At 48.1% G+C, this 72,089-nt stretch overlaps 1 pseudogene; it reads right to left on the bottom strand.

Annotated features, from left to right (window-relative positions):
- Window positions 1-29,658: 29,658 nt before the first annotated feature.
- LOC144123875 (uncharacterized) lies at window positions 29,659-31,695 on the bottom strand (annotated as a pseudogene).
- Between the last annotated feature and the right edge of the window lie 40,394 nt (window positions 31,696-72,089).

The raw sequence follows: 72,089 nt of genomic DNA, 5'->3' as shown, positions 1-72,089 counted from the left end.
CCTACTCTTCCCCCTGCCACCTCTCTGAGCCGTCAGCATGCGCAGGGTCTCGGAGCTCCTCCAGCAGGTCCGCCGCCGGCCTTGGAGGGTTCTTCGGTGGCACCGCCGAGCGGGAGCGGAGGAGGGGGAATGACGCGGATGTAACGTAATCTTGGACAGCTTAATGGCGATGATTCGCTGGTTCCCGCCGGAGAGACAGGGAACGAACGCCTTGGCGACGGCAGGCGAAGACCTTGGGCTCGCGTGCGCTGACACGCACGCACAGTCGGCGGCTTCCGAGGCTGCCCCACGGCTCGGCTACTCTCCGCCGCCGTGGCGCGCTCGCAGTGGGCGAGCCAGCGGCGCCATTAAACTGGCCGCCATTCCAGTTTCAATTTCCTGCTGTCAGTCAGCAGGGTCGGCCGCTCGGAGTCGGCGCCGGCGCCACAAGGTAGCTGACTCTGCTCCCTCGGTACACCTAACGACGTGCAACCCCCCCGCACCTTCATCCAACTCCACTACCTCCAACTGGAGAGCATTTTTGTTATTATTTTTCCGTTTCCTGCACTCGTCTTTCGCTCAGTTTCGCACCGCGTGGAAAAGGAGAAATAGATAATAGAAAACAAAGAATCGAGGCGCCACAGAAGCACACCGACTGCAGAGCTCTCTCTGTCCGTCTGGTGCGAAAGTAGATTAGCCGCGATGACCGATGGAGTGTCTTTCCAGGCAGCCCTCTCTCTCCGCGGCACGTCGCCGGCGCGCGCAGGCGAGCGTCCCCTACGCTCTTGTGTTTTTGCGGCGGCGAGATGAGACCGAGGTAAAAAGAGCGAAGCACAAACGCGCGCCAGTTCGATTTCCGAGAAGCGACCGCGGCTTCGACGCCACCGCGCCGCGTCGAGGATTAGGCTGTATTAGCAGGTTCGCCGACTGCTGCGTCCGCGACGGCGCCGCGAAGTCGTCGGCGCCTCGAGCTCGCGCCACGGATCAAGCGCCTCAATTGCCCCTACAGTGGAAAGCAAGAAAGTTCGCGCTCGGCCTTGCTTCCGAACTCCCTCCCTGCCGTTTCGTATTCTTTTTTTATTATTATTATTATCCGGCGCGCTGCGTGCCGAGGTCTTTATTTCATCTTTGTCTTTCTGCACCGCTTCGTCCGGGGCGCCCGTGAATGCGCGCTCTGTTTGCGCAGCGCCGTCTCGGTCTTTCGTGCCGCGCCGTCCCTTCTCTGCGGCCAGAGGGGAGGAGAAGGGCGGTTTGAGAAACGCGCGCCACGGTGCGGAACGAGACGAACTGCGGCGGCGGAGTGAGACAAAAGAATCAGTAAAAGAAGCGCTTCGGAACGCGGCCCCCTCACCTGTGCGATTTGGAAGCCTCAATTGGAGCTGGATTGGTGGGGGCGCGAGTGGCTGCGCTTGGCCGTTGTTTGCTGCGGTCGCGAAAAAAAAAAATCAATTATCCGTGACTGGGAACAAAATTGTGGCGCCCCCTGGAACGAGATGCGGACGACGTCAACGCCCGAGGTTAGGATGCATGCTGGATGTACCTGATCGTACTGCATTGAACTGACAGTGTACAAGAAAGCCTTTTAAGACATCAGCACGCTTTCATATTCGTGTAATGATGCGCTGAATGCTTAACGGAAAGTGACGGGTTTGTAGGAGCGATAAGCAGCAGCTTACTTTTGCTTTTTAGTCGCCAACTTCGGCTCTCGTCGTCGAAGGCGCTTCCTAAAGAGCACCGATAGTGTTATCCAGATTTGCGAAGGAGTCCATCAGTGCATTGTACGTATAGGAAAGAAAACGCTGACGTCAACGCCTGTGATATTACCGAGCAACGTTGAGCTGTTCCCCGAGCCATCGAGTGAACGTTGTCGGTGTCCGAAACGGTAGCCGTTAGCAGCGGAAGTAGTGTAGCAATGTTTATGAGTTGCCACATCGTCCCAAATGGTGCTCCACCCAAAGGCGCGGCCAGATGGCGCTCTCTGAGACCCCAGTATTTAGAGGTAACAATGTGTATGTGAACGAATCTGCGGCAGAAGTTTAGCAAAAGCGGTTTGAAGGTTGTTGGTTCAAAAGCAGGGCGGTGACATGAGGCTAGAAGTCAGAGATTAAAAATTGTCATTAAATAAAATGGCGCATTTATATATTAAGCCGATTTATTACACCGTTAACAGCACTAAAAAGTATATAAAGGAAAAAAACGCCCAGCATGGTGGCAACTGGCAGCAGCACCCCATTTCAAAGCGGTGTCTGGCTGGACAGGTGTCTTTTTCGTTTTGTTGTTGTCAACAGTTCAAAAGGTGCGTCTTCCTCGCGAAGAGATCTCGTGCCAACAGTAACGCGTTTCTACTGCGGGCGCTGACCGAAGACCCTGCCTTTTTTCTCCTCAGTGACCCAGGAAAGAAATTTTAATAGAGAAACGTAGGGGTTTTAGAAAGCGTGCCCACGCGGACTGGGCCATATGGTAAACCACTCAGCGATAAAGACATATGCGTTAGTCCGTCCGTCGGCACACAGCAAGCAACTGCACGTAAAGGAGACGAAAGGTGAGGCGAAAGAACGGACACGCCCAAGTGCGTATTCCTCTTCACTATCCGCTTCCCTCAAACCACTCCCGGAGTGCCTGGCGCAGCTCAAAAACCAGCTCAGCCTGATCAACCAGGCTTAGGATCAGAAAGAGAGCGTATTTATTATATTGTATAAAACGATTATTTTCCTCTATCTCTATCTTTCTATCTCGCTTTCTTTTCTGGAGCCATTACTGGATTGGGGAATTTCTCCAATGTCATCGTCATTATCACCAGCAGCCTGATTCCGCCCACTGCAGGGCAAAAGCCTCTCCCATGTCTCTCCAATTAACCCGGTCCTTTGCCAGCTGCTGCCACCATATCCCCGCAAACTTCTTAATTTCATCCGCCCGCCTAACCTTCTGCCGTCCCCTGCTACACTTGCCTTCTCTTGGAATTCACTCTGTTACCCTTAAGGACCAGCGGTTATCTTGCCTTCGCATTACATGCCCTGCCCAAGCCCATTTCTTCCTCTCGATTCCTCCAGGATAAGCGACCGTGACTTTCTAGTTTCCCAGCTGGTCAAAGAGAACGTTGTCCTACGTTGTCCAGGCGGCAGTGCGGAGTGTAATTAGAAGGGAGTGAAAGAAGGAAAAGAGAAAGAGGCGTAGTAGAAAGGTGCTGCGGAGTAATTTCATCCCCATGAGGATCTTTAACGTGCACTGATATCGCACAGCACTCGGGCGCCTTTTGCCCTTTGTCTCCATCGAAACGCGGCCGCCGCGGCATGGTTCGAACCCGGGTACTCTGGCTTCGTAGCCGACTGCCTTATAACCACTGAGCTGCATCTAGGCGAGAGGCGAGGGCTGGAAAACACTCCCTGCGGGTGACCGGGTATAGCACGCGTTCAGGACGTTGCATGCCGACGAGCTGCCCGATAATGCCATTAGTCAGCGCTCACTCCTGCGCAGATATTATGACTACTGGTTATAAGAAAAGGCAAGCAGTGGTAGCACGTGAATCGCGCCTTCAAGGAAGTGACTAACGAACGGGCGAAAGGGGTCGAGATAGAAAAAGCAATGAAAAAGTTCACGCCAAGTGGGTGTAAATTTCCACGAATTACGTAACAGGGGTAAACTTTCTTTTTTTGGTCCCCCACGCTCCGTATTAAAACCTTCCAGCAACTCTTGGCTGATCTTTGCCTGCACTGACGCTCCAGCTTCAGACTCGCGGATGGTAAATGCTTGAACTTGTTTAATTGAAATCCTCACCGATTGTTTGTTCCTATTGTCTGAGTGCGTTCGGTGACTCACGTATGTTCCACTAACCGAAGATTCTTCATGCGTGTTCTCTTTTTCTTGTTTTGTTTGGTGGCTAGTTCAAGGCGTGACCAGTGAATCTTAATTATTAATGCAAGAACATTATATATTAGCACAAAGCCCGTCCGCCGCCTTCTATGGCACGAAATTCGGATGATGCAGTACGCTGGTGTACGATGTTATGTACGATGGTATGTAACGTACTGTGGCGTTTGAAAGTCATGACTGGTAGTCATGTCTTTCTGCAACGTATCATGACCCAGCACTTTACAAGTAACGTAATGTGAGATGTGTAGAGTTTGTACAAAGTATGCATAGTCATACCTCGCAGTTGTAGTCATGGCTGATGACACGTAGTCATTTTGCAACGCAGTATGACTCAGCCCTCTAATGCTTTCGCATTCTCCCTCGTAAGCAGTCTTACGTGTATCTGCCGAATTTGTTTTGTTCGTAGCAGAACTGCAGGAAACGGGCGAAGGGGAGCAGTCGAAGTTGTCTGCGTTTCGAGATAAGCGGTTGAGGTGAATCTGCCCTTTTGTCCTCGGACGGGGTAGCCAGCGCCTAATAAAAAAAACACACACACACACACATCAGAGATCACCCTGTCCTCGAGGTAATTCTGTGTCTCTGCAACGGGTTCATGCGAGAGCTGTATGAATCCGAGCAAGCTTAGCTCTAAAATAAGTGACAATATTTATTTCCTTCCAGTTTAGTCAGCCGTGTAAAGCACGGATGCTTGTGGCGCCCTTCACGAGATTATGTATAGTGCTGCAACTTTGAATTTTCGTCGAGATATGTCTGGTATACCGTTCAAACGCCTACGGATAAGGCTGAGGGGCTCGATTTTCTTTTTAGAGCGGCAGCTATTAATGAATATGCCGCAATGTTCTGCGACTAAAACACTCGCACCACGCGCGTCCACCCTATAGCGCTTTCGATGGCTCCTGGAACTATGCATATATTCAACGGGCATAGCCGTCAGAAAGCGCACCGTAACTGCAATTAGGTGTCTTTTCGGTCGTTTGATGCTCAAAAATTCTAGACACAGACGTTCGGAGGTTCTTTTCTGTTTTTAAAATACGCCCCTTGCTCCCTTCTATATACGAGGGCCGTACTCGATTTGAACTTTTGAAACTTCCTCATCGCGTGGTCCGCCATACCGTTCGTTGCGTTTGTCGTCAGCAGTGGCGGCTGTTTTCCACCACCAGACGGCAGCACGAGTCGCAGGCATCCATTTTAAGGTTGCCAGCCCACTTTCTTCCAGTGCATGCAAAGCGGACATCATGTATATATCGACCGGCAAGGGTGGCGCTTCAATTCATGGTTCTTTTGGAAGGATGGTGGGAGATTACCTCCTGAGATTCACTGGCGGCTTGTGGCAGAGTATGACGGTGCAGGCAGCATCCGTAAGAACCGCCTTCTAGTGGGTGGAAGAATGGAAACCGAGCCGCAAGTCAAAGGGGACCAACCCTGGACACGCCGACGACTGTGAGATAGCGGCTGCCAGCACGCGCGGGTCGTTCCCAAGGTTGTTAACTTTTCACCCAATATAAGATGGTTCTTTAGGATGCGGCTTGCTCGCTATATAACCCTGCCACCCTCCTTCCACAAGAACCGTGTCGTCCAGCGCTACCCTTGCCGGTCACTGTCCTTGATGTCCGCGCGGCTACTGACTTTATGTATATATTATAATAGCTAGTACACTATACACTCACATTCACAGCAAGAAAGTGCGCTTGCAACAACGAAATGATGCCTCCGACTCGTGCTGCTGCCTGGTGGTGTAAAACAGCCCCCACTACCAATGACAGGTGGAAGGACCGATAAGGCGGGTCATACCGTGCGCCTGATACAAATGTGCAAATCAACATGGTACGACGCTCGTATGTTACGCTTCTCGAGTTCAGAGTGTTCGGCGCATTAGACAAAACTTCCTTGTTTAACAAAACTTCCTTGTTTGTTTCAGCCTCTGCAAGCAGTTTTCATTTTCGCCCGCCTGTAGGCTTGTTGTTCACAGTCTCCGCACGGGATATATACCGTAGATTACGCCCGGAAGTTTCTCGTATAGCAGGCTGTCTTTTACGTTAACGAGGGCTTGCCCAAACATTTTCGCCGGCGCGTTTCTTCTTTTCAGCGCGCACACGTGCTAAGCATTAGACGCTTTCTAGAATAAACGCCTCCAAAAGATGCCTAAAATTGTTCACTCCTTCTGTTTTCATCAGCTTCTTCGTATAATACATTCGGCCTTTCCGTAAAACGTCCCAACTTAAGAATAAATTTATGGTTATTCAAATGGGAGGGGTTTAATTCTTCGTTTTTCACAGCGAAAATATGCAGCACCTCACCCACCATTTAATCCTATCGAGCTCTGTGCAGCTGGAAAGGGAGGATACATCCTACTTCTGACGGCCTCTAGCTGTCACCACTGATCTTTGCCATTGAAGCCACCTTTTGATTGCCTTTGTATGCAGCGCCGATGCTCTTCCATCGGGTAAATTACCGAATGCTGTTTTAGCCCGATGAATGTCATACCTGCGCCGTCGCTTTGTCTGCAATGAGAGAAATGTAGCGTGATGACAGACTAAATCTCATCCTCACATTTCAGAAAAACAGGCAATGAAAACCAGAGGTAAACAACAACAATAACAAGAAGTCTGATTCATTTCCGCGGGTGAGAAATAATAAATAGAGTTTCCCGAAAAGTAAGCACTCTCTTGCGTTTCGCTTTTCCTGGCAGTGGCGCAAATGTGCGAGCTTATTTCTAACCGATTCCCCTTCCCTCCGCTGTATTCATTTTAAGTTAACTTGGAACGATTCAATACACAAGCACGCGCTGCCCCCTCCAGGTGGGGGTTAATGGCCAGCCACATCATACGACGCCATTCAGTCAGAGGCTTCCCACGCAACAATAAAAATTAAGAGAGAATTGAATTTGAGCTGTGTAGATATACTACCACGTTCCGACAACAAAGACGTTACTTTTAGCAAAAACGGAGCTCTTATGAGCTACAAAAAGTCAATCACCGCAACATGTGCCGCCGCCCCAGTTAGTTTCAACTGGCAAACTGCAATCTAGGTTACACTGTAATTTGCTCATAAATGTTTAACGCGACAGCCGTAATGGTGCCGTTCGGTGGAAAGCCCGGCATTTGTCGGCGTTTTCCAAGAAAATCCTGATTGGCCGAGAGGGTCGTGACGTCAGAGCAAAGCAATTTCTTAAAAGATAAATTGGTCGCTCAATTAAGTGCTCGACTTCAACCTGTACCCCTTGGATCGCGAGCCGGGCGCGCCACTTGGGCACGCTATAGTGTTACGCACTTAATGTAAACATAAGTGTCCCCCAAGTTTTCAGCCACGGAGTGCTTGTCGGTGCTGACGTCACTCGTTCAAATCGTACATCAGAGAGAAAATTGTTAAATTCCTAATCGAATTTTCTAAGCAATAAAAGTGTCTATTGCTGCCGAATAAAGATCATCACAGCCACAAAGAGTTAAACAATCGACTTTTACTCAGAGCGAAATTTTCAAGGGAACGGCCCTCAGTGTCCCCTTAGGAATCACGGAGTGCAGTGACTGACTGAGCGAAGGCCCGCGGGTGAATGCCGCTGCTGCCCCACCGACGCCCAATGCCCACGGTTGATACGATGTTATACATTTCGCGCGTCGCATAAAACCCGCGCGTGACCTCTGCGGCGATCGGTGGTCATTCGGACGTCAATCGCTCGGCGGCGGCGGTTTCACGAGCGCCGAGTGGACACGGTCGGCGCGACCGGACGACAGAGAAATGATCCTGCCGCGGCCCCACTTCTTGTGACCGCACGCGCGTGGAATGCGCCGAAAGGGAACGCCGCTCCAGCGACCACGAGGCTGTCACTGTCGGTCGCTTAGTGTATACTTTCCTTTGATATGCATGCGGAATGTCGAGGAGGGAAAAAAGGTAAACATTCTTGTGGCATAAATCGGATAGCATGCGAAGAATTTGGGAGTTGAATTGAGGGCGTGGTCGCACCACCCAAACAGGCTTTCGGTGCATTCAAAAAAGAAAACGATCGTCAAAGTCTTTAGAAGATACGGTTTTCGTTTGATCAGTACAGTCGGGCACTTATGGCATCACTGAAGCTCGGAGCGTAAGAAGAGCTATAAGAGTCCTAAGAGACAGAGTTGTGTTTTTATTTAGCAAACTACACGACTCAAAAGCCAGCCCTGCGGCCTGAAGACTTTTCAATAAGGCTGTACGTGCCCCTTGCTTACCCTCCATCTCGCACTCGGGAGGTGCTGGGTTCGATCCCCAGTGCCGCTGGGTACCCACCCACCGGTTTTCTAATGCGTACAAGATTTCCCAAAACCTGGTGCTCGGCTCCTCTAGGGTGATGATGCTTGGGAAAAGGGCCCTGCAGGGGCCAAACCATTGCGTTGATCGGACAGTCATTTGTTCCGCCGTCAAGCAACCCTAAATCCGCCTCATGCGGTAAAAGCCACCATCTTCTTTCCTCTCAGTGCATGTACCACATATATGACGGACACTTTTACCACACGCATGCGTTACGTCGAATTGTTCTTTATCACCGGCTTCCAAAACATTTTTTTTGGTCTCTTTTGACACCAAATATTTGCGGCAGCACTTCATTCTTGTTCCCTTTTTCCATAATTTTCTCACCCGAAATTTTCCGCTGCTTTGCGCATCGCAGTGCCGGCGTTTCAGAAAAGAAGGAAACATCGGCAGTATTATCCATCCTCTCCATTATATGCATTCAGATACGAGTAAGCGCCTTGCTGCGTATATACGACAGCTGTCCAGGGAATTTCCTCCAAGTAAACGTGGTGCCTTAATTATCACAGTTCATGAGTCTCAAACGAATGCTTGACGACAGTTAATTGTTTCCAGGTCGGGCTGAGAGATCAGTACTCATATTGGCTGTGTGTTCCTAGGTCTTGTGCTAACTCTGTTTTCTCGAAGTTACCATTTGAAGTAATGTAACAGCTGCGAGTTAACGGTAACACAAGATATTTTCGTACTGCGCTGAGTCTCAACAAAAACCGCGTTATCAATATCCAAGCAATAAGCCAGTGGCACAGTAATCAGGAATGTGGGAGACCTTACATGCTGTTGCGGCGCTGAGCCTTGCGGCCTTTGCTGCTTGAATGAGAGAAGCGGCCTTTTTAGGTATAACTAATCTTATACATATAACGAATTGGGCATTGCCGCAGGATTTGCGATCTAGGTAATCACCCACACACGCCAAATGTAGTGACGTCTCGATTCCTCGCCATAACGGTTATTCTAAGAGCATTAAAAGTTTAAACCATGTTGGTATATGGAAACGAGGAAAATTTAGAGCTGCTCTGTGTGACTCAAACACGATTCCTGATAAGTCTACAAACCTAGTCGCTTTTCTTTCAGTGGCCTCATATAGATCGAACAGGGGCTCTTTTTCCATTATTAAGCGCAATATTTTTAAATACAGACCGAAAAATTGAACGGAGCTGGCATTTTCAGTACAGTGTTGTCCCATCTGATTGATATAAGGCAATGCGTCCACACTATACATCGAGCACTCACTAGTGGTTTGACGCTATATACACCGCCCAGATAAAAAGGTTCTCAGGGCGCACCTGCTTTACCCGCACGCATTATTAGTATCTTTTTTTACGGAAATTCCTGAGTATACGTACAGTTCTTCGCACTCGAACCATACGAAGCACGAAAGTTATTGCTATGTATACAGAATTAACGCAGCAAATCTTGTGCCCACTTAGCACAGCGGAGCTTCAAGCAGTGGATGCATAGCCTCTGTTGCATAGGGTAGCCTTAATTCCTTCCTACTTGTATCCACCTCTCAAGATTTGCTAAATGAGACGCACTCTGCCGAGGAGACCAGACCAGGGCAGTGCCAGCGAGAGAGAAAAGAAAATAGATGTCACTCTGCATTGTCTCAAGTTGTCACGCAGCCTACAGAAGGTTCGACAAAGTACCAGGTTAAAGTAGCCCTTTCCACTCCGAACAAGCTCATAAAACTCTTCAAACCTAGCGATCTGCGAAATGTTGCTATGGAGTCGTTTGAATTAACACCCCCGATCATATATCTGGCTTTTGCGAGCAACGTTCTGCGTCAGCGTCGCAATATAGGCTCTAAGCGTGAATGTGTCGTTCGATTCTGGCACAGCAATGCCTGAACTCCAGTGACAGGACTCCTGTTGTCCCGAACACAGATATATACAGAAGAAGCTGCAGTCCAGGTCTGCCAATATGTTTTTTTCTTTTTCCGCTAGGGGGCTTCACTGATGGCACAATTACTTGTGGTGAAAGAATACACACCATTACGAGCAACGTGCCCAAGAAATAAGCGTCCCTTGCAAGTATCAGCATTAGCGCGCGATAAGCAGTACAGCTCCCGCATCCTGTCGCAACTATACGCCTTGGCCATCCTTCTAAAGTGAAACTGGGCGCCATGGTCATTGTAAGCACGATGACAGCGTTGCAAACCTCATCTCGCTCGAGCTCCACGCTCGCTAACGTGCCGTAATCGCCGGCCTCATCCGGCCCAATTTATCATAGACTGGTGGGAAGCTGCGTGTCCTCCTGTATCGCATCCCCAACGGTGTGCAGTGTATACCTCGCTTCCACGCCGAAGCCAGCTGAATGTGGGCGCGGGCTTCGAGCCGGTGCTGTCAGGCGAAGGCAGTCTTCGACGCCAGCGTCTTTGTCTTCCGACGCGAAGGCGAGAGAGGCGGAACGCAGCAAGCAGCGCCTTCCCGTGCACGACGCGAAAGAGCTTAGCGCATTCATCACGGAGCTCCTTACACGGAGACCCTCACGCACGCCGGGCCGGCCTCCACGGCTGGCGGCGGCCGCTTGGCACCGACAACGGGTTAGCGACAGCGGGATCGCGGCGGCGGTGTTAGTGGCCTCCCTTTCCGTCATAACGAGGGGGGCATATCATTACGGCCGCTTAGCCGCGGCATTCACGGCGCCTGCCAGAAGAACAAAAGGGCGGCACTCGCCCCCCCCCGCCTTTCCTCCCCGCGAAATGTGGAGCGAAGGGAAAGGACGTATGTGCGTGCGCTTGAGCGATGTCGGCTGGATCCAACGCACAACGCTAACACTGTCGCGCGCATGCGCAGAATCGGTAGCGCAGCAAAGAGTCCTGCCTGTAGAGAGGCGCGTCGTCTCCTCTATGTGTGCGTAACGGGCTACGTGCCTATCAGTGGCACCATGAGCACGCACATACAATTAGCAGCGAAGAATGTGCCCGAGCCGAGGGCGCCAACAAAAACGAAGGCAAAGGGAGCGCGGACCAGAGGAGTCACGAAAACGAGGCAGAACGGAGGGACTAATTTGCGGCCAAAACTCGCGGCCGCCGCAGCTTTTGTTCGGTCGCCATCTCCTTTCTCCAGGAGCAGTTCGAAGCAGAGGAAAATTATATGTGTATAAAATAAGCTCGCACGCGGGTGCTGGTGTGTGTGTGTGTGTGTGTGTGTGTGTGTGTGTGTGTGTGTGTGTGTGTGTGTGTGTGTGTGTGTGTGTGTGTGTGTGTGTGTGTGTGTGTGTGTGTGTGTGTGTGTGTGTGTGTGTGTGTGTGTGTGTGTGTGTGTGTGTGTGTGTGTGTGTGTGTGTGTGTGTGTGTGTGTGTGTGTGTGTGTGTGTGTGTGTGTGTGTGTGTGTGTGTGTGTGTGTGTGTGTGTGTGTGTGTGTGTGTGTGTGTGTGTGTGTGTGTGTGTGTGTGTGTGTGTGTGTGTGTGTGTGTGTGTGTGTGTGTGTGTGTGTGTGTGTGTGTGTGTGTGTGTGTGTGTGTGTGTGTGTGTGTGTGTGTGTGTGTGCGCGAGTACAGCTTCCTTCTTCTCACCTTTCTGTCTCCCAAGTCCACGTCTGTACACAGCGTATATGTATATTTATGGCAGCCCGGAATGCGCCTGTCACAGAACATTAATATAACGGACGACCAGGGGTACGGGAGCTGAAGGAGGGTGGGACGACGGCGAAGGCGGGGGTAGGGTGAGGGGCACAGCTGGGGACCGCGCCGACGACCTTTGTGTACCGCTTGCGGTTATATATCACGCGCGGGTATGCGCGCCAAGCGCCAGCGGCAATTGCCCCCCCCCCCCTTTCTCTTTCCTCTCTGGCGCTCGCCGAGTCCGCAGAACTATAACGACGGCGGTCGCCGGTGTCCCCCGGCCACCAGCCAATCGGCAAAAGACAAACAGGAACGCCTTTTGTTTCGGGACGTCCACGCTTCTAATTAGCGGCCCGGCCGCACTCCTTCCCCCTCCCTTCGCTCTTTCCCTCTCCGACCGCTTTTGATGAGGCCGGGCGTCTCCTGCATGCAAAGACGCACCTTCTACGCCGCTGTCGGCCGCAGTGGCGGTTTCCATTGCAACGGATCTGCCCATGTAAAAATGCACGAAAGAAAACTCGAGAATAAGCGTGAAAAAAAAATGAAAAAAGCTGGGATTTGCAGTGCGTGGGTGCCCTGCAACGCTCGCTTGCTCCTGCAACCGATGACTGCCGGTCATTGGCGGAAAAAGCGCGCATTCACGTCTGCGTTCGGGGCTTTTCATATCAGCGACAGAGTCACGCGTTTTCTCTCTCTCTCCAGAGGGGTTTCCTCTCCTCTAGCCTTATCTCTCGATTAATGACCGACGCTATTTCTTCCCCTGACCTCCTCTTCCGCCCGCACAAAGTTAACGACTCGGCCCGCTAATGAATATCCATCGACGGCCACGACCGCTGCAACACCCGTCGACAACGCTAATCGCCGGAGCCTTTGTGTGGTGGGCTCTGGAAAAGGGCTGGGGAGCCCTGACAGCGGCCTGCACACATATCGCTGATAAGCTGCCAAGCTAATACCACAAATCAGGTTGAGACTGATTTTCGCATGCGCAAATTTTCTTTTTCTCCGCCTGATAAACGAGCGGTAGGCAGCCAGATAAGCGCGGGCAACCATGATAAGTGAACTGCGCTAACGGCAGTGTTCTGAAAGTAAAACCACAGTGCACGGGTCCTCGAAGTGGATTGAAACACTATCTCGGGGTGTGCGAAGCGTTCTTGACGCTCGACGGATAATTAGCGGCCGACCAGCCTCACCGCAGAACAGGACGCGAGCGCATTAATTCTGAGCGCTACACTGTATATGGGCTCTATGAATGTTACGCATCTATCAGATCAGAATGGCGCCGGATTGGCGGGTCGGTGTGTGTAAGCCGAAGCACCCTTGCGCATGTTCGATAACGTATCACGTAACCGCCTCAAGCGTTCAGGTCGAACGAACAGGAAGGAGCTGCTGGGCAATTGATTCGTGCATCGCGCTGGCCTCTCATTGGCCGATTCGTCGCTGCCTCATCCAATCGCGGTCCGCCTGAAGCAACGAAAACAGGATGGTCCCGCTCTGCATGACCGGTTGCCGAGCCTGACGCATGCGTACTGCAGGCGCGAGGCACAATGTAATTTCTATTTGTGGAAGCGAATACACCCTAAAAGAATAATTTGAGCAGTCTATATAGATTGCCCATAGAAATTTGTCTATAGTGTCTATTGAATTTCTATCGACAAATCCTATAGACTATGATTGTATTAGGATCTGATTATTGTATGTAGGAAATACAAATCCTAGACAGACCACAGATGATCTACAGATATATGACCATAGACTTTTATCGACTTTTCTCCATAGATTATGAATAGACAAAAAGGAAATATCTATAGAAGGGCGATCTAGTCTGCAACAAGTCTATAGACAGCCCAACACCGCTGTCCGTTAAATGGACTTTGGGCACAAATAGAAAGTGGCCTGTATCGATCGGTTACCGCCACTTTTACTGAAAATGGAGCTTTATATAAGCTAGAAAAGGTCGGAAAATCAAGTGCACGTAACGCCACCGCAAGCCGCTCTCGCAATAAACTGCGGTGACGTTAACAGTTTTTTTTTCTTTGCACGGAGAGGATACACAACACCGCCACCCTCTTGGCGTTCTCAATGAACGCGTCTTTTGCTGCCAAACAAAAGGCAGCACAACCCCAAATAGCCGAACAGCTGATTCTAACTAAGATCTAATTATGAATGGAGTTGTGCTCAATATTCAGTTAAAACTAATTTCGGTACAACGTCGCTAATTTAGAGAGAGGCACTATTCTTGAAAACAGGTTGCCGCTTTTACGTGACCTTGCTTTCACGCTTCTTGTTCTGCGCTTAAGCGCATTACCGTAGAATAAGCACGAAACGTTGGGGCGAAAGCACCCGCTTAAAACGCCGTATACTCTTCAGGATCAAATTTTCTCCTCAGAGACAAAATTGTAGGTTTTTAATGGACGCAATACATTATGCGACTCCATTTTCACCTTTTCCTGGGAAGTCTCCCTTACAGGTGCATTTTTTCCCGCCCGTCCGCCTGTCGCTAGGCAGATCGCGATAACTGTAAAGGAATATGCCTGAATAAAACATCAGTAGCGCCATAATCTTTAACAGCTGTATGCTGTATGCATGGCCAGAAAAATCCTACAGTGTGTATCTGGCCGCGCTGATAGGAGGCTATAGGTAATCCATCGAGGCGTCTTAGACAAAAACAAGGAAGGAAAGGAATAGCCAGTATTTTTGAAAAAAAAAATATCCTTGCAAAAAGTTTTGAATATTGCAATATTGTAAGCTACTGCTAATATTGAAGGCAGCGCTCCGTTTATGCATAGCAAAATCTTTCCTTTGAAGTTTTTCCATCTCTCGCATCGAGCAGGTAAGACTGCCATAGAACACCAATGGGAATGTTTTTGACGATGGCAAAGACGTTAATCAAAAAAAAAAAATGCAAGCCTACTCACGGCAGACCTCCGGATATATTTATTCTTATACCGAAATCTTAAACTACACAAAAAGTGCGTTCACAAACTCTTTCCCGTTGAAAAATGCTTTTGTCCAGAATTGTCGGCTATGAAAACCTGGGCTTCTGCGACAGCCCACATAACCTGAATGATCATACGGGTTAAAGTGCACTTGCACAGTAAAGGAGCGCCCATGCATTTACAAGCGTAAGTACACTGTCCATGAACGTGTGTGTGCCCAGGGTACGCTGTACGCATGGCGTACGCTGCACACGTGTACGCGTAGATACGAGGTAGGAGTTTCTCTTAGTTATCGAGGCGAGCTACAGGAAGGAGAAATCGAAAAAAAGGATGAGGTACCGGACGAAAAATACATAGACTTCTACGGGGTATTCCATCAGAAAGCTGCACTGAGAAGAGAGGGGTATCTCAGGGCATAAAGGAATTACACTCATTCAATTAGATACAGTGTAGGGCAATCCAGGTATCACACACACTAAACTTTTTTTTTTTGCCGCCATATCTGACGGCAATGCCTTCTCTGTATACTTAGTTCTGCACAATTAGTGCCCGTGAATCAATCTGAAATACCAGCTCTTTATACTATAGTGCATGCCCGTTAATTAATCTGAAATTTTAGCTTGCGTTTCATTCGCCAAATGCCGCTCCCGAAAACAGGCAAAAAAGGAATCCAACAAGGCACTGGAGGGGAGCCCCAAAGAAGGAAGGAACCGAGATGGCTCTTGTTCGCCAGTCCTCTTTTCGAATAGTTGGCTTTCGAACTGAGACTCTCCGCTACCGCCCCTTTTTCACTTTTTTTTTCTTTTGTATGGTGGCCTTGTGGTACAGCATACACCTTGCACTCGGAAGGTGCTGGATTATGTCGCCAGTGCCACCGGGCACCCACAGGTTTTTTTAATGGGGACAAGGTTTCCCTTGGCCTGGTGCGCGGCTCTTCTGGGGTGAAATGGTTGGGAAAAGGGACTTGCACCCAAAGGTTTCCCTCTGCCATATTACGAAAATGAAGTCGTTTATAGCAACCTTTGTGAACTCTCACTTGAACCGCATGTTGCAATATCGTACGTTTCTAAATGTGCACTTGAAGGGCTAGGATCCGGCATTCATTGTTTTTTTATCATTGCTTGTACCTGACTACGGATTTGCCTTCATTGTTTTAAGCAGCCTTTCCGGCGCAGGAATGGCCACTCGGTGGTATATCACTTTACCGGCTTGCTCTCGTTTCTTTTATTTCCGTGGTCTTTTATTTTGTTCTTCCTTTTTAACCACGCCCAACAAAACAATTCATTTGTCAGCCATGCCGGTAGGAGAAAGGATTCGAACAAAGTATACACACCAATTGCGCAGTCTACGTGCTGTTATACTTTCACACAGACAAGGCAAATGACAAGAATTTTTGTCGAAAAAAAAATGTTCTTTTTACTGATTGTCCGCCCTCGGTACATAGCAAGCAAGAGCCAGGAGCGCAACCAGCACATAAAAAAATATATGTGCCCAGAGAGAGCAAGTTTCACAAAACCTCGTATTTGAATAAGCGCTGGGAATTTCATGGCCCATTCAGCGAGACTCAACAAAAAAATTTTGCACAGTCCGAAAATATAGATAGTCCCCAAACCGCTAAATTTTAATATTGAATCATGTATATTCCGCTGACTGCATTGCAGAAATCAAGGTAAATTTTTTGACAGTACCACTGACTGTGACCATGCATCCTACGCCGCACACCGCGTAAAGAGCCATCGTCAACAGCTGGAACCATCGGCGACATTTCTTGGTGGCGTTGAAACAAATACAAAAGATGCTTACTCGACCAAGAAGCAGAAATGAGCATTGCCAAAGAACTCTCAGTTTATTCAAGGAAAAAAAAACGCAGCATAATAGTACAAACACTAGTGTCCTCCTCACCATCAAGGAAACCATATAACACCATACTCACGTGGAAGTCAAGCAAGGATGCAAGCACACATAGCAAGAACAAGGTAGAAACGAGGCAGCTGAAGCGCCGCCTCAGCTGCTGGCAAGGCTCTGGTGTGTCGCTGTTATGAAGCGTACCGTGCGAAGCGTTGGGGAGTAGTGCAGGAGATGCGATGACTATCTCACGCATCGTTGCAGACCCCGCACTCCCCCATCCCTCCTCTCTCCAACACTTTCCTCTTTCCTGACATTGGTGGCGGTAACACAAACTCGCCAAGAATGCGCCAGGGCCCGAACGTCGGCGGCGGCAAGGGCGGCTGCAGGGAGGGCGGACAGCATTGCGGAGAGTGTGCTGCGTCGCCTGAACGCGCGTCATTAGCATGGCGAGCGACAACATTTAGAGAGGCAGCCGCAGCGACAGCCTGCCGTGCGGTCTACACGTCGCTCGCGCCTTCTTCCCGCCGGGCATGCGAGCGCTGCCTTCGCCGGTGCAGAGGTGGTGGCACGTGAACCTTCTGCACACCTGTCTCGATGGACTCCGATGGCAGCAAGGCCGCGTCCATTGACAGGTAGCGGCAGAGCAGGGGCTGCTGTGTTGAACCGGTTGAGCCCCTACCCTCTGCAGAGACAGCCACCTGGGAAAGGACTTTATTCCGGTGCAAATGGCGTCGTAATACGTCGTAACAGTTTACTCCCAAATTAGGCAGCAGAACAGCGCGAATGTTGTTCAGGTGTTAATGGAGGCGTGCACTCTCGGGAATGCACCCGAAGCAGACGTGTGAACCAGACGGGCTTTCTCCAAGCGGTATACTTGGAGCACACCTGGGCGATTTCTTCAGGTGAGCTGGGAGGATGGGGAGAGGCGGTGCATGTGCTGATTTACAGCCTTAAAGCGACAACTCGAAGGTCGCGTTTACCACTCCTGCGGCATTGATGCCAGTGGAGGCCTTACGCAGCAGGTACAACGCTTCAAGCCGATTGGTCCGAACACAGTAGCGTCCAACGGTGTTTCTTCAGTTCTTCACTTACTGTCGACAACCCCGGCTCATCAAGTGCTCTCGCTGCCAACAACGACCAATACCATGAGGTTAACGGGTGCGAAATAGTGCCGCGGGTCAAGAAGCCAACTAGCAACGCCACCAGCATCTATGAGTATGTCTACATAAAGAGAGGCATGTGTCGATCTGACCTTCGGAATCTGCAATTTAATCGGCACCTTTCAAAGCATTCGCTGTCATTACACGGACCACAAATCAATGCTGCTCAAATAGAAACACACACACACACACACGCACACGCACACGCACACACACACACACACACACACACACACACACACACACACACACACACACACACACACACACACACACACACACACACACACACACACACACACACACACACACACACACACACACACACACACACACACACACACACACACACACACACACACAGAAAGCCCTCAGACCATTAGAAACTGCAAAACACCACACCAAGAAAATGACAGCAAGAAGAATGAAGAAATAGTAATGAATGAACAATATCATATTAATACCAAATATAGCTGTCGCTGAATGTCGCGTTACGCAGGGGTCACCGTCCTGTGTGTGTGTGTGTGGGGAGGGGGGGGGGGGGGGCTTTTCTATTTATGTCTACTTATGAGTGGCTTGAAATCAACCTCAGAATCAATTATTACTGATATCCTGCTTTTTGCTCGCACTAGAATGCGTGTTGCCTGCGACAGGCACGATTCCCAGATCAGTAACCTTCGGATATCAAGCCCTGACGCACTTCACATGCGCTTTATGTGAATACCACAATCCAAAAGCGCGCGTAAGGTGTCAACTTTCCGAGCCTTGCCCAGTCTTTTTCAAAGTGTGCAAGGCTATAGGCAGGTGGGGAATTTTTGAATATGACTTTAAAAAAAAGCAGGAAAAATTCGACAGCCGCGAAGTCATTGCATTGCTTAATACGTTATATTGTCAATGGTTGAAAACAGCAGCAGGACAAAGGATTGGACCCATGAGTACTGCCTGCTAAGAAATGCTGCTCAGTGCGCGTATTGACTTCGCGCGCCGTAACTATATTAGTGCACACTTCAAGCGATGTGCTAAAATTTAAAAGTATGCATTATAAACTTGCATATCCCGCGCTACATACCAGTGCAACCGCACTTTCATCGTCTTTCTTATTGAAAGTGGAGCTCTATGACACACAGGTCGCATGCGATGCTCGCCCTCTAACGCACGTATATAGCGGCGAGTATCACCACGGTTAGCCGATAGTTCCGGCCGTGGATGAAGTGCGCTGCCATTCCTAACTAACGCCTACATCAACAACGTCGCAAAACAACAGAGAGCGGTTTCTGAAGCAGGAGTATTGAAGGTGTTACCCTCTTCCTTATCAGCTTGGTTATTTGTCTCCGAAAATTTTTTGCCCATTTAAAGACTTTCTGCAAAAGACGTTTCATACACAGGGAGCCCTTCAGCATAGGTTCAATCCGAACGTTGTTGTTGCTAGTGGCTATATATTAATAAAAATAAAAATGGAAGGAAAAGATGTTGCTAGCCGCTGCATTTGCCACCGAAACCTGAAGCCACTGAGCCGCGGTTGTTGGAAACACGAGAGGGAGAGGGCAAGAAAGGGGGGGGGGGGGAGCGATAGTAAGAAATGTTGTGTTGTGTTGGGTTTTATGGCATATAGGCAACAAAGGCCATCATGTGCTAAGTGCAATAGGAAGAAGGGATAAGGGTAGGACGGCAATATACACTATTTACAAATAAAGTGTATGGAAATACCGAACGCATACACAGTTATATAATTCCGAGTTCGGACATGTAAATAGGAACCAAAGGCCATATATGCGACACATCTGCAGTTGTTCCTTGCGCAGCATATACAGTCTTTGAGCAATGGCGTTCTGTTTTTACCGCATTGTTCACAGCACTAACAAAAATGTCACACTCACCCTCTCAGAAGAACAGTTCTATGAACGCTGTTGGAAAACTCAGTAGTTATGTGTAAGAGCGATAGAATCGTGCGACGCCGAAAAGAATTCCTTTGCATACTGTCGCCAGCGGACTTTCATGGCATGCGATGTCAGCTGACCGAAACAGTGCAAAACCCACGGTTTTTACCATTAATGTGAGGCCTCTATTAAACTATATAGACCTGGCACAGAACATTTGGACGTGTGTGCGCGGGTAGCCTCGCATTATATATACCTGGTGTAACGAACCGTATATGTGGAGGCGGTTAAACGCTTGCGAAGTCAAACTCCGGTCACCTAAAAAATACACATGTATCTGCAATTTACTGCACGCTTTTTTTTTTCTTTTTGGGGCCATCATGGTTTCGCTTACAGTTCACCCCACACTTGTGATTTCACAATGCCAAAAGTGCGCAAAAAACGCCAAGATGTGCTTTCTTGTTTCATTCGCGCATCGCATGTTCCTCGTCGTTCATTTTATTCGTCTTTATTTGCAGCTCAGATTAGGCACCATGTAATTCAAAGCCACGTTTCCTTTCTGCATTGACTCTGTGTTCATATTTACTGCATAAATTTAACAATAGAAAAACTACGTGGTCTGCTTTGTAATGCTGATCGAAAAATTTGGACGAAAACATCTTCGACGGAAGTCCGTCTGGTTAGGTTCTTGAGATAGTTTAAAGAAAACTTACACCAACAAATATTTTTTTTTTTTTGGCTGGCGTCAGTTTTCCCTCATCCGATCGAAAAATTGGTCTTTTTTGTGTGTGTTTAGCACACCGACTTTGAGACAGTAGGGCCGATGCACTTTTTGTTATGAGCGTTTCTGCCATGCGCATGAGTGCATGCCTCTGCAGTGTTCCCAAACGTGTGTCACCTCCGAAACCGAAATGAGTGCAGCACATGATGCCCAGAATAAGAGTGACGACTGCATGTTCCTTGGAGAGTAAGTACGGAGTTCACGAGTTACAGCTTCAAAATGAGCGACATGAGTTGAATCATTCCCTCAAATTATCTGGCAATTATTTTGAAGCTTAGTGTTTCCTTGAGAAATGCTTGAGAAGCCGCAATACCAACAAAAGGTGTAACAGCTGATCTATCAATAAGCTATACCAGCGAAACGTAAAACAATCACCACGACTAAAATATTTAATGTGACCTTCGTCTACACGAACTTGCACAACTGTCGACCTCAAATGTACATGGTATTGATACCAGTGATGTGCATTCACTCAAAAATACAATTTGAATATTACGGATTCATTACTCGTATTAGAAGTGAGACGGCGTCACCCATGTACTTCATAAATAGGAAGGACAGGAACAATCGAGAGAAATCGAAAATTCTATAATTCGCGCAACACCATCACTGTCCTTGTTGGCGACCTCCACCAACCGCCCTGTGGATATGACATTTGTTAATTGCACGTCATTTTTCCAGCAGAACATTGTTTCGCCTAAGAACTTGCGATATTTTTCGCATTTCTTGCTTCGAGATAAGGTTGCATTTTTATTATTAGCAAAAGTAATTCTGCGCTTATCATTACTACAGCATAAAAGAAAAATTCTTTTGCGATTTTGACAATACAATCACTCGGTTCTAGTGAGCAAGCCGTATGGTTCAACCTGTGGTGTTAGTGATGCAAACCATGCTTTTAGCTCCGCTCCATTCTTCAAAGAAGTTATGTGTTATAGCAGTTGAAAATGAACCTGCATTTGCGAGTATATGGATCTGCTCTTCAGTGTTAGGGATTAGATTCAAATTCCCAGTCTAATTATTCGAATTATAAGATTTGGTTCCTCTCAAATATATAACTATTACATATATTTATATGTGGAAAAATCAGTATACAAATCGGAGGGGAGGGCTCCGGTTTAATTTCAGTTGCATGTGTTTCCTAAAGATGCACAGAAATCCAAGGACATTATAGTCCTTGCATTCTTGCTACCATTAAAATGCGGCGAGCATGGTCGCCGTCATGACCCCGCGCAACCTCGTTATATAAAATAAAGCTTTGTAATTCTGTATATCACAGCTGCAGCCACACACAAGCAACAAGCCTTAAGTGAGGAGGGTGATATTCGCGCCATACGCAAATATCACCGTAGTACTCTCATATTTCCACCCTCTTCGTAATCGCTTAATCAGTAGTTATCTATACAGAATACTCATCTCAGAACGCGAGCACAGAATAACGGCAGCCACTTTTCCGCACAGTTCCGCGCGCCATATGAAGGCCTCGATCGTATATCGGAGGTTTTTAATTAGTGCTGACAGACTCCGCTGACATCCAATTAGTTTAAATTTTCTCGCATAATTTGTTAAGAAGCGGATAATTATCGATGCGTTGCATAACCGACTTACCTAACTCATGAATGTTCGCTACCATCTCCAGCCTTAGTTGGGTTCGTCGTTCGGGTCATAATAGCAAGCACCAGCGGACCCGAGCGCCGAAAAATGTACGTACGAAGGTTCCTGCCAGCATCACCCAACACTTCGGCCCCCAACGCTGCAATTCTACAAGCAAGCAAATTTTCGACAGGCACGGTAAAACTCATTCGAAGTTGAATTAAAAGAAGGATTTCAGTATTTAGGAGATTTGGCCGCTGCACAGTTCGGCAATCTGACTGGGGGGAGGCACACATCAAGGTTTTTTGAAGACGCTTTACAGCCATAAGTCACTTCTAGCAAAGAGCAGTGCAACGCTGATGGAAGAGTGCGCGCAGGGGTTCTGAGTTAATGTTAACGCGTGAACAAAACTTTCACAAAACTTGAGCAGGACTCGATTCAATATCCTGTCTTCTTTTGCAGTTAATTCCTTGTCACGTTTCTTGAATAGCGCCAAGATGCAAGGCAGTATCCTATATATGCTCAAACTGCTGCTTAGAAATTGTCTTAACATCGTGGCTAAACGGCGTTTGTTCAAAATTTCGTTTCCTTAGAAAAAACTTCGCAGCGTGCGGCTATCACCTGCCTAGTGGCAGCCGAACGTGCTCTTACACATGCGATGGCATCGCAGAAAAATTGTAATAGCAGCTCACCTGGCAGATGGGAATGCCGGTTGACCCAGTTCTTTTTTTTTTTAAGCGACGGCGAAAGTTTATGGCTGGGCTACCTTTATAAGCATTTCGTGGCTGTGTGTTTTCTCCATGAGAGAAGACAGTTTTTCCTCCTTGCGACGATTTTAAGTAAACTTGCCGCAGTGTAAGCACTGATGAATTTCAAATGCTCACGGTACGGCAAAAAAAAAGACATCTGCCTCAAAGAACGTACTTTTACACCTCCACGTATATACACGTCAACCTAGAGGAATTTTGCGGCTTAATAGGACAAAAGCAACCGAACAGCATATTCATAAATTTCTCATATAAACCATTTGAAAAGTTGCGTCTGCTGGCACGTATGACTGAAAATTATCTTGTGGCAAGCCGAATAGCATCGATCTCAAGGACTCTCAGCCTATTCAGTTCCCGGCCGGTCTACTTGTGGGGTCGGGTTATTCAGTCTGCCGTTGTCTCCGCACTGGCAGAGCAATTAGCACACAGCTTGTAGCTGAAAAGTACGCCTGCGCGAATGCGAGCACGCTTATCGCGAGTGCAGCCCAATGCTTAGGATAGCCTATACGTATTCTTTCAGCGTCTGCTCTCTGGCTTCTCTGATTAGGCGTCATCTAGCTACGCTAAATTCTCATCACCACACTTGATTACACACGCTTCCTCGGTCTCATGTGGCGTCGTTGAAGCCATCCGGAGTTTCCCCTTTCCGCCTCTCAGTGCTCCCATGACATCAAGTTGAAAGTGTATGAGAGTGTTGTTTGGAGACGGAGGTCTCCTTTCTTAGGGTTCAAGAGCACCGGACATAAGACTACGGGTACTAAGCGCAGCCTGGCTGCGATTAATTCGCATTATAGAACCGACTGCCAATCAACTGGGTGACTAGTGTGTGCTCACACCAGACTTGACTCGTTCGAGCATAGCCTGATGCTTGGACCAATGAAAAGTCGTATGCTCTTCTCTGCCGGCTGAGAGCCTAGAAACTGTGGATGACACAGTCCATATACTCCAAGCGGAGTGCTGTTATGAAAAAAAGGAAGTACTTGACATTAGCAGGCAGTACATTGCTTCTGCGAGCGGCGTACTGTGTACATCATTTCTAAAAGCCGGCCTAAGTGGAAACATTATTATACATAAACTAAAGAATATGAGCTCCGCTTGTGGTGACTTCATTGCATAATGAGAACAGACGCAAAAATTCACAACACGCAGGATCTCCCTCCTGCGCAGTACGTTCCACTGATCCCATGCTGCAGAGATCACTCGACCTGCACTGCTGCACATGAGCCAGTATAAAATCGCCTGAAGATCGCAGAATCGCTTTCAACACTTAAAGAAGTCCGCGCCCCACGATTCCAAATTCAGACACAGATTCCTACCACCACTACAGCGCGCATAACAGAACCATGCATTGGAACACCGAAGAGCGAAGCAAGACGTCCTCAGCTCTTTCTTCGCCGAGCAACGTCTTCAGGTTCGAGATGATTCGTATTCCTTCGGTCACCACGCACATCACTCCTCGAGACCGAGTCTCCGTTCAGCACCACACACTGTCCAGCCAACTTGAGCCGAAGACCCGCGACGAACGCGGCGATAGGCTCCAGCACCACAGCGGACGAACTGCTTGTCCGGGACACCGCACTCCTTTCGTCCCAGCGGAGCATCTATCCCTGGCTTGGCCTGCACTGCGAGGGTCCGTCGGCGGCGCGAACAGAGAGCCTGCTCGACCGACCGAGAGCCTGCGCTCTGGCGCGCATTCTGAAGCGCGGTCTGCGGCGGTGGCGGCGGATTGTGGCGCCCTTTTGTAGAGCCCTGGCCATTCAGGCAGGTACACAAAGGCCAGGAACTCTAGGCAGTACGAAGAGAGGGGGGCTTCCCTCCTGCATGGCGACATTCATTCGGCCACCACAAAAGGCAGCCGCTCTCGCCAGTCGCGGCGCGCGGCAAAAAGCCGTCGCCGTCCACCTTCCCCTGCTGGGAAGAAGAAGAAAAAAAGTGAAGGGACCATGAGCTGGTGGCGGCGGATGCATGCGGCTCCTTCTGCAGCCGAAGCCCTGGCGGGACCATCGCATGCTGTGGCCCGGGGGCTCCTCTTCGGAGGCGCCCCTCGCCCCTTGTCCCGCCGGCTCTCTATTCTTCTTCGACTTCAATGCGGCCCATACAGAGGCGTATACGTACCACCGGCGAGCCGGCACAAAACGCCATTTCCTTTGAATCAAAACTATTCACGGCGACGGCGCCAGAATGCTCGGCGTGGTCACGTTCCCGTACAACGTATATTTGCGAGCAGCCACCTCCTCCCCCTATTCCTTTGACCGGGGCTCCGTTTTAGTGGCCGCGCAAGCGGAGAAAGTGCCAATGCATGACACAACATGCGTAGAGCCTAAGTGGTCCTACCCTTCTCCCGGCCCTATACGCCCTTTTCTTCCCCTCGCAGTCGGCTTTTCAATGCCGCACTTGGGTCCGTGAAGAGGCGCGCTTCACTGAAAAGTGACTAATTTGCGTGTCATGCTCTTTCTGAGTGCCGCCCCGCGGATCCGCCGACGCGCAGAGGAGGAGGCTGCGTGAATGGCGGCCGATGGTCCGAGCGGAATTCTGGGCGCGCGATGCGTCCAAATGGAGCTCGTGGACAAAAGCGTGAATGAGACGGTAGTATGGGCGTACACCTGGTGCATAGCGACGGCGCAAGTACCCGGCGCGAAGAGTCGCTCTCTGCTAAGGCAGTGGTTATTAAAACCGCCTCCGATACCAGCTGAGATAAAATGAGAACGACACGGGGAGGTCAGATTCGCTGATTTTAGACGTAGCGCCTAGTGTACCGTGCGCCTTGTACCATGCAGTCGGCCGGCGAAATAAAGATAACAAAAAAGATATAGCGTGGGAAGCGATCGTAATGCTACAACTGGAAGTGTCAGCGATGCATAAGGAAAAGGTGTGCAATGGAAAACTATAACACCTCACTAAAGATTAATTTTTTTTTAGAGTAAGAAAGCTTGAAAGGGTCCCCCGTTGTCAAAAAGGCCCCCCGGGGCAAAAGGGGCCCCCCGTCGTCAAGTAGGATTTATCGTCCCATTCTATTACTAGCATACCGTCTAAATTAATCAAACATGCAATTTACTCGCACATAATTGTAAAATGACTACTTATTTATTTAATTATTTTTATTCCATCAACCACAAAACTCGAGGGCATACTACAGAGCAGAGTGGTTACATGCACTGTTTATAAGGAAGCAGCAGCAGACACTGTCCAGCATGAGGCGGAAAACAACAACAAAACGCAGCAAGGACAATTTCCAGGCGACACATCTGCGGCAGGAAATAACAACACAGTAAAAGCAAATGCAAAAAAAAACTTAAAATTTATAAAAAGCGGTAGTATACGACCGTTTTAAAAGCATCTAGGATGAAGTTGTTCCAACTCGAAGTGGTGCCGGGAAAAAATAATACAAAAATATTCACTCTGACCTGTCTGACTATACCTTTTCTTCTGGAGATGATCGATTCTGACTAAAGCCTAGGAGGCTATTAATAGCGTGCCCTTAAGGAAATAATTGTAATCGTAGATCTTGTGAAACAAGTACATAGGGGAACTTTTCTCCGATTGGCGTGAAAGAAGTGGTAATGACAAATTAGTTTTCATAGTAGTGACGCTGGAGTGATCCATTGCGATAATTCGAAAGTATGAAATTCGATGCTTGGATATGCTCAGATTCAACTTCAGATGCTAGCGATTCAAGGCCCAGATACCAGACAGATGCTGCATCTGCGAATTTTGATCTAACTAGGAATTTATAAACAAGTCATTTCACTCCATTATGAGAAACGACGAAACTTCGGCGCAAGTACTCCCCAGCATATGGCTAGCATTGTTAGTGCCTTAACTTTCCAATAATTCCTTGACCCAGTTGTATCTCGGGCCTTCCATTCTCTTCTGTTTAGATAGGTGACCTCATTTTTAGCAGCGATGCGGAACACCACTTCTCACACTGCCAGCGGCCCGTCCGACGCCTTGCCGAGTATACAGGAAGCAGTCGCAAAAAAAGTCAAACCATTTTTGACGCTCGTGGACTCGATTTTTTTAGAGAGAGACCACGTCAGCGAGCATGGCATAAGTCCCATCCAGACAGAAGTGCAACTAACTCAATTTTTCGCAGCCCTCTTCCATTCACAACATGGTGCGATAAACTCAGGACCACCTCGCTACACCGAAATATGCACCTTCTACGTATGTATACTACACAGGCCGCCTCTCAGCCAGAGCCAAAGCCATTAAAGTAGCCTACGCACACCGTGAGGGCACATTATATGTTGACGCTGCCGGCCCGGAGAGAGCCCACGCAGCAATTTAAGTTTTTAATAGACATATGCTTACTATGGATGGTCTCACCACGCGTTACAACTCCTCTACGGAGGCTGAAGAAATTTCTATTGCCATGGCGGCTACTATTGCGGTGCTGGTGCAGCGTCGACCTAGACGAACCTCTTCTGCCCTGCCGGCGCCGTGCAGTTGCCTGCGAGCAGAGCGCGGCGCGAGGGGCGCTACAGGGCTTCCCCCCTAAGAGGATGTGCCCAGCGGACATGTCTGGAGGAGGCTGCGCAGAATGGTGGCACAGCAGAAGTGAGAGTGACTGGAGGGACCACGGGCGGAGGAGTGGCAATATAGGCCGGTTTTAGTCTGTCAGCAGACACAACATCTTTACGGCCGTTGATATCAAGCATGAAGGTCATCGTCGCACGATGGAGCACTCGGAGCGGTCCATCGTAGGCCGGCGCTAGGGGTGGACGGACGTGGACACGGCGGACGAAGAGATGGCTGCGGGACTTCCAGATCCTGGCTGACAGACTAAGGATTACAGGCAGCAGGGATGACAGGATTAATGAGTCAAAATGTGTTGCGCAGGTCTCAGAGGTGTATAGACGGAAGCATGATGGACGAACGGATGGAACGAAGGAGGGAAGAATTCCGCACGGATGCGCAGCGAAACACCGGGGTAATACTAGCTTAGCAGAAGAGCAGCCTAGGTCAGCCTTTAGTGCTGAGCGAATGCCCAGGAGGACGAGGGGAAGGTGGTCGGACCAACGTTCCCTTGGCTGATAAGTGGTAAGGGCAGCCTTCAGTTTTCGATGAAGACGTTCCACCATGCCATTTGCCGAAAGAGAGAGGCGGTCTTACGGATGTGGCGGATGCCTCGTATGTTGGCAAGGGTGGTGAACAGGGCCGATTGAAACTGGCGGCCGCGGTCGGTGGTGACGACAGACGGGCAGCCGAAACGAGACACCCAGCCAGCCATGAAAGCCAAAGCAGCTGCCTCTGCCGTAGTGTCGGCAATGGGCAACGCCTCAGGCCAGCAGGTGAAACGATCCACACATGTGAGCAGGTAAGAGGCCCCACGTGATGGTGGGAGCGAAAAGGAGAGGCATGCGTCACGGTATGCCTGTCAATTGTGACACGCTGGCATTGAAGACAAGTTCGTTCCCAGCGACTGACGTCTGCATTGATGCCTGGCCAAAGGAATCGAGATATGACCAACTTCTGCGTCGCACGAAAACAAGGTGGCTCATGTGGTGCAGTTTTTCAAAAATGGCACGACGGAAAGCCAAAGGTACGTAAGGGCGCGGGACACCAGTGGATGTCTCGCACGTAATGAAGTTGGAGAAAAGCGGCAGCGGACATACAGCGAAGGACAGGGACGCAGATAAGGAGCGAAGGCAATGCAGCCCTAGCTGGGCCGCTGCACCGCTAGCTCCTCCATGTCCACTGGTGATTCGGACGCCATGACACTTACACGGAAAGTGCATTAGCAGCAGCATTTTCCGGTCTATGGACGTGACGGAGATCCACTGTAAACTTGGAGGTAAAACACAGTTCACGGATCTCGCGCGCAGTGTAGGTTCTGTGATTCCGTTGGAAGGCAAATGTCAAGGGGTTATGTTTCGTGACGAGGTGTAAGTACCGGCCCTCCAGGAAGTGGCGGAAATGCTTGATGGCGAGGTACACCGCGAGGAGTTATCGACCGGAGATGCTGTATTTAGCTTCAGGTGGCTTCAGCTATTGTGGGAAAAAGCGAGTCTACAACTAGAGACGTGCAGCTCGCGAACGGCGCCGACTGCAATGCTCGATCCATCGGTGCCGAGACGCAGTGGAGCGTTAGGAACTAGGTATATGAGCAAGTTGGCGTCGACGAGCGCCTTCTTGGCAGCAGCGAATGCAGATGCACCGTCATCAGTCCACTGAAGTGGCGCAGCAGGATCTTTCTTGGTAGCCAAAAGGTCCGCCAGAGGCTTCAGGAAATTGGCGCACTTCGACAGAAAAGGACGATGAAAGTCCAGAAGGCCCATGAACTATCTGAACTTTTTAAGTGACGCGAGGGGTAGAAAATCTTGAATGGCCTTGACTTTCCTGCCGAGAGGCCGACCAGTGATAGAGCAGTGGTACGGAAGAGGCTATTATTTTTCATTTATTTTATTTCCTCAAATTACTTCATGTCGAGAGGCCGAATACGAAGTGGGGTGAGAAGTATTCCTATGAACTCTATTGCAGCGACGACGAAGAGGCAATTGTTTGGGTTGATGACGAGCCTATATTCATCAAGTCCGTGGAAGAGGGCGCGTAAATGAGCTTCATGCTCAGAACGGGATGAGCTCGCGACGAGGAGGTCATCGATGTAAGCGAACACGAAGTCGAGTTCCCTCGTAAACTCGTTGATAGCTCGCTGAAAAGTCTGTTCAGTGTTGCGCAACACAAAAGGCATCCTAAGATACTCAAAGAGGCCGAACGGTGTGGTAATGGCCGTCTTCGTATTATCATCCGGCTCCCCGGGAATTTGATGATAAGCCTTCACGAAGTCAACCTTAGAGAAGTTCGTGGAAACAGCCAGGTTTGATGTGAAGTCCTGAACGTGAGGAAGTGGATAGCGGTCTGGTAAGGTGTGAGCACTGACGGCGCGGCAATCTCCACATGGTCTCCACTCGCCCGGATCTTTCTTTGACACCGTGTGAGGTGGCAATGCCCAGTTGCTCGAAGAAGGACGCATGCACGATGCCGAGTTCAAGCATGTGTGGTGAAACTCACGACGAGCGACGGCGAGGCGTTCTCCAGACAGGCTGCGACGGCGTGCAAACACCTGAGGACCAGAGGTCACGATATGGTGGGTGATTGCGTGCTTCACCGGTGACTCTCTGGTGTGTGGCTTCGTAATGCTGGGAAAATCAGCGAGAACTTTCGCATACGGCGAAGAGGGGCGGCGGCTCGAAGCCCCGTCGCCGCAGCGGTGGAGAGTACGTCGTTGACGGAGGTGCGTGCTAAGATTTATGAGGCGATGAGCTGGCGTGTCGACCGCGAGGTTGAAGAAACCAGGGAAGTCAGCGCCGAGAGCAGCTTGCGAGATGTCAGAAATATTGAAAATCCAACGAAACGTGCGGCGCAATCCGAGGTTAACTGTCAGGGACCGTTGGGTGTACGTGCAAATGGGGGCGTTGTCTATCGCTTGGAGCGGGGAGGTCTGTTCGTTGCGACGGCGATCTGCCCAAGAGGCCTTCATGACGCTCACTTGTGCTCCCGTATCGACTAGGAAACGCGCGCCAGTGATCTTGTCCGAAACGTAAAAGAGGCGGCATGTCCGTCCACCACAACCACTTGCCGCCGTCAGTGGCCGGTCGCAGCGTCTCCCGACCAGGAGCACGGGTGGGTGTACTTGCGGGCAGAGCTGCCGAAGGTACGGTGGTACCACAAACAGCCGAGGCCAAGATGTCTGCCCGGGCGTCGGACGGTTGGGGTTCCGGGGAACACGATGGTGCCGGGGAGCGGCGACGTGACCTGAACCTCGGCGGAGAATGGCATGGGAAGGGCACGAGGACGTCGAGCTGTGAAGGGCTGCATACGGTAGGCCCAGGCATTGATGTAAAGAACTAACCCGGCTACCAGTGCCGAAGACATTTTGCCTGCCTTCACATTTATCGACCCAGACATGTCGGCGAAGGCGGTGGTGGGGAATGCGGCGTGCGATGCAGAAGACAGCTAGACGCGCAAAGACAGCCAGACGGCTAAAGAGGTGAGGCTGCGCGCGGTTTCCAACACAACCGCAGTCTTCCCTGCGGTTTGTGGGGCGACCTTACTAGCAGCGGACACGACAGGCTGCGTAACGGCTCGAGGTGGCGGAGGAACTCGGCGGCTGGCACCAGGCGGGCTGCCAGCAGAGGCGAGACTGGCGGCAGAGAAGCGTTGCCCTCCGAGGTACACCTGATCCCCTTCGACCCATCCCCAACGAGGCCATCGGCCTTCCCGTCGTAACGGCCGCGGGTTCCTAGAAATTTGGCGGGTGCCCTCGGTCGGCTGCATGGGCAGCGACGACGAAAAACCGTTGGGCGAACATTACCCAGAGAGAGAGAGAGAAAAGAGACGCGGCGGGGCCAGCGGAGACAAAGAAGAGGAGTCGAGCAGAGACGGGCGAGGCGAACAGATGCAAGATCGCTCTGGTTTATAGTCAGCGAGGCCGGATCTCAGCATCCGCAGCAAACTGACCGCCAGCCGAAACGCCCAAGAGTCCTCCTATGGCCTCGACCCGTCACAGCCCCGCCAGCCGAGACGCCGGGAAGAGAGACAGACCACGGGAGAGCCGCGGCCCGACGACGAAAGATGAGCGGAGTGAAGCCCCGGCCTGCCGGACGGACAACCAGTTCTCCGAAAAGCCAGCGGTGAGCAGAGCCCCAGTTTCGCCTTCAGGCAGAGAGGAATAAATATTGCTTTGCCGGGCTACCGCCTTGTTGGCTCAATTCTCCTCGCTTCAGCAGGGCCCGTAGATTGTGTAACTGACCCCCGACATGTGGGAACGTCACAGAGCCACCTGGCAAGAGCGTCCACTCGATCTTCTATGCTCGCAAGCTGGGAGGCGATGGTATAGTAGCTGGAGGCAGTGTGGTCACGGCGCTGAGGTTGGAGTGCCCTGAGTATTCCGCAACACGGTCGGTGAGTTCGGCGAGCTTGTCCGATGAGACATTAGACGCAGCTGCGAGGTAGAGGATTATGTTCTAGGGAAGACGCTGAAGGAACAACTCGCGCAGGAGTGGGTCGTGCTGAGCAGCGGAGTCTCTCAGAAGCTGGCGCATGCGACGGAGGAGCTGCGAAGGACGGCTGTCACCGACCTCTATAGCGGTGAGGAGATGCTGGAGTCTGCTGCTCTCGGACGCGGACTTGCACTCGACAATAGCCGCCCTCAACGTGTCGAAGTGTCAAACTGGGTCAGGCGAGGTGATATGACGTCCACTAATTCCTCGGCGACGCCAGAAGGCAGGGAGGACAGAAGATGGAGGAACTTGGTCTCCTGGCTGGTGACACGCCGCCGGTGGAAGTGCGCCTCAACCTGCGGGAGCCAGGCGCGGGGGCTATTGGGCCAAAACAGAGGCAGGTTGACTGGTTGGAACGCGGCCAAAAACGAAGCGCCGTGAGGTGGAGCGTCTTACTTTAAACTATAGCCCGCCACGAATATTCTCCGCCGGCTATGGACCTCGACGAAAGACATGAAGTACACTTCCGACGCCTACTATACATTACCACATCCATTCAGGCTGCATGCGAAAGACCCAGGCTCCTTTTACTGGGAATGTCGCTTCCGCGTCGACATCTCAAATCTATACCATATCGTCTGGGTCTGCCAGGCCAATCCCAAATTACTGCGCATCTGTCAGCCAACGACCGAAGGATGGGAAACGGCTTGGCCAGCTCGCAGCTCGAGGACCAAGTCCGGCTCCTGGACCGACTATAGCGACCCAAACCGTGCCAATCTTTCGCTCCTATACCTGTCACTTAACATTTTCACCACTACCCTTTTCCATCGACAAGGGGCGCAACTTTGTGAAATTAACCATCTTTTACTACCGTTTCATTCCATGCTTAAACCCCTGCTCTGTCTGCCCACCAGCATGATCTATATTTGGAGCAGCAAGAGCTCTGCCCCCACCACATGGTCTGCGACTGCGTCCGACTCCTTCTATAGGTTGAGATGACCTTTGTCGGTGGCGCGCCCTTTTGCCCAACAACGGCATGGCGATCCAGTCTATCTCATGACGGATGCGCCTCGTGTGGAATGTGCAGCTGTCTTAATGGATAGCGACAGCGGGCGAAGTTTTTAACGCGAACGTGCTACCGTTGTGCAGAAAATCCGGCGTCGTCGTCACCGGCGTTGCGAACGAAAAATTGGCTGGGGTAGGGTGGACCACGTGGCCACCCTATCCCTACTTGGCGGTGGTCCACCTATGGCACGTGATTTTGTGACGTCATGACAACCTGCCCACTGGTTTGTGAGCAAACTGCCCACCATGGCAGGTGGCAGTTGAATTAATGGTCGCGAGAGGTTGCTCTGCAAGAAAAACCCAGATCGCACAAGCCCCACCAGTGGCAGCACCTGCCATCGCACGGCATTGGCACATCGCTGAACCACTAAACCACTGCGCCAGGAGTAGTATGAGGACACCCATGAATCTATGAATGTAAAGTTGAAATGACCAATTGTCATATATGGAAATTAACCCATTAACGCAATCACGTTACACCCTTAAGACGCTGTTTAAGTTTTTTTTTCAAGTGTCTTTCTCCAATCTCTGAATGCTAGTATATTAAATTCGGGCGTCAACATCTTGGTGTGTACTTGGCCGGACGCCACTTCATGCATGATCTCAGGGCCACTGCCTACTGATTTCTGACTTCCAGAATTATGTGTGCTAGCAGCTAATTTTTACTGCGCTTTAGCCTTCAACTGGCGTACATGACAGAGTTCACGCCTGCATTGCGCCTGCTATGCGCCGAGGCTAACCGCGTTTACGAAATTCTAAAAACTGATATGGATCTTGCTTACGCTAGGCTGCACGCCTCACAATAATGAACGAGACTAACCGCAATAGTGAAAAAGTTATCTACTTAATATTAGTTAACCAGCCTGCCAGTTAGTACGTCTTAGCTGCATTTTGATGTACTTCACCGCTGAAAATGCAATGCCGAAAAAAAAGCTTCTTTTTTACTCAAAAAGCATATTCAAAAAAATGTGCAAAATCTTAGGTGAAATCCCAGGATAGGTCTCGAAGCGGATCAAAGCAGGGAACTAACTGCACAGCTGTTGAACCCAGGAGAGTTTCTTCGACTCCGAATGCACGCCGCCATGGCCCGAACCAACCATCGACGTTGTGCAGCCGCGGTGTGCTCTCCGCTGATTTTGTGCCCCACGAATTCGACTATATATCGCCATGCTTCCATTTGCATTGCCTGCGACTTGCTCACAACGACTGGCAACGTCCGTCGAGGCGCAGTGTGCGCGCGGAAGCCCCTGCGATGGTCCTACCGTGGCTCAAAGCTGCAGCCGCCGAGGGTCTTTTGCTTGCCATCGCTTCCTACCACGTCGCCCTGTTTCTCTGCTTCGCCGGAACTCCGCCACACTTTCCGGCCCTTTCTGCTGGTCCAAAAGAAGAGTTCGTATATCGTTCATGCTGCAGCCTTATCCCGAACCGTGTAACTAACCAGGTGGCCTTCCGTTGCAGCACCATCGGCACCAGCATGTATGCGTTAAGGGAAGAACGGCATCAATGCGACTGCGGAGCCTAGCTAGTAGCTTTTGTCGTGCGTTTCGATGCCTTCCTGTGCGCACCGGCGTTCTTATTGTATGCATTGCAGTGGCATTTGCTTCTGAACGGACTCACAGCTCTGGAATTCTTCTCCCCCAAGTTGTGCAACTTTCTTCTTATCGCGTCTACACTCGCGCGTTTTTCTTCTTTCGTTCCTCTGCACGCTGTTACGACCTCTCTCAATTATTTGCGGCAAAATCCTGTCTATCAAAAGACTGCTATTCCAGCTGTCATCACTGTCTATTCCTCGCTTTATACTTTATGTTGCCCACCACCAAACACTTTTCTTACGCGCTAGCCATGTGTGTATACGCCCGCGCCAACTGTGTTCATGTATACAAGTTATTTAGTTTCAATAAACGAGCTTGCACCATGAACCAGTTTTGCAGTATTGCTCCATGGTGTAATTAATCTACGTTAGCACAATGCTAACCACTATATAACATATATAGCTCAGTGGTGAGCGCTTTGATCACTCAGCTGGGCCTGCGCTGATTGAGAAGGCGCTGCTCGCAGATCTCGAGGGCAGAACTTTGTTGTCTCAGTCTACATTTCTCAGTGCGGACAATCGATGGCTGTTTCGCTCGCTGGCGTCTCTGTCAGCCACTTACAGCCGGTTCACGTACACGGAATCTCTCAGAGAGCTTCCCATATTTTTGCAAATAAAGGAGGCCGGCAGCTGACTGGTATCAATGACTGCATTGCTGTTGTCTTTCCTGGAAGTACATAATGTTTAACAGAAATAATTGACGAGTTAAGAGAAAATAAAATTCATAATTCTGATGAGGACGACGATAACGATGATGAATTTTTATGGCGCAAGGGCATCTATGGCCAATGAACGCCATGGCACAAGGCGTCTTTGTCTTCTCAAGGTGGGCTCCGAGGCTCATTTCCTAAGCATTTAATCCTAAATAAGCCGAGCACCAGGCCTCGAGAAAGCTTGCCGTTATAGAGTACCCGGCGGCGCTGGGGATCAAACCCCGCGCCTCCCGCATGCGAGGCGCATGCTTAACCCATTATGCCACGGCTGCGCTAAATTCAAGATACTAGCTTCTCTCACATTCATGCATCTTAAATTGCGTGTGAAATTCCGCTCACTGCTCCTTTCTGTTTTCCTCTCTACAGTCCCCTTTTCCTTTCCTTTTCTAGCGTTCCTTAAAACTGGTCACCGCATTTGTCAATCAGTCAAGTTGGGAAAAATGGTGACCTTTCGTGATGAACAGCACTACGGACCGGCTGAAGCGTTTTCCTTGCGTTCCTTTCCGTCCGTCGTCTTCATGGACAGCTCCGGCTCTGGTGGGTACACGTACCATTACAGCCGGGGCCAGCAACAGCAACTGCGGTTATCAGCGAGCATACCACCATCGCTTTTGCATACACAATAAAGCGAATTACCAAAGTTTTGTGGCTGTACAACAGCTGGTCTGTCTCGGAGATGCGTGAATAAGACCTGCGCGCGACGTGCAACCCTGCTGCACCCACGCATGTGAGGGAAACCTCGATGAGGTAACTTCAACGTCGCGGCGACCGGCGTTCCCACGCGGAGGCGAAGCGATCGCGTCAAGATTACTCTCGCAGCGCCCCTCATACTCGTAGACATAATTACCAAGAGAGAAGCGAATGTTGCTGCTTGCCGCGAAACAACTGCGCCCCCCCACACAGTATACACTCCTTCCAGTACGATTCATATCATGAATGCACAAACGGCTCTGCGAGACGAAGTATTAGACGTCAGCGCTTGTCGCACGCATCAGTATTAGATATGACTGCAGCAGGGGACATTATTTATGCGGTTGTCGAATGTAGCTGAAATTTTACTCCTCTCTCGGTTTTAAACTGTGCGACACGACAATTCAGAAGCCGCATTCATACCCCTGAGAAGTATCAACGCGGAATCCGTCCAGGGTGCTTCCACAAATCTAGACAAGGGTATCAGAGACCGCTTTTCAACGGATTCCGGATCTGTAAAGCTAACAACTCTTCAGCTGTTGAGGTCGCTTTTCAGAGGTATTGCAAGGTGTAATTTGGATCTCTTTAACGAAGTTTATTTCTATAGCTTTCTACAGGTTTCTATAGAGCGCGCAAAGGGCGTTGGCTTCACCTGCGAGCGGCCTGAGCCTGGAAATAATACCCTAACATGCATTGCGATTTCCTTCACATTGTGGTTAACTTCTGGCGCCTCAAATGTCTCCATAAAAGCGGCAGTATAGCAAGGTTCGTCAATGCTGTTCGCCATGCGCTCTTCGCGCGCTCGAGACAAGTCTTTGGAGGGCTGTACCTCCATGCCACGTAACAGCTGCCGCCGCGAGTCAGGCATGCGTATAGGGGCATATTGGAGAAGAGCACTGACTCCGGCTGCTTGGTGCATGTTGATGGAAAAGAGTGAACAGCGCTAACAGACGGGGCGGAAGAGAAGGAGGACACAGACACTGGGTCTTTGTTCTCTTCCGTCGCGTCTCTTTGCGCTGTTCAGTCATTTCCATACGGGGTATATGAGTGCTTGTGGATCAAGATTGCAAGAGGTGCCACGAAGGAAGAAGTCAGCTTAAAAGAAGCACCTGTGCACACAGCGTCTTTCTGCACTGTCCATCTCTCAACTTTATCAAGCGTATACGGCCGTGGAGTGCATATGGCAGGTTCTCTCATATCATGAATGGCAATTTACGAATATCCCTCTGATTCCCCGAAGAGAAAAGTATACAACAGCGGTATCTTACCGGTACTCACCTACGGGGCAGAAACGTGGAGGCTAACGAAAAGGGTTCAACTTAAGTTAAGGACAACGCAGCGAGCCATGGAAAGAAAAATGATAGGTGTAATGTTAAGCGATCGGAAGAGGACAGGGTGGGTGAGGGAAAAGACGCGGGTTAATGACATCCTGGTGAGGAGGAAGAAATCTGCTTGGGCAGGGCATGTAATGCGAAGGCAAGATAACCGCTGGTCCTTAAGGGTAACCGCTGGTTCTGCGGTGGCCGCAGCAGGTAAAGGTCAGGGTTCTTAAAGAGACGTGGGAGAGGCCTTTGCCCTGCAGTTGCCGTAGTCAAGCTGGTGATGATTATGATGCGATCATGGTTTTTTTTTTTATGCTGGTAAAAAACCCAAGTGCAGCATCTTTTTCTATTTGAGGTTGATAACTTGATTCCACATGTGACGTGAACTATAAAGGTCGGCATTTCTACGGCGAAAGTTTGATGAAAAGTTACGCACACGATCGCCGTTTCAAGCATGCTGCGAATCCGAGAAGCGTATGGTTGGTGGCCACGCTGTAGCTAACACGCACACCGAGAGGGTCGATTAAACAAGAGAGCTCACGTGGCATATATTGCTCTCGGAGTGCAGCGACCGTTCCGGTGGCAGAACAAGTATATACTCCTTCCCGTACACTGGTGGTGGTGGTGGTGGTGGTAAACGTGTTCACTAAAGTGGTTTGGGCCCCCGCGAACTGAAGGGGCCTTAGTGCGCGGCTTCGACAGCCTTAACTGTTTACTGCGCCCTCTGAACCAGCCGTTTTTGGTCTTTTAGGCTTGAGCTGGACAGTATACGGCCTCCCGCTGCTCAGGTTGTGGGCTTGGAATTTTCGGGGCGGCCTGCATGCTTTGACAAGGCTATGTATGACGTCATACAATGTAGGCGGGTTCCCCGCATAGCTGGCATGTGTTTGGGTATAACGTTGGGTGTATGTGGTGTAAGGGGCCGTAGATGTGTGGGTATGCGCTCGTCTGTATACGTGCCTGCAAGCTACGGCTTCTTCCCACGTCATCTTCTTTTGTGGTACGTGGTGTATTCGCCGCTTGTGGTAGGTAAGGATGTCAACGTACTTTTGTGGGAGACGGCTGCGGGGCCGCTGCATGAGTCTTTTGTCGGGGCCAGGTTAGTTAGACCTGCGGCTAAGGTGTGCGCGCGATGAGTTCCGCTTACAGACCTGCATATGCTCCATCCTGCTTGACGTCTCAGCTCCTACCTACAGGGACAGCAATCTCGGGTGATTTTATCCCGTGGCACTTCAAATACGGCGGCATGAAAATTTTTCGCGATGCCTGGTGTGCTCCTCTTAAGCGTGTCCTTCCAGAGTATGCGTCACCTTGTGCGAAAGTCTCGCCACGTTGAGCTCTTTCCTAAAAAAAACTCAATTCTCTCCAGCACTCATGCGCAGTCATGAACTTGGTCGAACTCGCATTTGATTAGCGTAGCCATCCCGTGCTTTCATTACAATGTCTTGTTACGACGACATGGAACTGATTACTTTCTACATTCATATGCCAGTGCTTATATGTTCGCTTTGAACGGATCTCTGTAGTGACGATCGCGAAGCTTAACTATTATCAATGTGTGGCCCAAGTTAGCTTGGAACGCCACGACTGCCAGCCATAACGTCAGCGCCCGAATTTCTGAGCCATCGCATAAAAAATTTCAAAACTTCTTTTAGCAGAACCTGATGCAGAAAATAAAGAAGAGTAAGTAATTTTATTAAACAACGCATAACGAGCGCTTATCCACACGTCTGTATGCTCCTGGCTGACGAGGGTGAGCTAATCGGTCACGCACAGCGCACATCCACTCAAAAGAACGGCGGAGTTGGTGGCGCATGTAAGTCACTGTGTGTGTCTCTTTTCGTCCTGTTCACTTCTACCTGTGCCATACAGGCCCTCGTGTACCCTTCGCTTTTACATCCTGTCTTCCCCGCTTTACCTGTACTCACGAGAAACCGCATGTGGCATCCGCACCGAGTAAGTCTCCACGCTCTTCACCTATGCAAAATTCTCTTTCCTCCTCCCTTTTCGCTTCTTCTCAAGGCAAAACCAGCAGGAGCGCGGGGATGTCCTGTCTTAGTATATATGTGGTGTCACAACCTCTCCGCATACGAATGGTACAACAGAATTTCTCTCATAATTGACGCACTCGGGCCGCTGAAAAGCGATAGTATTTATGGTCTCAACCAGCCCTCGGGCGAATTAGGGACGCGATGTCGTACAGTTTTACGGCGCGTCAAGAACCTGCTTTACGACTCTTATACAGTGCGTGGCGGCCGGGGCGGAATTGTTCGTGCTTTGCTACGCCCCATGTTTACGCGGAGCGGGAGGCCAGTGGCGTCGCTGTCGCCTCACAGCTATATATAGCTAAGGTTGGCGCTTCACGTCACAAGCACCTACTTCGGTATATCGCCGAAGGGAGCCGTGCACGGAATGTGCCCCCGAAAAATCGCATCACTAGTCAGTTGTCCTCTTAACCGGTTCGTTTCTTCTGTGCCTGCATGGACCGAGCGGAAATTTATTACTCTTCAGGATGCAACGGAGTTCAAACAGCGCTAGTTCTCCATCTTGCACCGAACAGCATGCTACCACGTTCTCTACATTATTCGCTTTTAGACAGCAATGTGGTTAACGCCGAATATAGCAGTAGCCGCAAGATATAAATGTGAGAATATTCGAGAACGGCAAAAGTGAAAGCGAAAAGAGTAGTCAGACAGGGTTGACCAATCACGAAACGAGGCCAGTGAGAGGCGAGCAAAGATCATCGAGGAAGAAGTTCCAGTCCGGGATTATGTGTGGAAAAAGTGAGAACGCAAATATATCGTTATATGTTAGATACCGTACTAAATGTTTACAATGCTGTGCTGTTGCATTTCGAGTTCTCTAAAGCGATACATGATCGTGACTCAATTTCGTTGGCTCCAGTCAAAAGAAGATAAACTGTGTAGGTACAGGTCTGTCCGGTACACATCTCGCCGCATTTATAAACTGGATCTTATACACCATGTCTGGAGTAGATGCATGGAATGAGCATCCGCTTCGCATTCGGGAGGTACTGGGTTCGATCCCCAGTGCCACCGGGTACCCACCGGTTTTCTAATGGGTACAAGACTTCCCCCGGCCTGGTGCTCGGCTCTTCTGGCGTGAAATGGGCGCGAAAACCGTCCTGTGCCCTTGCAGTATAAATAGTCCTCCATGACGTTGCCACTGGGCTCAGCTGAACTTCCGCAGCAGATGCTTGCCTGGCTTGGAGGCACGTTTGTATAATTAGTCGCAGGCAATATGATGCCGACGGGCAGTTTTCTGCTGCGTCACAATGCATGCATGGCGCTGTTGCGATGCGAGACGAAAAGGCAGCACGTTATTTTTGCTCACTAAGACAACTTATCTCGAAGCCCGAGGTCGGCGACCCAAGTGCACAGAAAAGCGAGCTGCTCGAGTGCTCTCGAGAAAAATGAGTGCACATACATACCAGCGGTCCCAGCTAAAAGTAACCTAGCTTTTTAAAAACACGCGGTGGCCAGTCCATGTGAAACCAAGTGAGGGCGGTTGAGGGTCGCATGGCAGGGTCTGTGCATTTTTTTCCTTCTCTTAAGTTAATGAGAAATCAGCCAACACTAAACAGGTTAAATATTACCTTCGGGAATTATTTGTCCGTTCACGAGTTGTATAGATCGTTTTGAAAAACAGCTAGCTCCAAAGTTAGCGCTAAGGTGCCATTTACGGAGCTCCATTTCCCGGCTTAAAAAAGGCTACTACGTGACAGCTGCTGGCGCACATCTCCCTCCAAGTGAGAAAGAGCGCTCCGCAGAAAAACGAATTTTTTCACTGAGACATGTTTAGGGAGGCTGAGGCCAGACCGCTGGCACGTGCAAGCCTTTATACTTCGCGAGCTTTCTTTTAAGGGTAATAGCGGATCTGGTTTACGTAAATAGTATACCTCCGAGCAGACGTTTCTTCCTGCGGTTTTTCAAGGCGGTCTCAGCTACTGCACTGACGCTTTATTCCTGACACCAACATTTAAAAAGTAGTTATTATTGTTTACTAAATAAGCTTCCAAAACGAAAAAAATTCTGCTGACCTGGTGACGCAACTGCATGTTAACAGCACTGAAATGGTTTCAGTCGCATAGGACCCTCGGTATGTTATATATCTTGGTTACGTTTAGCTGGGACACCCGGTATACAGGACAGCGAAAATACTATTTCACATTTTGTGCTGGTTCAGTATTCCTCAAAGCTAAGGGCGGGGCACAGTTATGCGCGCACGCTTTTTGCATCGAGCTGTAGAAAAATTTGGCAGTGACAGTCGAGACTATATATACTCACGTGCGACAATGCAAAAGCACTGCAGTCCCAATAGGTGTGTATGACACCACCCGGAACGCTGTACGACAAACGGTTGCCTCACAATTTTGGTACGAATGTCGAAAAAACTGTCGCCGTATGGAGGTCGGCCAGCGGTGAGTATACTGCATAGACGAACGAAATGCATGCGATTGTCTGAAGTGGCGGTGCTCGCCTTGCTGTGTGCATCATACGGGCGCTTGACGAATTCAAAGCGAAACTTTTACCAGCGCTGCGACAGGGGACAGGGAACCAGAAGAGACGGAATAACAAGTTGTTGTTGTTGTTGTTGTTGTTGTTGTTGATGAGATCACCTTTTCCTTGCCATCACTGGGATTTCCTGTACCATCTATAGCACACACACACATCAATGTGGAAAAGTGGCGGCGATACAGAAACAGAGGCAGAGATAAGAACAGAACGGCAAGCAGGTTAACTGTATGCCTTGGCTGGCTCCCCTACACACAAGGGGAGGGAGGGGATAAAGGGAGTGAAACACACACGCGAAGCTTGAGAGTGTTCACCAGCGCCACCCTCGTCCTCGGTTCTGGCAGTCTTGATGCCATAGGTAGCATAAGAGGGCTCTCGCACAGTTTCCGCCCTCGCCGTTAGATGACGTTGCACGTCGCACTCGCGGTAACACAGGACGTGCTACGCCCGCCGCTATGGACGAGGGTGGCGCTGGTCAACACTCTCAAGCTTCTCTTACACCCATTAAACATAAATACCCACGAGAGCAGCAGATTGGACAGCCGTCGCCGTAGCTCAGTTGGTAAGAGCACCGGACGCGATATTCGGAGGTCGTGGGTTCGGATCCCACCGGCGGCATGGTTGCTTTTTCTGCTGCTTTGTAAGTATTTTTTAAGCGATAGATTAATCTAAGCATTATTAACCAAGTGATTAGCACTACACATTCAATAAAATTAAATATTCCCCTATGCACCTTGGTTTCGGTGACTGTTGGCTCCCTTCATAAGTTTGTCAAAAACGAGTCCCTCATCTCCTTTACCTTGTCTGCTATATATATATATATATATATATATATATATATATATATATATATATATATATATATATATATATATATATATATATATATATATATATATATATATATATATATATATATATATATATATATATATATATATATATATATATATATATGCACTGCGCCCACTTTTAGTTCCATTATCAGAAAATTTCAAGCCTAGTGTTTCAGCTAGAAGCCTCCCAAATGACAGCTTGTTTGAGAAACCGGTGGGGTCACAGTTATGGCCTCGATATATCACTCTCCACCTTCATGCTCCGACTATTTATGCTCATAGTGGTGGCCAAAGAAGTGGAACGCATGCTGCCTACGCCGCGTATACCGGGAAAGTATAGTGGAAAAGACTTGAATAACGGAGTTATTCCCGTGTGCCGAACACAGCCGCTGCTTGCGAAGAAAATCGAGCCGACAGCGTTTGGCTCAATCTTCAGCAATGTTCAGGAAAACTAATCGATTCCGACCGAGTGGGTATAGCTAGGTAGCGAAGATTTGAGAAAACATGACGAGAGCACGTTGACGCATACGCATGCATGCAGCACCCAACCTGTAGTGCTGTGTGCCTCTCCTTGAGCCACATGAAAGAATCCATTAGGCTTATGCCATAGGACGTAAGCATAAAAGGTCCCTTTGATTTGGCTGCACTTTTCGCACCAGTCCATGCAAGGAGAGCAGCAGTTCCGTCTTCGTTTTGCAAGAGTGCGGGACTATGTGCAGCAGCACTTCTGGGCTGGCTCGCACTCTCGGAATTGGAAGGGCAGCTGTAGTCCAGCAATGTGGCGGCCCCCATGTGCAGGTCGGAGAAGGTTTGACCACAGTTTAATGAAATCATGACTGTTCATTCTTGAAAGAAGAAGACTGGTAACTTCATGACGTGAAAATTCTGTTTAGTTACTCTGTGGTCGGTGCTTGAGCCCAAATTGTCCAGTAATTTGGGCACGAGAATTTCTCGCAACCCGCACAGATAAATACTGGACACCCTGTACATGCAGCGATTCTCTTTTTTTTTTGTTTTCAGTAAAGCTATTTTTTTTCAGTAAAACTACACGTCTTCCTGGGGATGGTTCATGGCAACACTTATTGCAATTTGCTGCTTGAAAATTCCTCACGTGGTTTGATATTTTGGCGGCCGTTGATGTCTTCAGCACGCAGCTGGCTGTAATTTGGTGGCGACACCAAGGCTAGCAGACGACTAGGCCTGCACTCTACTAATCATTTTGGAAGCAGCTGCACTTGAACAGAGGCTGCACGCTCGCGACACCACCTGACGGAACTAGTGCAGACAGTGCAGCCAAATGAAAGAGACCTCTATAATATCCGACGCACCTGCTATTCCTTACCGTTGTCGTCCTGTGCATTGTGTCAACCGCTGCAGTTTTAAGAGAAAAATCGCTCCCATTCTCGGCAAACTCAGAGGGACCCTTTCTGGGAGCATTATATATATATATGGCGCACAAAAAAACAAACACAGAAGATGGATAGGATGTCAGTTGTGTGCGCTATAATGCTTCCTGAAACCGTAAACCACCTAGCCCGTCTACAAGTTAGTTTAAATCCGGCGAACATTGTCCGGGAACCACGGATAACGAGAGGGAGAGCACGACAGTTACCACGAAGCCAACTTTGCGAAACTTTCCGCTCGAGCGATTGTCCACGTGCAGAGAGCGGTGCGGCCATTCGAAGCCTCTGCAATGAGGGCGAAGATCGGGTTGCCGACGGCAGCGCTGCAACATTGCCTACTGTTCAGCGATTCCATCTCATTGTCGCGGCTTTGCTCATCGCTCGCAAACAATAACACGTGGTACGTCCATAAGCAAAAACACTGAAGGCTGCGGAAAGCGGCTGGTTTATAGAAGCACGCGCTCTCGAGCCGGAGCGGAGCCGCGGATGTGTTTGGCTATACAGGCCTGTAGCGTTGACTCCTGTCTCTGGCTCGCTCAGCGCTCCAACGTGATCATGGCACAAGCGCTTCGTGGGGTGGTGCGGCATCACCTGCATGATACCGCTTTCAAGAATGCGGCCAGTCTAGACAATGCTGCGCTATTCATTGCAAGGGCGTTTAATGCTTATATTTAGCCTGGATGAACAGGGAGACCATTTTTCTCGAACTATTACTACGTGCACAGCTCAAGCGGAAAATAGCCCAAGAATTATGCGAAGCGCAGATGTTTTCAAGGAAAGACCACGTGGCAATTCATTTTGATGCACAGTCGTTTTTCAACCATTCTATTTGAAGAGGGCAGGATGGGGCGTCCTCTCCAGTCGTGTCTATTATCGACGATAACGAAATGCCTCACCAGAGCTCGCAGACATTGTGACTAGGATCAGGGGCAAATTATGGGTCACTGTTGAAGGGACGTTTGGGAGAGGGGGCAGGGGGTGTAGGGGTAGTCCCATTTTAATTATGTAGACCTTTGTATTTTTTTGTCTATAAATAGGGTTCGGCAAGGTTTTCCTATGTGAAATTGCTCGCTTGGGGATATGAGAGGCGGAGGGTGCGGGGGAGGGCTCCGAGCGAGAAATTGTACATAGGAAACCCGTATATCCGCCCCTGACCAGGATGTGATCCATTTCCTTCGGAAGCATGCATATCAGATGCGTGTTAGGAATTTATACCTGTAATTTAATCCCCAACTAACGGACAGTCTAACGACAGTCATCAGAAGTAATCATAAGAGCTCGCTGGAAAGGAGCAGCAAAACAAATCCAGCCAGTGCACTACAACTACTGACTTTCTCTTTGTCATTAAAATGCATACAGTACTTCGCCCGTGGGAAGCGCACTCTAACGCGTCTCGGAAGTTTCCAGACAACTGGCACAAAGCGTATGCGGCTGATGCGAGTGACCGCTACTTGCCGGGGAACGGGGTAGGGCGGTGGAAAAGAAAACATGGGGAGAGGTCACAGTGGGGAGAGGAGAACCGAAGTAGGAAACAGCGCGGTGCGCTCTAGTTTCGCAATCTGACCCTTCGCCCTGTTGGCTGCCCTTTTCTACGCGCCGAAAAAGAGAACGCTAAAAGGAAAACTTCAAGAAGAAAAACAGGAACATTACGACTCCAACTCACCGATACGTCCCTCGCCGCGCAACGCGAACGCAGGAAAACCGAACATAAACTAGCAAGAACAAAACGACAAACGCGCCGAAGATTGAACGAGGGATGAAACGAGCACCGTCGCACCGTACCGAAACAACCCGGTCGGGCGTGGGGAACTGGAGAGGAGGCAGAAATAGGGGGCGTTACCTGGCGACCACGCCTCCCTGTGGCCGCGTGAGACACGCCCTCCTCTGAACGGGTCTGGCAGGCACCGCGCCGCTCAGACCTGGACGTGCGAGAGCACCGGCCGACGACGGAAGAGGAGGCCCGCCGAACGGCGGAGCAGCAGCAGAGATTTCCGGCGAGAGATTGCAAGACTACTCTTTCTCTCTCCTGGCGGCACCGCCCTTTCTCTTCCTCATTCCACATGCCTCCTCATCCACAACCCTGGTGGCGAAGAGAGTCGGACGGTGCAGGGCTTCTCACTAATGAATTTCCAATATTATCTCACCGCGCGGAGAAAGAGGATGGGCAAGAGGATACCGGAGATTGAGTGAGGGAGCAGGGAGGCTGAGGGACTCAACGCGCAGGCTTCGGCTATGAACTCGACGATACACGGAAACCGCATCAGAGCAGCGGCGCTCCAACGTGCGGAGGAGTGAGAGGAGGCAAAGCGGGCCGAAAAGCGCTAGGGGCACGGTCCGGCGACTTAGCGGCCGGAGCGATCCCCGACGACTTGGCCGCGATGACGATTACGCCATAGAGGACGTCTCCTCTGCGCGCGTTGTCTGCGCCCGTGTAATGTCCGCCGACGCCGCTCCTCCTCACTCTCACTCGGCCGGACTCCGCCGTGGAGCAAGAAGCGAAAAACTAAATCCAACAACAGCGGAAACCGGAGTGCTCTGCCCTTCCCCTTCATTTAGAGGACTGCGTAGGAAAGGGGGGTTAGCACCGACGGAGCGTGTTCGTGCCGGCGGTTGTGTGCGCTCGCGTCGGCGGCAGCGGCCCAAGAAGAGGGACGGCGGCGGGGGTTGGGTTTACGTTATACGGTCGGGCCGCGGCGCACACGACCATGTATACGAGATCGAGGCGGCAGATCTGAGGGGAGCGGCCTATTAGCGGGCCATTACTCCTCCCTCCCCCCCTGCCCCCCGCGCTTGGTGTTTTTTTGCTTCCACCGCGCCGCGATCTTCTCTTTCTGGCCCTTCTCGCCGCTGAGCGGCAGATAAGTCGCCCCGATGCGCCGACAACAATGAGGAGGTGCTAACGCGCGCCGAACGTTATAACGTCCTAATGAGTTCCCGAGCGGCGCTTTCAAGAAAGAAAGAGACGATGAAAGGCACCAACGAAGCTAGACGGGTGGAAGGAAGGGATACACGAGCGACGCCGCCGTTGCGAGCTCCTCGCTTGACGATGCGGACGCTGCGCTGGCCACAGGTCGTTCAACGGTGGCACAGCAGGCTAACAAAACGTGAAGTACTGTTAGCCGATATGAGTGGCGTGAGGCATGCACGTGATCGTAGATTTCCTCAATCCCATTTTCTAGCGGAGAAGCCGCTGCATGGTTGTGCCGTCATTAGAGCGGCACTGCATCGTCGGCTGCGATTCGCTGCGCTGGCACGGCGGCGACAGAGAAGCACCCTGTGCACTGTGCGACGTCAGCAGACATTAAAATCGCAAGCTGGCGGAAATTATTCCGAAGCACTACACAAAGACCAGATGTAGCTTCGAAAGTGTACCTCTCATAGCAGGCACGTAGCCAGAACTTTTTTGTTTTCCAGAGGGCCCCAAGGTAACTTTTTTTTTTTTTTTGCATATAAGCGGTGGTGGGCGAGAGTGCTTCGCGGCGCATGCCAACACGGGACTGCCAAGAGGAGTCAGGTGGGGGTTTTTAGGGGAGCTTAATTTCTGGGGTAAGGAGGGGGGGAGTGGCGTGCCTGGCTCATACTACGTCATTGCTGGTAGGCGGCTGGAGCCTATTCAAGCGGCAGTGAAGCAGACATTTCTTAGGCCAGATTTTCGCCATGTCAAGTTGCGAAATGGAGTTACTTTGATTGTTTGAACACGCGACATCATTCAGCGCCTTAGACATGCACATAGGCAAGGAGTAAACTTCGAAATGCCGAAGCCGTGCATATTTGACCAGCACAGAACTATCTGCATGCCCGCTTTAAGTCAACTGCAGGCTGATGGGATTCTTCGGACCAACCTTCCGTAAGTGAGTACACCTGTCTTCTCTCACTCTTTGCGAATCTCTCACTCCCATCTGCATTTCACAGCAGCCATTACCTCACAACAATAGTCTATAGACTTTCTTTACACTTAACCTCCCTGCCTTTCCTTCTCTTCCGCGTCCTCCTCCTCCTTATAGACTACATTGCCTTCCTATAGTTATTCCCTTTTTTCTATTCATAGTCTACAGACTATCTATAGACATAACTCTAGTGAAAGCGTACGGCCATAAATCTATAGATTGTCTGTAGACTATATATAGGATTTGCACTGTCTATAGATAAAAGTCTAGAGACAGCTTATAGACTGTGTAAAAATATAGTAAGAGTATAGTCTCCGCGAGGATCATCTTTAGTTCTTAAAAGTTCTTATTGAGACTGGATTTTTTGCCGCGTGCAGTTTGCATGAACTAAGTTTTGAAAATGCCTAACCGAAGGACGCGCACTATACATTCGATTTTCTCTCTAATGTGTAGTTAGGGCCTCAGGTTTGATGTCATGTTAGCTGCTCAGAAAACTGTGGGCTTGTTTCGAAAACATGGCGTGCAACCACCTCCCGTTTATAAGATTTCTTAGACCTTCCGCAAACCATACATCAGTTAAATTGGAGCAGTTCGGAAAGGACATGAGAACACGAGGGTTCACAGTACTGGGCGAAATTCTACCCCATAAGCGTCAATAATAAAAGTGCGAGATATAAGTATATTGAGAGAAATTTTAGAGGCATACACTTGCGAAGTTGCCATAGATGACCATGGCGAAGCATGCGTCAACACACCATCCATAGTACTCCCGGAGGAAGAAAACATTTTCCTAAACCCTTGTGGACAGTGAGATGATAGCACGGAGCGCTTGGTCCTTTGACTATTCTGGCGGTCATTTCCCCACTCTCCTTCCTTCCTTCCTTCCTTCCTTCCTTCCTTCCTTCCTTCCTTCCTTCCTTCCTTCCTTCCTTCCTTCCTTCCTTCCTTCCTTCCTTCCTCTTCCTTCCTTCCTTCCTTCCTTCCTTCCTTCCTTCCTTCCTTCCTTCCTTCCTTCCTTCCTTCCTTCCTTCCTTCCTTCCTTCCTTCCTTCCTTCCTTCCTTCCTTCCTTCCTTCCTTCCTTCCTTCCTTCCTTCCTTCCTTCACTCATTTACAGCTTCATTAAAGCTACAGTTGCTTGTCAGCGCTGTCCGCGTCCATTTCGCTAGAGTTAGCAGCTGCGCTGATCTATATATGCACCAGTCAGCTCGAGTTCAACCTTCATGGTTGTGCCTGTCATGCCGAACATTTAAAAAGACCCCACTTCGGTTTTATTGTCGACGGGACCTTTAGAGCCTCTCAGAATAAAGTGCTCGGTATCAAAAACACCATTTCCCTACAGAAACCATCTAGAATTTCTATCAGAAACGAGAACGGACAATATGCCGAGTATTTTAGCGAAGCCCGCTACTAACATAAGAAAAAAGCTTTTTGAGGCACAAGAATGGTTCCTGCGACGTATATTAATACCAGTGTAGGCGGACGTGAGGCAGTAGATAAACCACGTTAAATATAGCGACCTTTTTAACTAAATTCTTACAGTTAGCCGTTCTTTCTGGCCACTGGATGCGTCAGGAGTGGGATCGTGGTGTGCTGTTGAAACAGCGGGTTCCAGGGTCAAACATTGTAGCACAATCAGCTGCCGTTCACAGAGAGTTAGGTGACCTGATAAGAAGGTGACCTGATAAGAAGGAAGTGGTTTAGAGCCGGATAAGCGTACGAAATAATGCACAAAATAAACAGAACATTAAAAAGCAAAATAAAATTTTATACAACCAGCCTACCTCGTCATATAAGATAAAATTTTATATGACGAGGGCGGCCTAACTAGGGGCAGAAAAAATGCACACCACATGCCCAGTACAGCACTGTATACATGTTTCTTCGTCATCTGTTCCAACGCACCAAGGAGATGCTGATTTAGAAGGAATGAAAAAAATTGGGGAAATAAACAACTAACACGAATCATAACTAAGCGGTATACAAACAAAGATTAAAATTTTAGCAAGGTGGCTGCCTGAGCTCGAACTTCGCTGTTCTCATGTTCGTCTTCTGCCTACTCCTTATCTGAGACTGCGTGCCTTGCACAGTGTGCTCCATACTCTTAATAGGGAGGTGTGCAGGGCATACGCGAAAGGCGCGACCCATATATTTCCTCGCTCACCACTTTTGGCCCTTTCCCATCTCGTGCGCAGCTATACGTTTGCGTATATGGCACATGTCAGGGCGCGCTCTGATGAGCCCTTCGCACGATGTACCGCGCATATGAGTGCTCCGTCGCTTGAGTGATGGTGCGCGCCACCCCGCAGGAATGCAGCCAATATGCGCCGCTCGGCATCCCGGCTCGGGAGGCGCTTCTCTGGCGATGTCTCGGGAAACGTGGTTGTCCGCGATGGTTAAAGCAGCCTTGTGACGAGCTTTAGTGATCTCCACCGAACAATCATGGCTTGCATAATACTACCACGAGTCTATCGCAATTCCAGGCCGAGGGGGCCGCACTCTGATGGAAGCGAGATGTATCAACATGTTTCGCGTTACAACAAAGTCCAAGGGACCATCTAACATAATGGTGAAGTTTAAAAGGGCTCAGAAACACCTACCGAGGAGAACACATGAACTCGTTCGATCACTGCATTGCGTTGTCATGTGCACCTGAGCCAAATAATACTCTTCTACGTGCAGCAGAGAACCCACAATAACGAGCGAAAGTTTGCGAACTCTTTCCGATGACTTTTTCATGCTCGTGTCCTCAGTCGCTCGCACCTGCGTGTTCAAGTTGGGAGATGGCTGTTGACTAGATTCTTTCAGACGTCAGGCAGGTACCATGGCCGCGGCCAATTAGCCGCCCAGCTCCGGTGGGTCAGGAAGCTTCGCCCCAGGAGGTGGGACCGGCGGAGGAGCGCCGACCTTCCAGCGTGCAAATAGCGACGAGAGGAGAGGGAAAGGCGCGAAGACGCTTAAATTCAATTTTGGAATACAGGCAGCTCAGCTTCTACGAAGCGCATTAAGACAAATCTTGCTATTCGTGAAGCGAGGCACTTTAACATCCCACGCCTACCGCAACTTAATAGGGCCCCTTTCAGAGTCCCTTTAAGTCAAGATCACCCCGAGACAAAATCTTTTACATACTTCTCTGCCAGGCTTCACAGAGAAAAAGCCAGTTTTCGTAAATGAAAATTTCTGCCCCGAAAGGAAGGTGTTGCTCGACAAGGATATCGGAATAAAATATTCTGAGGGCACTTAAGTCTGCTTACGTGCAGGAATGCAAAAATATGGAACTTTCTAGAACGCTGGTTTATTTTTTCATGCACGGCGCCTGTAGGCACTGCATTTTTCTGTTGTTTTTATTTTCATTTTTAACTTTTTATTTTTGAATTCATTTTATTTTTATTTAGTTATTTCTATTTCCTTCACTTTCAATTCTATATATTTCTTGATATTTTTTCTTGTCGACTTGACGTCATTTGATTGAGAGCTATAGTGTGACAGATTTCGCGGACGGAGGGACAGACGGACCACAATAAGCCATTGAAGGCTTTCGCCTTAAAAGCGGCAGGAACTGGAAGTTTGCATGGGTGTCCGAGGGAAAAATCTCGATGAGAAATGCTGAAAGTTCTAAAACGTCACACATAACCTGTAAGGGTGATCTGGGCCCAATTTTCTGATTACTAACGCTGAAAATATTAATATTTGTTACTCTTACAATGACTTTGATCGTATATGTGGTTGACCTGCTACGCGGCGATCAAAATACGCCAGTGTTTCATTGTAGTATCCGCAGCGTAAGAGAGAACCTCAACTTCTTGGTTTTGACACGGCGTGCGCGACCATTTGATATCGTAGCGCTTACCGAAAAATGATTGCAAAGGGACGAGGACGTTCCGCTTCTTGACTATACTCGGTTATCTCATCCGAGGAAATAAAAAGAGCCGTGTAATGGCACCAGTCACGTACAGTTGTCCAGACAAAGAAGCAGTGCTTGTAAACCTGGACATTTCATACATTGTTGTTCATACATTGATGTTACAAAATCACACCTTTCTTCTCTTCTTGATAAAGTGGAAAGCATTTTAACAGCTCTTAATATACACCAAGTCCGCATAATTATCTTTGCCAACTTCAACATTAACACATGCGCTGAATGCCGCACTTTCATGAATCTATTGGCATCATATAATTTTCGTAACGTCATTAATACGCCCATACCCACGACTATAGCTCTTCTTCATCCATAACTGATTATGCACGGGCAAACAGCGAATGGCGTGCACGCTGGGATCTACATAGAACCCGCTCTGACCACCTCACAATTTTTGTTACTGTCGATACGGAACGTGAGCACAAGAAGTTGAAGTGCGTAACTAAAATAGACTGCGCCCTGCTACGGAAACGGCTATCGTCAGTCAATCACAATATCATATACCACGACTAAGCCGATGCGGATTTTGAAAACCTTATAGGTATGCTTGCTCAGTCAGAAAGCTAGAAGCTGCAGCCAAAAAAAAAATTGTGTATACGCTTCTATGAGGCTTCTATGACCGTGGATGACTGAACAAATCCTCAGCATTCTAAACGAAAGGGATTCATCGCACCGTAAGTAGAGGCAACAAAAAGATTATGTTTACTTAAATTAATTTCAACTGAGGGTACGCAAAAATCATGCTGCACGAATATTGTTGAACAGGCATCCGGCATTTCGCAGAGTATCTGTAAAATAATTACTGAAGCCGCAAAATCACATTGTGCCGAGCTCTTCCCAAGAGAAACGATCACAATGCTACCAAAAACATTAATTTCTTCTTCACCAGTATAGGACTGGCATTAGCTGCCCAACTTCACACATCGCAGGAAATATTTTTTTCCAAAGCAGTCTTTAAGGCTTTTGCAATGTTTGAAATAGAACCTCATGAAATTAGTCCTGTAAGACAGGCCTATTTTCTCAACTTACCAAGCAGTAAGTCTCCTGGACTTGACGAAATTTGTGTGCGCATAATTAAGGAAAATATTGATATCTTGGTACCCATCCTATGCAAATTTTTAAATAATTCTTTACAGAGTGCGACGTACCCTGCAGCATTGAAGATTGCGAAAGTTGCCCCGGCTTATAAAGATGAGAACCGATACGATTCGCCCAGTGATAGGCCCGTTTCTGCCCTAAGTGTTATCAACAATTTTTACGAAAAGATTAAATCTAACCATATTTCCGACTTTTTAGATACGTTTGTCTTACTCTGTCAGCAGAAACATGGATTTAGACAAAACCATTCATAACGTAACCGAAGTCTTTGGCTCGGCTCTTAAATGCGGCATTACACGAAAATCAGCTGGCCGTTGCTGTATTTTTTTTAGTTCAAAAAGCATATGATGCCGTGGATCAGCTATTCTGCTCAACAAATTAAGCCATAATGGATTCCGTGGCGGAGTGTACAAATTACTGTCAAATTATATTGCATACCGCCAGCAAGCTGCAGTAATAAATATCATTACATCATCACTACAATATTTACAGACGGGGTTCCACAAGGATCTGCTTTGGAGCTTTAGAGCCCATGCTATTTTCACAATATTTGAATGACTTGCTGCTGGTGCTAATCTTACCTGAAATTTGAATGCAAGCTGATGACACAGCAATCATGGCTAGAGGTGACAACTATGAGGATTCAGAAGTCAAAACAAACACAGAATTTGAAAAAAAATCAGGCTGGTTTCTTGCCAACAACCTAACCGTTAATTCCAACAAAACCAAATGCCTAGCCTAAAGGTCACGAGGAAAAATAATTGGCAGCCACTAGATTAGCGTTGCTGTTAATGATCACCCGATTGAACGAACAAACTCATTTAAATATCTTGGTATCATTCTAGATCGACAGCTGCACTGAAAGAAAATATTAGCGCTGTTTGTGCAAATCTGGGTTCTGTTACAAGCACGCGATTGTTTTAACAGACGTATAAGTCATACCGTTTTTTTTTGTACTTATTAACAGCCATTCAACAAAGTGCATATAATCATGGTGTTGGATATATAACTCTTATCTTGGTCTTATCCGAAGGTTACAAAAACGGTCTAATCGAATCAGAACACTAATTAATTTAATTTCAGGATATGCGAAAAAACTGCGTTCATAAAAAATTGCCCGTTGAAAAGGTGCGCTTGTCCATAATTCCTGGCCATGAATGTGCCGGTCGACCTTTGGACGTCTTCCTCTCACCTCCGCCTAGTGTCCTTATGCAGCACGTGTTCCACTGCAAGCCCTACAATAGTTGCTGGATCTATTTAGGAGGATAAATTCAAGGATGATTGCGGTTTCCCAATTTCTTCACTCTTTACTATATGCGCACCATTTTCGCACACGCATGTCAATATGCAAGTACGGCCACATACATGGCGAAGTTACTTTTGAAAAGTAATTAATTTACATTACAAAGTGCTCTTCTAGAAATATCGCAACATCAATTAAATTACATTACAAATTAATAATCTCAGAGAGTAATGACATTAGATTACAATTGACCCCAGAAGTAATGAAAATTACTTTTCAATTACCTTTTAATTTCGACGCATAGAAAGCTGCTCATTCACCATAGTTCCTACAAAATTTTGAGATTTCTTTGCTTGCACCGCCCCCTAAGCTTGAAAGTGGGCGTCGGAAATTTTGCCGCTATTGGAAGAAAAGTAGCCATAGTCCATTGAACAGCCGCTTTGCTGACATATATCAGGTTAATTGACTTAATCGTAAAATTTGTATAATTCCTGGCATCACTCTTCAATCAGAACTTCATCGCTCAATGCGTAACATGGTTCCACCCGCTTGATTTTGAAGAACGTGTCGTACGCGTAAACAGTGAAAGAGCAGCAACTGCTTGTTCACGCTTATCTTCCCAGAAATGCACCAGGGAGCGCAGACCAGCTGCAAATTCTGCTGTTCAGTTGACTCGTTCTGAAGGCACGTTGCCCGCAATTAATAGCATGTCGCAGTGACGCTGGCGCGCAGGCTTCCCTTGAGTTAAATATAGAGCTTGAAATATATATATGGTTTATGGGGGTTTAACGTCCCAAAGTGACTCAGGCTATGAGGGACGCCGTAGTGAAGGGCTCCGGAAATTTCGACCACCTGGGGTTCTTTTACGTGCACTGACATCGCGCAGTACACGGGCCTCTAGAATTTCGCCTCCATCAAAATTCGACCGCCGCGGCTGGGATGGAACCCGTGGCTTTCGGGTCAGCAGCCGAGCGCCATAACCACTGAGCCACCGCGGCGGGTCTGAAATATATATATATATATATATATATATATATATATATATATATATATATATATATATATATATATATAGGGTGGCGCCGGTGAACATTCTTATGGTTCGCGTGCACGCTAAAAACATAAATACTCACGAGAGCAGCAGACTGGACAGCCGTCGCCGTAGCTCAGTTGGTAGAGCACCGGACGCGATATTCGGAGCTCATGGGTTCGGATCCCACCGACGGCATGGTTGTTTTTTCTGCTGCTTTATAAGCAACTTTCCTTAAACTAATTCATTGGCACTACATATTAAAAAAAATTGAAACACACACACACACACACACACACACACACACACACACACACACACACACACACACACACACACACACACACACACACACGCACACACACGCACACACACACACACACACACACACACACACACACACACACACACACACACACACACACACACACACACACACACACATATATATATATATATATATATATATATATATATATATATATATATATATATATATATATATATATATATATATATATATACATATATATACATACATACATACATATAGCACGGGTAGGACGCATCATTTATTTTTTCAGTATACCATTCGTGCAGAGGAAAAAGTATTTGCAAAAGAAAGAGCGAACAATCGCAGTAACGGCATTGGGGATGATAATAGCAATGCAGAGCCCCTTGGTGCTGCGCGATAGGAATTTTAATGCTGCATGTATTGATCAAACTCTCTTCCAGGGAAAAGAAAATAATTTTTGCAGAGAGTTCGCTGGAGAAAAACAGCCTCAACAATCGCACCAGCCACTTCCCCGATAAAAATAATGGCAAAAAATTTCAAATACCATATCATGTATACAACCACTTCACTTCAAAAGTTTGACAATGATACATCGACGCTCGCAATGAAAAATTAAGAACATATAAAATTTTATTTAATTGCCGGTTTTCTGTGCAAAGTCTTGAATAAACATATGCAGCCGACATCTAAATTCTTCTATTACACAGCACTGCATTTGTTTAATGGTTCAAGTTTAAGCCATCTATATATTTCTCTTTATGCATTAGTGCTGCGCCTGGTGCTGCTGCCCTCTGGCAGGGTTTAAGGCCCGTAAAGTTGCTATGAGCAACTGTTTCCATCAATCTCTCATAAATTCCATACTTATGGAAGTGGAGGCAATTCAATTCAAATTATATTTTTTTGATAAAGTCCCGTTCTATAAACTTCTGACGGAGGGAATACAAACAGCAATCTCCTCCGAGCAGTCGCATACAAAGATAGGCAAAAACTCAGAAACTCAGTGATGCTTCAGAACTATTTCATTTGAGAAAATTCGCTCGTAGAGCACTTTTTTGTATGTAATCTGCAAAATTACAAAGCTCCGCTTGCTTGCTGAGTAGAGTTTTACAAACGTCGGCTTCAGAAGGAACTTTTGGGTGAAAACCACGCCTCTCTAAGACATTCGTAGGCGTAGGCAGTCTTCATTACTTATCTAGCCGTGTGATGCAATTCGGGCAACCTGGCAATACTCAATAATCGAACTCGAAAAGTTGCGCTTAACACCTTACCGGATATTCATGGCACTTAAGAGCAGCCTTCGACAGAAAATCAAAGAAACAGATTTCATCTCTCATCTTAAAGCGGTACAAGCGATGCGTAATTATTCTAACCATAAATTCGTTGCATAAAGGCGAAGGTTCGCGGTAGACTTAATGAAAGCATGCCGCTCAATACGCATAAAAGGCTGCGAACACGCAGGCTCTTCTTCAACAGAATGAGCAAGATTACGCGATAGCAACACGGGGTGCTTAGTAAAGTCACTTCCTTCACCTCCTGAAGGCCGCCAATGCACCCGTCTTGTACAATCCGTCTTGTTTGCCCCGCCACGGTGGCTCAGTGGTTAGGGCGGTCGGCTACTGATCCGGAGTTCCCGGGTTGGAACCCGACCGCGGCGGCTGAGTTTTTATGGAGGAAAAACGCTAAGGCGCCCGTGTGCTGTGCGATGTCACTGCACGTTAAATATCCCCAGGTGGTCGAAATTATTCCGGAGCCCTTCACTACGGCACCTCTTCTTCCTTTCTTCTTTCACTCCCTCCTTTATCCCTTCCCTTACGACGCGGTTCAGGTGTCCGCCGATATGTGAGACCGATACTGCGCCATTTCCTCTCCCCCAAAAAACCAATTAAAATTAAACAATCCGCCACTGCGATCCGTTGGGCCCAGGTTCTCAGCTTAACGTCGCAGCCGTTCCGCCGGTGGTTCCTCGCCGAAAACTCCCACTTGTAATTATGCAGGGAGCAGACTTTCATCGAAAAAGGACGCCTCTTGTCCGCAACTCACAAAAGGGAAAAAAATGTAAACAGCGCGTAAGAATATTGTAAACACCGAGAAGAACTACACATCCCCTTTCACTGCACGCATTTTGCTCCTGTGGACTCGTTTATCCCTGTTGTCCGAGCTGCTGCTGGCTGCATTTGGCCGCACGTTCTTTCTTTTGACGCCTGTCTAAAGGTTGCTTCAACGACGAAATGGTGCGCGTTTCGTTTAGCGAGGCTCTATCCAAACCCCGCTCACGCATTTCTGTGGGAGGCAGAGTATGCGCTTCTGACTTCCGACCGCTACATAACAGAGATGCCAAAGAGTCGGACCCCGGCGCTAACTGGTGCAAATTAACGCAATTAAGATTTAATTGTGTAATGGTGCGGCGGGTACGGTTAAAATTGTGCACCGTGTTTCGTCGGAATAGCTCCTGTTTAGGGTTTCTTCGTAAGTGTCCGACACCTTTCTAAGGTTCGGTGTATGACAGAAACACCTCTTTGCCTTCGCTGTTCGGGCTAGCCCTGAAGAAAAAAATTAACTGAATTTCAAACACACTCCATTCTGAAAGTAATGGGCATGTTGTCTCGCTCTCATACCTGCCAGTTCTGAAAAGGCTCAGCGGCAGCTGCATTGTTCTTCTGGACTTTTTCTGCATACAGCGCTCGGCCTGAGTGGGCTGCAGCCTAGCATGTTTCTAAGACCGCGCTTTTATGGATGCTAATGCTGCACCTTTTTCGTGCTCTGGGCGCTAAACTATGGTAACTGGCTCATGGTCTGCCGAGTATGTTTCACTGCGGCTTGTGCCTGTTTGGGGTCCGATGTGCCAGGTTTCTCGCAACGCAAACAGATTCTAAGCAGATTGGAAGAAGGGAAGCTCGTCTTGGGGGTCTTTTCGCCGACTTCTCAAAAGAGCTCGACACTATCAACCACACAGTAATGATTAGGAAGCTAGAACTTAATGGGATTCGTGGAAATGCCGGGGCTCTCATGGAATCGTACCTAAAACATCGTACCTAAATTGTAGCTTTTGTAGCATGGTAGCATGGTGTGTCACAATTGTAGCATGGTGTGTCACTAGGCAGCATCCTGGGCCCCTTTCTTTTCAATTTGTACGAGAACGATGTGTATAGCATTGCTACAACTGCTACATTTGTTAATTGTGCCGATGATACAAGTGTATTTTTTACGGCAGAGTCCAGCGATCAGTTAATAGCTGCAGCATATGCACCACTGGTTAAGCCAGATGAATGGAAACGGAAAAATACCCTGGGGATAAATGCTGAGAAAACAAAAGCGTTTTCTTTCATACTACAAAACAAAAACATTGATACGCAAACTGAAATATTGCTACGGACAACGTCGGTAGACATTGTGGCTAGATTTAAAATTTTGGGCGTCGTTTTTAAAAATTCACTGTCGTGGGATGCCCACATAGTTTCTGTTACAAAACACTTATCCCAAATAGTAGGTGTAGTTTCTCGTAATTGGCATGTGTTGCCTCGCAATATTAGGATGTTGATTTACAATAGTCGTTTCTCTTCGACAATTAACTACTGTCGCTTGGTATGGGCGTCAACTACCAGATCGAATATAGACGGTCTGCTGATCGTGCAAAAAAAAAGTTTTTAAGAGCTGTTGAGAACGTACCAATGGACTATCACACACGTGAGTCATTCACAAAATACAATGTTGTTCCAGCCACAAAATGTTACCACTACTGACTTTGCAAGGTGTTCAAACAAGAAAATGCAAAAATACATTTCTTCAGAAAATAGCTTAACTAAAAAATAATGTCCAATCCTATAACACATGTCACTTTGAACCATGGAGGATAAAAACAAGTAGAAGAACATGCGGTGTACAAATACTGCAAAATAAATTACCCCGAATATTGAAAAAGTTTAAACGCTAGAAATATCCAACTAGAAAACATCTCGTTCAAGACGCTGTACGATCTTTTCAAAATATAGTTTTTCCTTGTCTATTTTAAGCAATGAATTATGTTCGTGTGTGATTCATAGGCGGAATTGTGTTACTAAATCCAGGGTTTCTTGCTTGCCATGTAGTTTTCGCGCGGTGTTATGCATGTACTGTCCTATCATGCTATCGTTTTTAATTTACTGCGACAGAAATGCTGTTAATATTATTGGTTGTTCATTTTATGCAAACTGCCACTGAAGGGGGCCTGCGGCCCTGTCAAGCTGGCATTCGGCATTAGACGTTTTTCTCAATTGCCCCTGTAACATTTTTTATTTGCTCTGTACAGATCCCAGGATAGTGGACAGCAGACAACGGGCCGCATGAATGCTTCTGAGGAAACTAGCCGGACCATTGCTTTCAGTTTTTATTTGCATAATATGGTGCAGTTCTTATCGTGCATGTATTGGGCCCCAAAAGGGCAGAGAATTGGGCAAGTTGGCATGAACCCATGTTCTTGCGGCACCAAATGAACGAGGACGAAGGAGAGCACTTGTTCTGTCCTTCTTCTTCTTGTTGCCGGAACAACATGGATCGACCCCAATTCCGACGCAGCAGCTCTGCAAGCAACACGACTCCCAAATGTATCCTTCTCAATATCTACAGCGATGGTGCTTCTAGATTACCACAACATTGCCACCAGGAGAGTGGTGTTGTATAATATAAGCACCACAATCTAGAGGCTCTGAACAAAAACTGTGCAAACGTTTCTTAACAATTCGTAAGAAAAAAAGATGTTGACTGCCATAAATTTAGAAACCAAAAAATGTCTTGTTGTGTCTTTGAATTCTTTTAAGGTTATTCAGCACTGCCTTTTTTCCTCCTGCAGGTCCTGAAGCATTACGTTAGCGTTTTTTTTTTGTTGATTCTAAACCTCAGTGTCTGTAATGCCTGGTGCTGCCACTCCAGTGCTTTCAATGCACACTGAGTGGACAGGAGTAACGATAGCGTTCGTTGCTATCCGATTCATTATCTAAAGTACGTTGAATTTTTGATTGCTGATCTTAATTTTCCTTGTTGCAGTAACAATCCTGAACGTTTTAAAAATTAGAGACGAATTCAGTTATGAATCTTGCCGAAGTGCATCTGGTATCGTAAACACAGTATAGAAAAGAGAGCGACTCGTAGGGTTATACGAAAAGACTGTCATATTTTGGCAATTTTCTTTTCTTTTAGAAAGCTCTGAGCTCTATATCCAGAGGAAACGAAAGTTCCCCCACCTGTTGGTACTAAAAAGAGTAGTAATAAGTGCTGCGCCCCCCCCCCCCCCCCCCCTCTCGCTGTTCCGCAAGCGCCCAATGCACGCCCAGATGGGCCTCTGCGCACAGCAACCGCCGCTGCAGCCATGCACGGAGCCCGGGTGGCGCAATATAAGGCGGCGCCGCAGTGTCCGCTCTCCGCTCGACAATCAGGACATATCTGAACACGTTGGTTACGCGAGCTCTGGCGGAAGGCGAGAAAGAAGATTACAGTGAAACCTCTAAACTCCTCTCAACCGACGGTGAGAATGAAGGGCACAGCGTAACGTTTAGAGATACAAGGTGCACTGTACCGTCGAAAAATGGCAGGGCACAAAAATGTGAAAACTGCAAGCGCTCGTGTATGCAACTAAGCTTCGTCTCAGTGGCCTGTATTGAGCTGTTTTAATTACGAGAGAGTACATCGCTCTGTCGGCTACGCTCGCAACGCTGCTTTTCTTGCATTTCGACGCCATTGCCTACAGAGACGGTGAAATTGGGTTCATGCATAAAAGTGCCACTCGCCGCCGTTGCGTGAATCTTCCAGTGGCGGCGCCACATGTACTTCGCTCTTACGCAATTTTCTGGCTTACAAAACCGTTGTTTTCGGTAGAGGTGGCATATTTGCCGTCCGTTGGCCCTGCCCTGTAAGTATAGCCTGACTTAGTAATCTTCTGTGGTGTCCCTTTAAACGCCAGTTCTTTGAGAATAGCCGGTAGCTCGGGCAGCTATAAAATCTGCACTTTATAGCTACGCATGTCGGACAAGGACAGTAAATTTAATTCACGTACATAAAAGGGTACCTTGCAGAACATGGCATACTTAATACGCAGCCACTGTATACCTATAGCTGGTACTCGTACAAGTGTTGATAAAATATAGTTTATTCCAATGTCATGCATTGCATGATGGCATTCGCGGTGTCCTCGAAAAACTGTTTTGACAGCTCGACAAAGCCACGCACACGTGGATGAGGTTTATCCCACAGCTTAACATGTAGTCTAGAATAGTTATTATTTAAATGACGGTGTGGAACACCGGAACATACCTATAACAGTGTTGCGTGATATGAAACTAAACAGTCTACCACGTCATCTTCTTCGGGAGAAAGCACCTGCATTCAGTGAAACAGCGCATGATGCAAACGACAGGCTCGACTGCGGGCATTTTTGCATCAACGGAAACTATACTGGGAGTGCGCCTCCTTGTATATATAAGCCGGCGAACGGTTCAGACCAGGTGAAAGACGACCTTCTTCTGAGGAGCTTACAGCTTTTCTTATGAATTATTTGCCGAGGACGGCTCGCGTTCATCTCTTTCAATCACGAGCTTATTAATCTTGTAATAGTCACGCATGGGTGCGCGCCGCGCGTTACGTGCCCTGCAGTGTGCTTTGCATGCATTCCTGTTTGTTTCTCGCGCAGCTAGCCGTAAGGCGCCTCCGTGCATCCGCGCACTGCGTCTCCCTTTTCGCCCTCCCTCTGCAATCCTCTCCCCTGCACCCATCCATTTTTTTCTCTGCCCCTTTTCCTCGGCACATACGTAATCCCCGCAAAACGGGGATTATATATGGCCACTGGTCATACGGGGGCAAATCCGGGCGAGACGGTGTATCGGAGCAGTGCATTGGCGAGTGCCCAGCCGTCGACCTGCGCGTCTTACATGACCGCCGCCGTCTCCTTTTAATCCTGATGAAATGGAAAGGAATCACGCTCCACTTGTTAGGCTCTGCCGTTGGCTGCCTCTGCTTAGAGCCGCGTGCACCCGTGCCACGCGGTCGGGGCCAGTTTCGAAGGCAAGGAATGCTGCTGCCGCATGGAAGAAGAGGAAAGAACGGTCAAGAAAGAAAGCTGCAGCCACAGGGACAGGCAGGAAATTGAGACACGCTCATATATACACTTACATATAGTCATACCCTCAAGCGCGTCCTATAAGCTTAAGACGGGCATGGACGCGCAGCAGCCTGTTATTACACAGGCACACGCTTTGTGCTCAAGTTTTAGCATAACCATACTTGGGTTTTCTCCACCATTCATCGTTGTGCCCTCAAGTTGAATGCTGCGCCTCTTTGCACGAGCTTCACCCGACTATTTGCCCCTCATAACACAATATCACGGGAGATCTTTACGGAAGAAACACAAACGAGACCCGAGTGCTCGCTGTGGTCACCTGTATGCGATTTGTTGCTCGCAGCAGTTGCACAAAGCGCACATAAAACTTAGGGATTCAGCTACTTGAAATGTCTACAGCCTGGAGTGCGAAAAAATGCTACGGCGAATAATAAAAGGTGAGCAGCCTGTAAAACAGAAAAGTGTCGTGTGCCGACAAAAATTGAGGTCGTGCCAGCTGTGAAATGTCTTGGTGTCGTTTTGACCAAGTCTCTTAATTGGTATAAACATATTGAGAATATCTGCGCTAAAATAAACATGATTAATGTTATCTTATGTCGCCAGAGGCACACACTTCCCCCTAAAGTGAAAATATTAATTTACGATGCATTTATTTTGCCACATAAAACTTATTGTCTCATGGTCTGGGGGACAATAACCAAGCAAAACCAAATAAACATTATAATTGCTCAAAAACGATTAATTATATTAATAGCTAATGTACCGTGGTGTACTCATAAGGGGTCTACTTTGCAAGGTTTAATATCGTGACATTCTCAGAGTTATTCCCATTCAAGTTAATTTATATGTATAAAAACGCTGTTTCCACAAAGGGTGAGTTGCTTTTATCAAGTCTTAACCTGACTCGTTCGGTTCCATCCTACAATACACGGAACAAAATGTCATGGTGTGTACCTTTCTGCCGCACCACATACGGTAAGCAGTCACTGACATATAGTTTATCACATTACCTCAATCTTCTGCAAAAGACCAACATCATACTTGAAGAGACTTCACGGCGTAAATTAGTCACACTTATTCCCATGTTTGAATGTACATAGTTCGTGATCAGAACGTATATATAGCTTCGTGTACCTTCAGTTTACTTGCATTGTATCGCGGTTGATTGTAAACGAGTTTCCTGCACATAGAAATGTGGAGTAGTTTTTGTCAAATAACGTCCAGTGATAGTAGAGGCGTAACTTCATGCTAATGTCAGATGTAGATACTTTGTGACTGTATTTCTTTTGTGTTTGTGAGTGCGCTCTTCCACTGTCGTTGTGATCAGTTGCTGGGCAATACACCCCGGCAGAGGGCGCAGGGTGGCTCTGAAGCTGCAACAACGCCGCTTTTTGCCTTGCGTCCTCTCTCCTTTGTTGCCGATGTAACCTTGAGAGACTTAATGAAATATATCATTCATTCATATACGGAAGTTGGTACAGGGTAACCTCGCAGGTTTTATGATGTACACAGTTGAAGGGACGTACAGAAACATAGCGTACAGAATATGTTGCGGGTATTACGCATTTCTGCTGTTATATTTGTCTCTTCATGTTCCTGACTGGAGAAAATGGAAGATCCGATGAGTTGAGATGCTGGACGAAACCAGCCCCTTTTTTGCGCATACGCATCCATACCCAACAATTCTGGACGAAAGCATTTTTTATCGAAAAATAGTTGATGAACGCCATTTTTTTCATATGCAAGATTAAATTCTAACAATCAATATATCCGCAGATCACCCGACGGCAGACTTGTAGTTTTTTCTACTAACGTTTCTGCTATCGTGAAAAGCGTTCCCCATTGTTTTTCTATGGCAGTCTTAATTGATCGATGAGATCGATGGAAACACTATAAGTAGTAGTAGTAGTAGTAGTAGTAGTAGTATTTTTATTTGGCCATATAATACAATATGCCCTCGAGGTGAGGCAAAAAGAGGAAGACGAGGCAAACCTCCTGACTGGCCTACACCCCGAATAATACATCGAACAGTGGCCGCATGGACAAAAAAAAAAAAGACACTTTCAAAACAAACAAGAAAAGTTATACGATAGAAATAACAAACACTGAAAAAACGATGCAAAGATAATAAACAGCAATTGGCAGAAAACACGATATGCACACTCGGCAGTACAAGAAGCGCAAAAGACAAAATATACAAAGTTAGCTGAATTTATACAGGAAAAAGAATCTTCAGTTTTTTCTTAAAAGCAGATACACTATGACTTTCTACGGCGATTTTTATTAGAGACTGATAAGCATTACACAATGTTACAATTTGGTTATCTATAGTTTGTTTTCCATAGTTTGTTCTAGGTCTTTCAGTGGATAAGGCGACCGCATGTAAAGGTTTTCCTACATATCAGAAGAATGAACCTTTACCTTCAAAATTTGCTTAACAGTATCTTACAATTTTTCAATTTTCAAGATTTTTTCCCGAGAATGTTCGGCATGATTACCCGTTTTGGCACACATCAGCTTGCGCTTCATCCGAGAGTGGCATTAGCACATCAAAAATTTGCATTTAGCTAGAAAACAGTGACAAAGATATCGATAGCGTTTTTCAACACCACAGTCTCCCACAGCTATCTCAATAATTAAAAGGATGTTTTTTTTTTTAATTTCTGTTTTCAAGCGTTAGAAAGTAACGTAGCCCGATTGCTATGGAGGCAGTAAGTTAAATAAATATGCAATGCCTGCATTGTATGTTTTTTTTTTCAAGAAATAGTCCCATCAAGTCGGGCTTGAGCCGCGGACCGCCTCTAATCCGACGAAGGCGAAAGGTCCACTCCTTCGTACCTTTACTTAATCGAGCCAGTTTCAATTCGCTTCTGCACGTTTGCCGGACACCTCTGGAGCTTCGAACACGCCTCCATAACTGAGCCTACAGAGGGCTCTCACGTCAGCCACAGCGAAATTGAAGTTGGCATCCAGATTTCTAAACATCAACTAGAAGAAAAGGTTTTCTGAAAGGAAACAGCAGTGCAGTAAAATTACTCCAAGTAACATGTCTGTTGTACTCACAGACCGTAACTGAATGCATCCAAGAGCAGCTGGGACTTCTGCACAGTGCCGAGTTTGGCATGCTACTGTTTCGCGTAAGTACAGTTAATGCTGAAAGAAGCCGGGTAAGTTTGGCGCACGAGTTTACGTGTATGAGAGCACTATTAACGCCCCCAACGTAACTATACTGACAGACAAAATAAAGGAAAATGAAAAATTAAAAAAAAAGATTTAAAAACCTTCCGAATTATTAACGAATTGATAAACACAAGCAGTTGGGAAAGTTCCAACGCCAATCTGAGTGCACTGCATATGTGTTGCTATCTGTAATAAGCAGTAAACAGTGAGGTGTTATTCTGTAAATATTGCCACCAAAAATGATGCGCTATATGGTCGCTTGTAGTGTATAAATGCTTGCTTCTGTGCATAACTCTATGCCCATGCTACGTTGTTAACATTGCGAACTGCTAAATATATACTTAAAGGCACTAAACGAGAATGTGATATGAGCATTCGTATTACAAACTAACGTTCCTCCCTCCGCGAAGCTTCTTCAGTCCAGAGCATGTGAACAGCGTTGGTTGTACTTACATAAAGATGCTTAGACACTGCCATCAGGAATTTCCAAAGAATCTAGCATGTTCCGTGCGCAACGCTTAGGCACATCATAAGAGAGATCCTAAATGATATCGCCACATGCTTAAGGCATGTGCGTGAAATAACTAGAAATTTAGTTTGGAATCTATAACATGAAGATGAGAGCACACGAATAGCACTCTGGTTTGTTGTAGTATCTGCGAGTTGGAGGAATTGTCTCTTCAGATGATATTAGCTCAAAAGTGCTGCTTTGTAAGGTCACCACGAACAAATACGTGCAGCTCTTCTAGCTTGCTCGTCGCCATTCAGTAACATTTGAAGAATAATCATGGGCTCTTCTTGATTTTCATCATTAAAAAAAAGAAAAGAAGCCTGACGAGGCTGAACTTGACTGATGCCCTTCACGCCATGCCGCAAAGCCCTCAATGTTGCTGTTGCTTTGGCATGAAAATTCATCAGTCAATAAATAACCACATGAAAGCTATATAGCCTGACGGTGTGCGGGGCGGCGTATTTCTGCATCCGCAACTTTTCCGTACTTGCCTCGGTGCTTCAAAGCGCCGGCTTTTCCTTCCGTGCACTTTGTTCGTTTTTTGTTTGGCGCCCTCGCATTTCGTCGCGAGAAATACTGCTGGCAGCAGCAGGCTTTTACGGCCTCTTTGCGAGTAACAAGCTCGCGCCCCATGCAAACGAGGGGCGGCACATCGCCTTGATGTGACCTCGGAAACGGAAAGAGCTGACGGTGCGAGAACAAGCTGGGCGAAGAAGTGGACGCGTGATATTCACGAGTGCTGTTTGACGTGACACGTATTCTAAAACGACTTTGCCGCCAAGCCCGCCTTAAAGAGAACCGCCTCAAAGAAAGTCCCATTACGTTCAACGCCTCCCCCCCCCCCCCTCCCCCTTCCCGTTCCCTGTTTCAATTTTTTTTGTTTTCTATGCTTTACTAGTGATATCTTTCGCCAGTGTGCTTAAAACAGTACTGAACCGTTTTGACGTGGCACTTTGACCGCCGGAAAGAAATGCCGACGACAAGGTGAACGCCTTAACGACGACGCAACAACGAGTGTCAGGTGCCGGTTAGATATACAGGGTGGTTCACCTACGACTCTACACGACTTTTTAAAATATGTTTTTGAGTTAGAAGAGCGCTTTTTTCAGCATAGAATTGTCAGCAGTGTATTATATCAGAATATAGCTAATACGTGCTAACTGGCAGGCTGGTTAACTAATACTGAATGCTTAACTTTTTAACTATAACTATTAGGCTCCTTAGTTATTCAGAAGCGTGCAGCTCACCGTATGTAATATCCCTACCAGTTTTTAGAATTTCGGAACGCGGTTACCCTCGGCGCTGTCGCCCAACAAATTTTGGCGATTTCGAAGAGTTAGGTGCACTGGAGAAGTTGCTTTGCCCGCAAGCTTCTCGGAAGCGCTTGTATTTTGCCACGATGTAGCCAGAATTTCTTGGGCCATAGCGCCGAGGGTAACCCCGTTATCGAAATTTTAAATACTGATATGGATATTACTAACAGTAGGCTACACGGGTCTTATAATTAAGGAGCCTATAGTAATAGTTGAAAAGCCAACTATTCAATATTAGTTAACCAACCTGCTAGTTAGCACGTCCTAGCTGTATGTTGATATACTACAGCGCTCACAATGCTATGTCGAAAAAAGCACTCTTCTAACTCAAACAGCCTATTTTAAAAAATTGTGTAAAGTCTTAGGTGAAACACCCTGTATATGTCGAGCTGAACTCGGGTTTTTGTTGTTCAGCCCGTTTTTATGCTCTTTGGGGAATTTCGGCGTGATCATTTTCTTTCCCCTTTTCTGCCATTCTTTTCAGAGTGTGCAGCTCGGTATTCCGTGCGTGGTGCAAGGGGCCGAGCGAAAAAAGGCAATACACGCGCTTCTGCCTGTACATCAGCCGGAACTCTTCACGTGGTAGCGTTTCAGCTCGTACCGGGTAAAAGCGGCTCGCTTGCCGGCAAGAGGTTGCAGAAGTGGCACTGGGGCGCACTTCCATCATTCACCTCCGCCATCTTCGAATATCGACCCTTCGTTAACTTCCAAAGGGATGGCGTGCAGAGACGGGAGAACCAAACGACGGGCTCGAAGGGCTTACTCGAAGGTGCGAATTAAACGCGGTACAACGTGAGGGAACGCCGAACGAGTCCATTTTTACCACGATTCATATTTTTTCTTCTTTCAGCTTGCAATGTACTGTTAGCGGGAAGTTACGCCCTGACATGGGAATGGGCGTAGGTAATTTTTGTTGACCACGTGACCGGTCAGCGCTTCAGGACGAAGCATGGCAGCGATGAGTGCGCGCAAACGTGACTGTCGTCTTCTGCGTAGCTTCTTGCAAGAACTGCGAACCTTAGCTGGTTCCACGGCTTAACAGCAAAAGGCAACCAGTTCTGAGCAAAAGGGCAATGACCTCAAACGTTTTGTGACCTCCCAAGGCAGACAGAGAGACGAGTAGAGGGCAATGAAAAGGAGCAGCGGGACTGGAAATATTTATGCACTTCATGAAGTGCTAGAAGATAAAGCCTGCTCTTCTGGTATTCTCTCTGTTAGACAGAATACACGAAATAAGAAAGGAATAAATATTCTGCTTGAAATTCAATGGACGCTAAAGGGGCTTCAGTTCTGATATCACTGAACGTATTGAAGGTAGAGACCGGAAGGCTTAGTTTAAAGCCGGAATAAAGGCACAGAGGTCAACGTCACATACTTTTTCGTGGCCTCCCCCTTTCCATTATAGAAACGGAGTTGAGGTTTCGTTATGCGAACGCGTGTTAACCAGACTTAATCAAACATGTTCTAAACTGCGTTTTATGATCAAACTGCATAAAAACAATGGTGGACTATCAAGTGTGCCCGAGGAAACAGCCAGCTCTTGTCGCTGCCAAATAAGAAACGAAGCAATGGTCCAGATGTTGAACGCTTGCCGCTATAAAATACGCCGTGTGGCGGTTGTTGCAAGATATAGCACGGTATGGCTGTGACATTTGCTAACACCTCTTCTGCATAACTTGAAATTCTTTTGGCATATCTCTTTAATAATTCTGCAAAGTATACGCTTTCCGCAGATCGCGTCCAGCATTTTGTAGGCATCCCCGCTTCAGATCTGGCCCCCTCTGCACTAGTGACGCTATTTATATTGCATATTTCCTCCTATATATATATATATATATATATATATATATATATATATATATATATATATATATATATATATATATATATATATATATATATATATATATATATATATATATATGGCGCTCCATGCGCACCTCTTGCCGACCACTACCGCTGTTCTTTTTTTTCTTCTGCAAGCTTGGCAACGAAATTTTCCCGTTTTGTTCTGCCAAACATAAGATGCGTTACGGCACCCTATTACGACCAAACAAACGGCCTTACCGAATGACCTATGAGGCTCACAAATATAATCTGCACGCATATGCAGCTCCAGTGAAAAGTACATGGAACGCTGTTTTAGAGTAGCAAACCCGATTTCATCGCCTCCTGGAATCGATGCACGCCATTCACACACGGCATGATTATATACCAAGCGACGCGCCCTGCACTGGACGCAAAGAAAACTCTTTTCGCCGATGTCGTTTTTCCATTAACTTTTAACGACGGGTGTACGTGTCGTGAACATTCGTGTTGGCGCATAGGATATCTGTCCAATATGCAAGTTCCTCTTATAACTTTTTCCCATTTGGCACGGCCGGCTGATAACCTTTTTACCTTTTGTGAGGCGGTGTGCACACTTTGACATCGGAAAGGCTTCCTCCTTCCGCGATGCTCCGACTTCTCAATACCCAAATGAAGCCATCGCCAATGACGACCGTGCCCATAAGGTAGCCCACTTCTGCTTCTGTGCGTCGCAAGCCTTGCAGACGGGCTGCTACGACCACCGGTACCAGTTGGTCATCTTCACACCTGGGTCCCCCGCCCTTCTCTAGTCACCATCTCGCCACGTGGGACTGTCCCGGAAACTTCTGTTTCGTAACGTGGCCCGTGGCTGTCCATGCGCCAGGTCACTGAGGCGACCTAGGAGATCGCCGCAGCATTTCCTGGAGGCAACATCACTTACCCACTTCACCTTATGCACGTCACGCACATAAATCCCTACCACTCGTCCAGCCGCTAAACGCACTTGTCTGCGGCGAGACGGTATATGCCAATTTTTGCATGTACGTTGGCATACGTGTTGCGGACGCTTATGATGGCGATGAAGAAATGAACCATGTATGAAGGCTTCCAGGAGTTCTCTACGCCGGGTATATTACGTTTCCTGAGGTCGAATCGCATGAAGGCACAATGCTTGCATTGCACAAGTATTTTGATTGGTCCCTACCGGGTTCATTCCTCAACTGCGTAACCATGGGAGAGCAGGAAGCACATGAAAGGTGTTATAATATGTCTACTGCGGCTGCATAGCTATACTCCGTTTCATACATCAGGTGCAACGCTGCCATAGCTAGCGTTCGCTCTTTTTTGCGCTGCCTGCATCCGCGACACAAAATAGTGCTTTGCTTGTGGTGAGCGAAAAATAACAAATGCTTTGCCGGCAGGCTTCGTAGGTAATACATTTGTCATCAGCGTGACAAAAAACGCTCTTACTGCGAGAGAATCGATCGAGATTTGTGATTTTGTACTTTGTGTTTGTCGTCCTTTTCCATTTCACGTTTTCGCTGTCCCCGCAACCCTGGCCGCCGTGTTTACTTTTCCGGCTCCCTTTTACTTTTGAGAAAATGGCGTCCAACGTAGCGACCGCGGCCACCTCTCCTGCACGCATTTTCTCGAAGGTTCGTACATCCAAGCGGTCAAGGCACGCCAAGCAAGTAATTGCAAATGTGTACTCCCGTACCAGGACATGTTTTCCGGAGAAGTCTGTTCGGGAAGCACTGAGTGCTGTGAGCGAGGATACCGGAGTATTTCCGCGTACAATTGCCACAATCAAGGCGGAGCGTCTGTGTGGGCCTTTGGAGTCTCCGAAGAAAAGACCTCGCGGCGTGAAGATTTCAAGCTCGCGAACAGTCAAGAATGACAGCTTCACAGTCCATGCCATCCGTCTGAAAGTGCGCAGTACGCACGCGAAGAGGGAAGTCGCAGCACTGGACAGTGTGCTAAAGGCTGTCAATGAGGACGACGACCTGCAGAACTTCAAGAAAACGACGTTGAGGAGGTTGATGAAGGACGTTGGATTCACAATTGAAAACGAAAACGAAATCCTGCGCTGATCGAGCGAAGTGACATCATTGCCTGGCGTCGCAGGTACCTGCGGGCGATCAAGGAATTCCGAAGACAGGGCAGGTACGAATCGTTCCTTGCTTATTTTCGTACTCAGAACGTTTAGACTGGCTTCATATAGAGCTTGATGTTAGCGTTGCAACCCCGTAGTCGTAACAATGAGTGTTGCTTCAGAATAACATATTTAAAAGAAATAGTCTTAACCACGTTGCTGTTGCCGACATTTTGCGCAGGTGACGTTTTACGGCCAGTTTTGCGCTACGTTTGGGTAGGGTACGTGTCTGCATGGGTCAGATTTAATCGCAAAATCCCACTGTACGCTGCCCGTTGCTCCGGTGGTGTGCGAGTTACTGGCGCTGCTGCTGCGAACGTTGGCAATTTTTGTTCGCAGTCGCCGCAAGTGAAGAGATTTCAAATGTTGCCGAATTAGTCAAGTACCCCATGCAAACATACAGTGAATATAAACTGGCTACCAATTGTCGCCTGGGCGCGAAATATAAGAACGAACAAGTGAGCAATAAAGCCGAAATAATTTTTTTTTCTCGATTGTCTTTGAGCGGCTGTTTTTGAGACAGTGGTCAGCAGTGTGTTCGTTTCAGTGCGTTGCCTACTTACATGCTGCAGTTGTTTGTTTACTCAGAAGCATAAACTCGTGCGCTCGGTTGCTTCGCATTTACAGGTGCATCATCTACTTAGATGAAACCTGGGTCAACGCAGGGCACACAAAAGAATACGTCTGGCAGGACAAGACCATGAAGTCATCTGGGGATGCCTTCCTGAAGGGTTTAACAACGGGATTGGCAGCGCCTTCGAGCAAAGGGGCCCGTTTGATCCTTGTACATGCTGGGAGCAGTGCAACAGGATTCGTGCAAGA

This window comes from Amblyomma americanum, chromosome 3 (genome assembly GCF_052857255.1).
Source record: "Amblyomma americanum isolate KBUSLIRL-KWMA chromosome 3, ASM5285725v1, whole genome shotgun sequence".
Lineage (NCBI taxonomy): Eukaryota > Metazoa > Arthropoda > Arachnida > Ixodida > Ixodidae > Amblyomma > Amblyomma americanum.
This window is presented reverse-complemented; position numbering and strand designations above follow the sequence as displayed.